Source organism: Lottia gigantea (assembly GCF_000327385.1).
Source record: "Lottia gigantea unplaced genomic scaffold LOTGIsca_8, whole genome shotgun sequence".
Lineage (NCBI taxonomy): Eukaryota > Metazoa > Mollusca > Gastropoda > Lottiidae > Lottia > Lottia gigantea.
In genome coordinates, this window is record NW_008710662.1 from 4,274,301 (window position 1) to 4,346,389 (window position 72,089).

The following is a 72,089-nucleotide window of genomic DNA, read 5'->3' on the forward strand; positions in this document are numbered from 1 at the left end:
AAAAACATCAAAAGTTTTATAATTTATGCTTGCCAATAAAAAAACACTATTTTAAGTGACATTACAAGACAATGTTTAATAATAAATATTCCTCTCATACACAGTATTGAAATTTTTTTTATTGATCAGAGCATTTGATTGGATGAATATTAAATGACCCAGAACAGGAAATGCATAACGATTTTATAAGATCATGGATGCTTAGTAGAGACAAGTGTCAAGATGATTTGTTTTTTGTGAAGAAAGTTTGTAGATCATGGTATAAATATACCAGTGTGATTTGATTTATTTTTTTCAGATGTTTTATTTTTTGATACAGATCCTCCTAGGTAATGTTAAATCCATAATAGTTTTTAAAAATACATCTACTTATTAATTCTGGGAGACCCACACCTACTGTAATAACGTGGAAGCAGCCATGATAATCAGCCTCCTCTTCAGCCCAGTGTCCCATATATAGCTCAGTTTGGTCATATATGGGACACTGGGCCGAAGAGGTTATACATCTGTACACTTGGAATCAAACATGAGCAGACAATGTTTAAATGATTTGGACCCTAAAACTTGTTCAATTCAAATTCAAAAGGTTCAATTCAAATTCAAAAGTTCTGAATCATCTGAATGTGAACATTTCATCAAGTTGGTAAGAATTTCAGTCAGGTTGGCTGAGACAAGTTATTTCAAGTTAAATCCATGGTTAAATATATGTAATAAAGAGGAGATAATGATATTATTGACAATGTTTATTTATAGGAGTGATGAAGAGAAGAAAAGTAGGTATAATGAAACAGTAGAGGGGTGTTTACAATATGTACCTAGTAAGTCAAACATTCTCAATATAAACATCTCTACTATTTACTTAATACACTCTTTAAATGCACTTTACAGGTTACACAATATGCAAGTTGTCTTAAAGGGAGTATCATTAAACTCATACTGCAAGTCTTTCCTAGCACATTCTATATGACCATTCAGGGTCTAACACAGCACAGAACTTGCTCTGCTTATTGTTTTCTCTCTCTTAGTTTCTGTTGTTCTTGTATCCTTAAAAGGTTTAATTTAGATCAATTATTGATGTAAACTAAGGCTATGTTTACACAGTTGTCTTATCATGCAATGTATTTAGACATATTTGGAACATCAGAGGTAGAGTGTATAAAAAATGAAGATTGATATTACAGCAAGAAATATGACTCAACTGCTGTTCATTATTATTTGAGATGATCTAAATGACAATGATTGCTGTATAATCAAATCCTAGCCTTATTTCATGATGAGTGGTATATGTAAACTTTGTATCTGCATAATTGAATTGATTTTTTTTCTTTATTTTATATAAAAAAAATGTGTCCATATTATAACCACAGAGAGCTAATTTGCCTTTTATTTCTTTCAGGATCATTTGTCTCTATGATTGGAGATGAAAAATTTGAAAAAAGGACCAAATTTATACTTGATATTTTACAGCAACCTAAACTCAATAAACAGGTACTTGTGATAAAAAATGTTCCCATTGTAACTTACAGGGATTGTATAAGTGGTTGTCCCAACTTTTTATGTGTATCAGGGATACTGATAGCATCGATTTGTACCATTCCAATTATCAGTCAGATGTCTGTTTTTGAAATTCCACTAGACATAGTTATCGCAAAGCACCAGATAATATTAGAAGCCTTTTCTGTAGAAGCTACAAGACATCTTTACAACCCCTTTGAAATGCATATCTATAAAGAGAAATTCTGAATTAATGACATTTCGAAATAAAGTGCATAATCATAAACATATAGTTCAAAAATTTCACAATAAAAAGTATTCTAATCTTTTATTTTTCAGTTATCCTATGTTTTACTAGATATTCTCATATCAGAACTGTTTCCAGAATTAAAATCATGAAAGTTGAAATTTGAGAGGTGTTTTAAAGGACCATGTCATCATTAATTATCAAATTTTAATACATGTCTTATTGTCTTAATGTCACAATCAATTAACTATTATGACATGAGAATTTATTTATCAAAATTTTAATTGGAGGGCTAATTGAAAAGTTTTGAACCTTGTGTACCTGACTGTGGATTACTTTTAAAAGTATATAGATTTTATATTGCTTCCAGCTAATAGAGCTCAGTTTCAGCTAACTTTTAGTTTTAATAGCACCTAGTAATAAAATAATATTAAAGATGACTATCCATTTCATTCATCTGGTACACCATTATCTGCACTAGGTCAAAAACCTTTCTATTACCCTCTCATAAATAATGCATTCAATCCAAACTGAAATTAAATACCATATCAAAGTGTAAGTGCAATCTTTTTTTTTTTAAAAGAAAGAAGGTATGAAGCATGTAAGACGAAATTAATTTATTGTTATAAATCTTTGTTGTTTATTTATTGAAATAAATTTGTTTATCATTGTTTACAGTATTTGTATTATTTATCTCCAAGCCCTATGTCTTGGTATTGTGAATTTGTCAATTAGATTTTTTTTTATCAAATATTGACTTTTCCTCATCAAGATTTTAGTGCAAGTTGCAGTAGGTCAATGTTTACCTAGTTGTTCTGATTTATTTATTAATTAATGGTATCATGGCCAGGGAAACTGGGTTATCCTTCCTTAAAAGAATGAGGATAGTCCAAACATTTAAATATAAAAATTTTTTAAATATAATTGCATATTGATAAAGAAATGATTAAGTGATGCTATTTTCGAAATGTTAAATCTGCAATGGAATTGATGTTTGGGCATATAGCCTAGAGAGTGACTACTCTTTAGAAATTGAGTTATTTAAGTGTGTTGACCTCAGTCTTCACCAATTTTATAAACAACATACAAAAGTAGGTGGAATTTGATGAAATCCACTATCTTTAGTCCTTTCAAAACAGAATATTTTCTTTCACTTATACCAACTCAATGTAACATTTAATAATCTGTAATTCCTCTTGATTTTAAAGGAAGTTTGTAATGATTGCTTTTATTCAATTCATAGAAATTTCCCATTTTTATTTTTCCACTTTAAATCATTGTGTAAGCCAACACTAATTTAATGAGCCAGGTGTATCAAGCTACATATATATTAGAATTAATTTAAGTACAAGTACCCAAAAAAAAACAACTGTACTTTGTATTGTTGTTGAGTATACACCTGTAGTTAAAGCAAGCTTTGTATTTAATGGTATAACAGTATAGTATTAGTTTCCTGCCTCTAAACATGCTTGACGGTCCTAAATAAAACATTGTTAAAATGTCAAATTGACAGGCTATGTTGACAAGTCAATAACAGATACTGTTAGCTTTAACCAAATCTTTCCACACTTGTATGACCATTGATTTCGTGGAAGTTTTCATCAAAATTCATGTTTACTTACATTTGTTTCATATTTTAACAAAACCAGAGCAGTTGTGTCAGCTTAGAGTGTTAAATCACAAGCTATAAGCAGTGGTATTAAATAACCTAACAGTATTCTTATTATGAAAATGGAACCAATATTGACTAATTTGATTTATCGGTGCAAAAGTTGTCACGAATTTTAGTGGAAATTCTACACTATATACTAGTCTAGTATGTAACAGAATTGTTCATATTAGATTGTACAAGGAACAAGGTAGCGTAATAGAGGTTAGAAAGAAAGAAAAACAAGGATAACACTCAAAGGTTCATAAGGATCCTCTCTACCAGCTGGTTTTAGCCAAACCTCTTGACATTGATCTTTCTTTGATAATCTCATTTAACTGGGTTAAATGGAAGTATTACAAAATATGACTTACTCAAGGTTTCCAAATTTGGAATGGGTATCTAAATACTTGGAGGAAAAGGAAATTTATGTTATCATCTAATCGCATAAATACAAACAAGAAAAAAAAATTATTTATTCTAGATGCATCTTAGTTTTATCTTATCTTTTATTTCTAACAACCCATATTTACAAAAACTGACAACCTGACAAAACCATGTCTAAACCCCATTTTTGACTAGGATACAAATATTGAACACCATATACAAATACTTAAAGATTCACAAATTTTACCCATACAATTAAGTGTTCAAGTTTTATACAATAGAATAGAAACAAACAACATGATCTTTTATTGACTTAATGGGTGATGGAAAAACTGTTCATTTTTTTCGCCAGGTGACATAATAAGTTGAATCATAACACAAGGTAGTTAGGTGCAGTAATTCTTCCAATTGTATCTATTTAATGACTTGTTTCTATACCCTATACCAGTATATAATATAACAGGTGTGTCAGGAAATTACATTATAAAAACTTTGTATTTTAATTAGGTAAATTTATGAAAAGTTATAAAAACAAAATAAGGTGAATGCATTTTATTACAAATTATTTTTTCTAGTTTACATTAAGTAAAGGCCATTTTTCTGGAGTTGATTTGAGTCTTGAACATATAAGTCTTTAGAAGTACTGCTAGGAATTTCACTTTCTATTTCTATATATGATATTTCTATATAGGACAATATTGACAAGCATCTCTTAAACTTTTCACGTGGATAATTCTAGACACCTATTATGGATTTCAAGGCTTAAATTTTTATGGTGAGCTGTAAACACTGTAACTGATTAGCTAAAGAATTCCCATTTCTGAGACTAAGGTATGATATTGGTCAAATGGAAGGCAAACCTGTTCCTTTCATTCCATATCTTTGATCATTTCCTTCAGTTGAATGATTATTATTATGGATGTAAATACAAAGAATTCTTATAAATTGTCTTTCTTTAAAATCAATCTTTAGGCAAAGTTAAGATAAATTCTAAATCACTTCTATTAGCCCTTGATCTGCAGGTTTAAACTTTTAAAGTTTAATCAGCTAGACATATCATATTTTATAACAATAATATCATTCTTAATATATAATAAAATAAATCATTCTTTATCATATTATTTACTACAGAATTCGTTAAATAATGATTTTTTCACTACAAACTTAATTTCAAGAAATAATCTATAAGGAAAGTCTGAAAAATATTAATGGTCATTCTTATACATTAAACTTGAACTTTTTTGTCAAGTCGAGGATAAAGAGAACATTCTTGAGAAATAATATTACAGTATATCCTCACTTTGAACTGAATTTATTTGAAATTCAACACCCATTCACCCACCCCTATAATAACAGTTACTGTCATAATACTGAGTGATAATAACCACGAGCGCCACCTAGTGTATATAAGTTAAAGGAAGAGTTATGTGTAGGAAATATAAAGGGAATTATTGGGATATATTGAGTTTGAATAATGTAATAACAGTTTGTAAACCTATACAATGTTATAGCAAGATAGATAATGTAATATTAGTGTATATTCAAGCTAGAAATATAACAGAAGTGAGTAGAGATAGCGAATAATGCTCGACAAATTTGGCATAAAACTCAGGAAGTTTGTAATATAACTGTAAAATGAAGAGGAAGTGAGATTTGAAAAGGTCCAGTTTGAAAGAAGAATGTTGTTGAGAGCCTAATACTTGTGGACTGTTTATTAATGGTTATGGTTGAACAAACACGTCACCTAGTTAAGTTTTTTGATGAGATAAATTGATTGATTATTTACTTCCTATCTTTAATTATAATAGCAGTAAATCATTACAAATCACAAGGTAGAGAGAACAGGGTAAGCCATCTTTTTATAAGTATGTACAGTAAAGAACTATAAGAATCAAATTTTAGGTATTCAAATTATGAATAATGATATTTTTTTTTAAGAATTTTTGTCTAACAAGGATATGTTCTATATGGCAAGTGACTTTATTTTGAATGTCATCATGAATAAAGATGTGATGAAAACAAAGCCTTTGTTCTATAAAAATCCAAATGACATGTTTATCATGTTGGTGACAAATTGTTGATGCTTGTATTATAGTTGTTGTAAGGGATGTTTCACTCATAATAACAGCTGGATTATAAGAGATAAACAGATAAGAAGTGTATTAATATACATATTTCCCTTTGATTTATCTTCATGGTTTTACATTAACATCATTATTTTAAGTTGGTAATATACTATTTGCTCTATATATATTTACTGCAGCTAATTTTTTGTAGTTCATAAATAAGTAGAGTTTTACTTTTTGTCAATCTATACAGGTTTCTGATGGGAACATTTAAGAATAAAACATATAGCCTATATTGTGGTTCTACTTGTTTTTCATTAACTAGGATGTCTTCTTTCTTGTCATTATTATTCATTGAATGTGACACTACTAGGATTAAACAATCATGTAGGCTAATATAGTCTTTAAGCTTTGGTTATACTTTTCTATGATTTTTAATAACATGGCATAGCACTTTTAATGATGATAAACTGACATGTATGTTTTATGAAAAGATTTTATATTTTTTTCAAAAAAAAGGTTAGATTACAGTTATCAGTTGATTTGAGATGAACCCAGACGTTTGATTTAGAATTACGTAAATTTTTATCAGTTTGATTTAAATCATATCTGGACAAGAAAATGTAGGCTTTGCTTGGTTTCAATTTATGAATATGGATGTGAATCTCGCAAGTAGAATATATCTCTACGGATTGAACGTGATACCTCTATATGAAAATCCTTTTTGATTTAGAGATATAAGCTTACATGAAAATATTCCACTATTTCAACACACCTTTGAAGAAAAGAGATAAAGGTTTTTGATTTTAATGGAAATGTCAAGATTAATTCTGTGTTTGAAGCAGAGTAGACTTGTTTCTGACATGCTTGATTTCAGACTATTGATGTCGCTAAGTAAAATTTTATTATTTATGTGGGCCACACAATTTTCACTTTTGAAAGTGAGTGCAGGCTACAGTTAACTTCATACAATCCATGACATGTTTCATCTTCACAATGCCAAGCTGTAATTAACTGTGACTTGACTGCAAGAGTCACCTTTATGTTTCACAGAAGTTAGTGAGCACATTGATTTGATTGGATTGTATTCCACCCAAAACAGCCAATGAGGAACCTCAACAGAAAATCAATTTGGCTGCACATGACCAATGTGATTTACTTTATTTGCTAGCTTACAATGCAATCAAATTGCTGCATTTTCAAACTGTGATACATAGTTGGTAATAGCTTAACATTGTAAAGATGGACATGGATGTGACAGCTGAGCCATGCTTACATCAACAAGATGGTAATACATGAAATAAATACCTGCAAGGTATCTTGATTTCCTATTGTCTTCCAAATGAAACACTTCTATGCATTGATAAAGTTATTTGAGCAAGGTATATAACATAATGATATAAGGAAATAAATTTTGACATCAGCATGACCAGGTGTACATGTTAAAGGGACAGATTCGCCATCCATTTGGACCAATGGAACCTTAGTCTCAGAGATGGGGAATTTTTTGGTTAAACTAATCAGTAATAGTGTTCACAGCACACCACCAAAATTTCAGCCTTCAAATCCATGTGTGTCCAGAATTATCTGTGCTTGAAAATACTTCTGAAGACTTAGTATATACATATATTCAAGACCCAATCAACCCCAAAAATGTCAAACCTGTCCCTTTAAATTAGATAATGACATGGATTGTGCATAAAGAAGTTGATAAGTTGAAGTATTGGAAGTATTTTTCTGTCAAAACTCTTAAACCTGTGAGATAAGATGAGTGTTTTTAAGGTCAATTTTATGATACCCACTGTCTTTCTATCATATAACAGTAATGGTTGAGTTACTATGATATTATAATCTGGTAAATAAATATTATGTTGAGATTCGAACCTAAGTTATTATCTTATATTTCTACATTATTGTGTTACCCTCTATATTACACATATAATATTTAGCTATATTATATTTCACAATAATATACCCTCATATTAGTATAAAACCTATTTTTATTAGTCAATAGTCATGACATCCATCATTTTACCCCTCACTAAAATATTACTAATCCAATCAGCTGATAATGACCCCCAAATATGAACTAGTCATAACTGATTGCAAAATAGTTTTATTACCTCAATGGAGATTACATTTTGATCATACTGAAAAATTTGTCATTGTTGACTGTAGGTCCTATCTAAGGTATGTTTATAGGAACATCTATGTTAAAAAATATAGATAGCAGTATTTGGAAACTTTCATTTACTCTTAAAGCAAATATCATGCTTAGTTTAATTCTATGATTTTGATGGACTGTTGGATTTGTTTGTAGCTTTTTGTGTGTAAAAAAAGGTTTCTTCACCTTGGACATTTGTGATAGTGTATGTTATTAAAGGACATCCAAGGTATAAAAAAAGAGTGCAAATTTGGCTAATGCTAATATAAAATATGCTAAAAAAGTTATATATATATTCAGAAATTTTCATAGTGTGAATTATTTAAGCAATTTGTGGACTTTTGCCAATAATTAGCCTAACTTGTTGTCAAAATAAAAGAGAAATACTGACAAGAAAGTAATAATACTGAATATCTGAATGTGATTGTATCAATTGTTGACCAATATTCTTAAATTTACATAGTACTATTATTAACTATGATTTCAATTTTAATGGTCCTAAATTATCTCAAAGTGTGTTACCCGTAGTTAAGCTCAATTCATTGATCTGTCAACTATAGTCAATATTAAGATGATCATGAACTATCCTAAAGTATTTAAGATATATTATATTCATGATTGTATCAACAATGATCAAGGTTGTAATGATTATTCATGTAAATCTGCTATTGTTATTTCACTTTTTACTCAGTTATTTTCTATTGTGTAATTTCAGAATAAATTATCAAAATGTTACAACAGATTTTAAAACAGATGTATATAGAACCTGACTTATTAAATGAATTATCTGAAGAACAAAAACAAATTTTATTTATCAAATTGAGAGAGGTAATTTTGTTATATTATTCTTAGTCCAGAATTTGAACTACTTAGCCTTTATAGCCTTTAGAATTTGTGAACTTCTCTAGCAGACTATCAAGGAACACAATTACAGACAAACAATTTGTATAGCTTTTACAACATTTTATTTCATACAGAGAATAAGAACTATTAACCAATTTTGACTTATAAAAAATAAAATAATAAATCTGTTAATGTCGATACACAATCCTTTCGAAATTTCAATGGTTAATACCAATCAATCAAATCTCAAATAGTTTTGAATTATCTGACAATAGGCTAGAGGTCTGTATAATACTGGCAATTTTTCAATGATTATTTGAAAGCCAAATTGTAGTATTATATAGTTTGATTTTTTATAACATATTCATGAAAAGCACAATCACTTGACTTGCCACAGGGTATATAATAGTCATTGACCAGCTTAGCAACTTTTAACCCTATTTTGAGGTAGCCTAACCTTTGTCATTTTTTTGATGTTATTCAAATTTCATGTAAGATGTTATTTGGATATGATCTATAGCCTTATAAATCAAAACAAATATAGCTTTGCTTCAAATATCCATTTAAAATGTAAGATATCCTCAAATGTGGCTTATATTATTTTTGAGCCCTGATTGTTCTTGATTTGCAATGAAAAATACAAGCCAACCGAAGAAAAGAAAATTCATCTTTAATCTGATTCAGATATGACAAATCATAGACCAGATAAGATTTACTTTTACTCAGAAGTGAAAACATCATAAAACACAAAAGTTGGCTGATTTTCAAATATTTGTCTATAATAGCTATCTGTAATGTTTGTTTGAGAGAAATCCTGCCAGGTACATGATTCCAGTATCGTACATATCGGTGCCATGACATCATGATGCTTTGATAATCTTGTTTACCTGTTATTCTATTAATATTAACAGGAACAAATACGAAGATGGAAAGAAGAAGATGAGAAACATGAAAAAGCTCAAGCCAAAAACAACATTAAGCCTAAAAAACCTCCTAAACCTGGTAATTAAACACAATTCTGATTTTTAGAAATTCACAAAACATAAAGATACTAGAGCCACTTGTGGCACAGAGTGGGACTTTGCAAATGTAGCAAATTGCAAAAGACCCCTAAAAAATCAACCTTCCACGATAATTAGATCATGTGCAAGAACAGTATAAAGTTGAGAAATTTTCATTTTTTAGAAGATTCTAATACCGGAAGTAGACGCCAGACCCCACAAATGAAAGTATCAGCAGATAGCCAAGGTCAATGACCTTTGATCTTGTAAAGGAGAAGGTCTAAAAAGGTCAAGATCAAGAGATATACGTCATCAAAATTTCTAATTGCACACGACAATAAAACCGGAAGTTGACATAGGACAGCAAATATAAAAGTATAAATAGATAGCCAATGCCAATGACGTTTGATGCTACAAAGGTCAAGGTCATCAAAGGTCAAGGCCAAAAATTGAAAATTTGGAATTTCCAAAACCTGTTCCTTTTTTTGAACTATGAAGCGGAAACACCCGAAATTCTAAGACAAAGTGGCTCACAATATGAGGTAATTGTATGCAAAGTTCCATTTTGGACAAACGTATACTTTGCGAGTTATGCTCCTGGCCAAAAATGTCAATAATGAGAAATATAACCCAGATGTGCCACGCCCACCTTAATTTTTTTTTTTGCATAGGGTAATTAATATTCCAAATTTTATGTTGTGTTTTAAATTTCAAGCTTCTACATTATTCAGGTCAAAAGATATAGGTCAACAAATGTCAACAAAGGTCAAAATTCGAAAAATGAAAATATCCAAATTTTAAAAATCGTTCCTTTTTTGGAACTATAAAGCTGAAACAACTGAGCTGTTAACACAAACTGGCCAAAAGGATGAGGTAATTGTGTGCAAAGTCCCTTTTTTAACAATCGTATCCTATGCGAGTTATGCCCCAGCCCCAAAATGTAAACAATTAGTAATTCAACCTGGATGCCACGCCCACCCCAATTTTTTTGTCATAGGTGAATTCATATTCAAAGTGTCTAGTTGTATTCCAAATATCAAGGTTCTACATAAAATAGGTCACAAGATATACATACACCAAGATCAAAAAGACACAAATATGGTAAAACAAAAATCACAAATTTCAATTTTGCTTCAAAAAAGCAATTGTTCTATATCTATGTAAAGTGCATGAAAAGCACATTAGGAAACCGAAAAAATTAACCCTCTAGGTTAATTAGGTCACGTGCTAGAGCAGTCCAAAGTTTCGAATTTGGCTTTTTACGGATAGCTATAAAACAGAAAGTACATGTCGGAGGTCAAAGGTCAAAGTATCAAATGATAGCCAAGGTCAATGTCCTTTGACCCTATGAAGGTCAAGGTCATCAAAGGTCAAGGTCACAAGAAATAAGCTTTCAAACTTTGAAAAAATTCAATCGGAAATTGCAAAAATGCAAAAGCGAAATTCAAAAATCGGCTCCCAATGTTTTGTAGACTTTCGACAGCAGATTACATCGACACCAAAATTACGCAGATTTAGTTTATTCCTAAGCACTTATTTCGATTTTAAGACAAGTTAGAAATCAAAATGGCGACCAAAGTATCACTTCCGGTTGGAATTTTATTTTAAAATCGGCCATAGATTTTTATTTTATATCGATCAACGAAATTCCGTTCACCGGAAGTTATTCGACAAATTCGATTTTGGACTTCAAGTGATTCAAACTTCGAAACCGGAAATGACGTAAAAAATCTGACTGAATCATATCATTTACTGAAGTGATGTCTATTTGCATTTTAAATTTTAGATCAGTTTTGAATTTCAAAATTTTTCAAGTGCTATCTAGTCGACATTAGCCACCGGATGTTAAAATTGAAAACCCCGGGAAAATCTACGCATAAATGCGCCTTCTAGAGCCAATTTTCGAGTTTTGCACATGTTGAACTGTAGCACTTCCAGTTGCGCAAAAATGTTTCAATTTATATTTATGCACAACATTGCCATTATCTAAGGTTCAAGAAAATTGAATGATTACTGCAGTCTAAGCTCAGGAAGGTGTGTAACAATCGAAAAAAAAAAAAAAAAAAACAAAAAAAGAATTGACAATATGATAACAAACTGGGACTTTGCGGTCCCACAAAAAAAAAAAAAAAAAGAATTGACATTTCGATAACAATTGCAGTAGCAAAGTCCCACAATTAGACTTCTTACATGATTACCCCAACACCGATACACAGTATCCTTTAACTTGTCCATGAAGAACACTGAAAAGATTTCTAGCCTATTCTAAAGAGTAGTGAATCATTAGATCATTAGATTTTTTATACGCCCACACATAAGATGGGCGTATATTGTAATCACCCCGTCGGTCCGTCTGTTCACATTTGGCTCGTGCTCACTCTACAGGCTACAGTTCTTTATGGATTCTTTTGATTTTTATTTTGTATGTCAATGTTGTTATGAAGATGATCCCTATTGATTTTCGCGATGATCGGATAATTTTTCACCGAAATATTGTGTCTGACTTGACGTTTTTCTCTATTAGCTATATTGTGCAACTCGTGCTCACTCTACAGGCTACAATTTTTTACAGATTCTTTTGATTTTTATTTTGTGTGTCAATGTCATTATGAAGATGATCCCTATTGATTTTCGTGATGATCGGATAATTTTTCTTTTTATAAAGAACAGAGGATTGTCTGGAAGCGAAGCTGAAACAATGTAGATGATCAGTTGGTAGAAGGTTAATGTCCCATAGTTCACTATATTTTCTGGAATATTTCCACTAGCATTGAAGTATAGAATAGACTATGAATTAACATTCACACCTACAAAATTTCAGGTAAACATCCCAAAACAGTTAAATTTTTAACGGCAAGGGATGGTAATGAATGGGTCTGGGTGATGGGAGAACATCAGGATGATTTAACTGTAGAACAAATGTTAGAGAACGAAGCACAATCTGAAGCAGCTTCAAAAGCTTCAAAAGAGGCAGAAGAATTACGGTAATTTTGGAAATGTTTTGTTAAATTCTGGTATTTTGTGATATTATAAACATGCATGATCTGCTTTATATTTCCCTTTATTACCATATGATATAGAATGACTCTTTTGGTTACATCACCTCCATCATTATTATGTTTGGTCAAGGAAATCATTTATATTTGTTCATAGATGTCTCCTTTAAACTTCAAATCAAATTATGTTTATCCCTTTTATGAATGCTTTTGAAGTCTGTTGAAACTTTAAATGGGTTTAATCACAAAATTACTTACTATTGTAGTACTTTTGTTCTTGAAAACTAAAATTTGGCACATCTTTGAACGATTCATAACATAAACCATGACAGTTTTTATATTTAATAGAATTTGTGTTACTTATAGCTTGAGCTAGCTGAAAATAAAGGAGACTGTCTGTGTTTATATGTTTTAAATCATAACCAGATGAGCATGTTAATATCTTTAATTTACAATACATGATTTAACACCTTTAAACTTTCCAACAAGATTCATTTCCTCTGGTTAGGATAAAAAATTGTTTTTTTTTTGTTATTGATTGTTGGGATAAGGTGGCATAAACCTTTTGAGTTGAGTTTGGGCTTAGATATCCATTAATTTGCATGTTAGATTGCTTCATACAAATGCTTGCATGTGTCCTACTGCATGGTTACAGGATAAAGGAAGAAGCAGGAATTAAAATACAGATTGAAAGAGAGAGAGAAGAATTAGAACGTTCAAAATTAGCATGGGAAGCAGAAATACGGTCAGTAGATTTTCTTTCAACTTTTGGAATGACATTCTAAAGTTTTTTAAAATTTTACCTTTATAGGTTTATCTATCTTTCCTGCATTGAATAAATCATTGAATTCATTCTGAATTTACATTAAAAGGGAGAGGTGTGGCATTTTGGTGGGTTGATTTTAGCCTTGAATATATGTAAATAGTCTTCAGAAGTACTAGAAATGTACGAAAATCACATAATTCCTTTAAAAATACTTCAAACTAGGAATTGTACTCACTATTTCTATATGTCTTTTCTATATATCACACAGTATCTTAAATTGACAAGTTGTCATTTTGTCTATTACTGATTGGCAAGCTAAAAAAATCCTAAAGTATGATTGATCCAATAATGGCGCATCTGTCCCTTTTAACATATATATATATATATTTGTAGCTAATATAATGATAGGCATATAAGTTTTTCATGTAATTTTGTATAATTTGTGCTATTAATGTGTTCACTTAAGATTGACATTGACATGCTTTCTTGATGCATATATTTTTGATAGGCAATATTTAATGCTTTATCTTAAATCTGAAACCTTCTGATGAAATATGAGACAAAAAACATCTTGACTTCAAAACAATTATTGTCTCTGTCTTGTTTTAACTTCCCTCATTGCACACTTCATGATGTTGTTAATTATATCTTTTCATGCTCAATTAAAATTAAATAAAGCAGAATGTCTCAGATTAGTGTAAAAAAAAATTATTTTAGAATTTTAGAAAAGGTTGATGAATCTATTTGTGGTCAAGTTATTAAGGTGATCAATATGTTAATAGTAACATTATAGTCAGTAAATATTCTATATTTCACACCTGTTGAAACGTATAATATGTTACTAATACTGCTATTATACTTTATAATGATTATTGAATACTTACTATCTTAATATGAAATCATTACAATATCTAATTCAGTGATTACCGGTATATACAATGAATAGGCCAAAAAAAAAAGTGTTAACAACCTAAGATGATGAACTGACAAACCAAATTGCAGAGTGGCATCACCAGCAACATCTGTCACAATACTTGTCATAATGAAGCTCGAATTTACTCAATATTTTGGAATTAGACGTGTGAGATTAAGCCAATAAAGTTAAGAATCTTGGCAACAGCATGGAATAACCAACTTTTGGATTTAATTTCTTTGCCAAAAACTAGAATTAGGCCCTAGACAACTGAACTATTTTATGAGTAATTTCCACTATGCTATGCTCATGTTTCAAAGGATATAGTTAAATTAATTGTTAATTGTCGTTTGATTAGCTCATTTGTTTCCTGTACCTCTCCAATAAAGGAGGTATTAGAGTTTCTGAAGGGAAGTTATGTTTTTTTGCACATTGATTTGGTCCTTAAATTTTTAATTACTAGATCTGCAGAAATATAACAAAACTTAACAAACATAAACACCTGATGAAACACCTTACATAAGTAAAGATAAGTTATATATGTTATATTTCAGTGAAAATATTCATGAAGGGTATAATTATTTTAATATATTCCCACTGGCATGTTGACAAGGATATAACCTTAGTAATAAAATCTTGTGCATGTTTAGAATGACAAGTTAAAGTTACTAACAGTTGACAGTGAACTAATCTTCCTATCACCATATTGGATAATTACACCACAGCAAGGTTTTATTTTTATACTGCACCTATTCTAAACAAGAATCTTTTTTCTACTTTCTCCCAGTTTCATAAAAACATCATATAAAAGTTTTATACAAAAGTAGTATGGTTCTTACATGGAAATAACATTCACAAAATAGTTCACAGCCATTTTGAATTATTACCTCAACAAAGTCAAATGGATTTAAAAAGGCTATAATATTTCAACAATGCCTAAATTTAGAGACATTTTGAAACCTTTAAAGTTGAAATATTATAGCTCTTTTCAAAATTTGACATATTAGATCGAGGTAGGATTCAGAATGACTTTGAATGACATGATGTTTCCATGTAAAAACCATATGTAGATGCGTATGATATAAGTCTTAATAACATGTAAATTTCCATTTATGCAATTTTATGAAATATCAGAACTGAATTAGATATTACCATATAATTGATTCAAATTTTCAAGCCATTGTTATCTATTGAAATGGAAATAAATACTTATATCTGCATGTATTGAATGCTATGGTGAAATGATTGACTTAAACCTTACATTATAAAGGTTCACAATTCGCTATATATATTGATGATATGAAAAGTATTTTCTAAGCACATTAAAGAATTTCCAAAATTTCAAATCTTTTTCTCTACTTTCTTGTGACTATTGATGCCAAATTAACTAAAATATCTAAATAACTAAAAATATTTATTAGACTTTGGATCACTCATTCAACAATTCTAGACAGTTTCTGTAAAACTGAATCAAAGCTCTGTTTGCTGTGCATTCTGGGATGAACCTCAGCATTTTACCAATGATTTGTCAAGTGATGGAAATCTTGCAACCTGAATATAATCAATAGCTTTAGAGCCTTTTGTGGATAATTCAGACCTTGATTGCTACATTGTGACTAGCGGTTCACAAAGTATGCATTTTATTATAATTTAGAATCTTACTAAGTTTTTGTTTTTATAACCATTTAAAAATCTGGACATAGTACTAGTATATAATGGCTACGATTGAATATCATAATTCTGTTGCAGAACTTTATTTTTAGACTGTCTGTAGATCACCATCCTGATTTCTACTAAACATTGATGATAAAAATTACATTTTAACTGAAGTTTGCCGTACTAGATCTTATCCATTTGTGTTTCATAAAGTTTGTTGCTTATTTCTAGAAATTTGTTTTGATTAATATTGTTTACATTATAAATATAGTATAAGGAAACTAACAAGATTATGATTTGATCTTTTAGGCGAAAGAAAGAAGAAGCTGATTTATATCAATCATTAAAGGACGCTCGATTAGAAGCTGAAAGATTAGAAAAAGAGAAAAGAGAAAAAGAGGAAGAAGAAGAAAAGAAATTAAAATTATTAAAAGTAAGTGTCCTTGATTTATTATTTATCTTCAAGTCACTGATTTTTTTTTTTGAGATCTTCAGCACTTTGGTAAATTTTGTATTTTCAAAATTATGTTAGATTTATAGAAAAAGTAAGTCTCGAAAATACTTTTGAATATGATATTTACAGAATGAAACCAACCAATGCTAAATGCTATATAATTACAAAAAAAAGCTTATTTGCTAAGAAAATTTTGGATCCAGATATTGTTGAGATTGAAACCTTAATGAATATACAGTTACTAATTGAGACACTGTTCAATTTTCATTACTCTTAAAACAGAGATTAGTCTTCTATTTTATTTATCTTTTAATTTTATTTATCTTTTGATTTTATTTATTATATAATTTTATTTATTTTATAAATTTTTTTATTTCATAATTTTATTTGTCTTATAAATTTATTTCTTTTATAATTTTATTTATCTTATAATTTATTTCTTTTATAATTTTATAATTTTATTTCTTTTATAATTTTATTTATTTTATAATTTCATTATTTTATTTATTTTATAATATTATTTATTTTATAATTTTATTTATCTTATAAATTAATTTGTCTTTTAATTTTATTTATTTTGTAATTTTATTTATTTTATAATTTTTATTTTACAATTTTATTTATGTTATGAATTTAATAAGGAAAACACCTGTGATTATACTTTCAGTTAAAACAAGAAAAGTCACGAAGAAAATCTGTTGAAAATGCTAATATGTTAAAAAATCGTCGAAGTACAGAAATTTATAGAAGATGGCAAGAAAACCGAGAGATATTTGAAAAGATTGCTATTGAAAATAGTAAGGAGATAGAAAAATCTTGGCAGGAACAAGGTTAGTAATTTTCTACATATAAATTTAGTGTGGTCTTTTCGATATTGAAAATGAAGTAATTTTGAGCAATCTGAATGAAATTGCTGTGCATCTACTGTTCTATGTTACTAAATATTCTTCCTTATGAACTACAATTTTAAATAGTTCTATGAAATCACTAAATGCATTCTGTGAAATGTTTTTATATTATTTTGTATACCATTTTGCAGAGAAGAAGGCAAAAGAAGCTGAACACAAAAGAAAAGAAATAGCTAGAAATGCTAGAGAAGAAATTAAAGGAACATTAACTAGAGGAAGTAAAGTAATACAAGCCACTAATGCTTTTAAATCATCAGCACGTCTTCCACCAGAACAAAAACCTCCTATTCCTCCAAAGTATGTTTTATGTAATAGTTAGATCATATTAAGTAAAATTTTCATGGTTAAGAAAAAATCTTTTTTTTGGGGGGGGGAAAAGTTTGATATCATTGAGTGATGTAGAAATCTGAGTTTTCCTATTGGTTGTGTCTGACAAAAACATCCTGGATTATTTATCATATTAATGTGAGAAGATGTGATGGAAATGTGGACGTATATTGCCATCGCCCCTGTCCGTTGGTCTGTTGATCAATCAACATTTCTTGTGAACACAATAGAGTCAGTCTTTATCTGATTTTTATATGCCCACATGAATATGTGGTCGTATATTGTCGTCGCCCCTGTCCGTCGGTCCGTCCGTCAACATTTCTTGTGAGCACTATAGAGACTACAGTTTTTATCTGATTTTTTGATAAAACTTGGTGTGATGCTTTAGATTGATAAGATCTTGGTCAAGTTCGAATTTGACATATTTTCGATGAACGGTTTTTGAGATATTGCCCTTGACTTAGAAATTTGTTAAAAATTGTTGGTGAGCAGGATTGAAGCTACAGTTTTCAACCAATTCTGATGAAACTTGGTGTGATCATTGGAATTCATAAGATCTCGGACAAATTCTAACTTGACGCATTTACGATGAACGGTTTTTGAGTTATTGCCCTTGACTTTGTTAAAACGCGTCAAAATTTGTTAAAAATAGTTCGTGAGCAGGATTGAAGCTACAGTTTTCAACCGATTCTGATGAAACTTGGTGTGATCATTGGAATTCATAAGATCTCGGACAAGTTCTAACAAGAGCTATTTTTGATGAACATTTTTTGAGTTATTGCCTTTGACTTTGTAAATACGCGTCAAAAGTTGTTTTTTGCCCTTGATTAGAGCTGTGTGATTTAATTTGGGTTATTGATATTGATTTTAAAAAATTTTGTGAAATTATTCAGCATGAATAATTTCTTCAATATGAGAAAATTCGTACTTTAGTCACTAAAGACTGTTTTATTATTTCTGACAGCTGCCAGTGGGCGTATGTTACCTTGCAACGCAAGCTATCTTAATGAAACTTGGTGTGATAATGTATATTGATGAGATCTTGGTCAGGTTCGAATTTGACGATCTTTTTGAGTTATTGCCCTTGACTTAGGAAAAAAGTGTCAAAATTTGTTTGTTAACACATTAGAAACTACAGTTTCAACTGATTTTAATAAAATTTGGTATGATCTTTTATATTGATGAAATGGACAAGTTTGAACTTGATGATATTTCGATGAACAGTTTTTGAGTTATAGCCCTTGACTTAAAGATTTCAAAAAAATTTCTTTAATATGAGAAAATTCATACTTTAGTCACTAAAGACTGTTTTATCATTTCTGACAGCTGCCACTGGGCGTATGTTACCTTGGCTGGCAAGCTATCTTTAAGTATTATTATTAAAAAAAAATTATTCTGTTTATTTCAGGAAAAATATACTACGAGACCAGAACAGTATTAAAAAAAGTAAATATAGAACAGAACCATTACCACCCAATAGACAAGCTGTTGTAGATTGGTTTATTAATGAAGAAAAACCTAGAGGTGCTGGATTAGATTTACAAACGAACGAAATAGCTGAATGGTTTCATGGTAAGTTCAGGCTTTTCATATACGCATACTCATATACTATAAATAGGCCTTATTTTTTCCTCATCTGAAGGAAACCTTTCTCACAAGACAATATTACCTTAGGGTTGAAGAGTTAGATTAGTCAATGCTGCTGGGGTGATTGAAAAATAACATTTCATCGAATAGCAATTCATCTGATATGCTTTGATATCAATTTATGTCAGATGAATTGCTATTCGATGAATAGCAGACAGGTTTTTAGTAGTTTTACATGTAACATGACATAGTTGGCACACTTTTATCTGCCTGCATGAACCAATCTGATTAGACATTGTTAATAGTTTATAATTTGTTACTACATGTATTTTGTAGGTATTATCAGTAGAACAGATGCAGAAAAAGTTTTAGAAGGAAGTAAAAAAGGATCATTTATTGTCCGTGTTAGTGAGAGAGTATGGGGTTATACTATATCATACAAAGCTGAAGAAAGATTAAAACATTTTTTGATTGATACATCAGAAGAAGGGTATCAGTTTTTCGGTGCTAATCAAGTGAGGCATGAAACCTTGTCAGACTTAGTCAACTTTCATAAAGTAAGTATTGCTATGTTTCTCTCCTCCCAAATTTTAAAACGATAAAGCCATCTTAATGTTTGCTATGGTTGTAACTGTCTGTGAAATGACTAAGAAAGGAATGATTATCTGAACTTCTTTTTGTGGCTATGTTGACACAAATTACCGTGATTGTTATAAAACTTTCAAATATGAACAGAACTTTCAGTTTTGTATTAAATGAAAACAGGGAAGTGGTTTGCTAACAGATAAAGACATTTGGGCTTTTTATGTTGATTGATCAAGAAAAGAAGTTGAACAAAGCTTCTTGAAGCCAATATGTACGAAATGCAATAGTAAAATTTGAGTGTTAAGAAGTGGACAGCGGTAGCGAAGCTAACTTACTTACTACCTAATACCTAACACTGTCAGTCAAAATGTCATGTGATTGTGAAATTCATAAACATTAAGCAAGCCACTTAATAGAACATTTTGGATGAAAGAGTGGGTTAGGTTTTTTTATAATGTCCCTCGCAAGATTTGCTATTACACAAACATTATTGTATTATAATAGAAATGGTAATATTTGTGAACAATGTGTGAACTATAGGGTAGTTCAAATGTAAGATTGGTGTAGTATAACACTTCCTGTTATAAGGAATGTCATTAACTAATTAATATAGGTCAATGAAGTATATATGATACACCCTGTTAGACTTATTATTAGGCAAAATTTAGGATAATATTGTAACAAAATATTATGCTAGTATGGAAACTTCCAAAAGAAGATGAATTTAAATGTTAGATAATTACTAAGCTCTGTTATCAAAGTTGGATATTGGGTTATAACCATGCTTTAAGCGAGATGTTTTAAGAGTCTTGGTCAAGTTCTTGGTCAATCTTTTGTATGTACTCTGAGAAAAAAATGTCTTCAAATGTCCTCTTATTTCCTCTTTCAATGGAAATAAAATTTCTTTAAGTGATATATTGAAATAGTATTAACATGTTTATGTTCTGAAATAATTTTATCTTTTATGTTTGTACCTCTTTCTTTTTCAGGATGCCCCCATAACAATTATAGGAGATGAAACATTGATATATCCTGTTGGTCAAATTACTGCAGTGCCAGATTATTCAGAACTTTTCCCTCATAATATGGTCATGACATCATTATAGCAATATTCAAGAGGAAAGTAAAACAGGAGTGATAAATGATGCAAGGCAGGGGTCATTACATTCAATTTGATATTAATGCAGTCATTACAGCATAAATTACAAAATTCAAGAAGATAATGTAATGAACAACAATGACTACAGACCCCAGTCTTGTGATCGTGGATGATCAACTATAGTACAGTAATAAAAACTGCATATTATTAAACCTGATTTGAGAATATTTGATATTAAAGATATTTAAAATGTGATGTGATGCATAAGGAAGGGATCAAGTGTTTATTGACAGTGTTACTTTAAGCCAACTAGGAGCTGTATGAAATATAGAGTTTATAAGTGTTAACTTTAGACTTAATAGTTTAAATCATTGAAGAAATGGTATACTGTAATCATTTTTGATTGATGACTAGCTTCATTTCAATGTGTTATAAGCTATTATGTGTGCATGTGTAAATATTTGATGTGTTCATTTTAACAGTGATATTATTACTGTATACAACAGCATTATAATTTTGGTTTCAAGCCTTTACATAAAGCTTGTCAGATGCCTTACAGAAAGACAAATTTGCATTCTTACTCTCTGCATTGTCATCCTATATCATATTTAAATACTTCCATTATTTCTATAATTGTGTATTGTTTTTAATAATTGATACCATTTCCTACATGTGTTAACATCCAGGTGTGCCTTATTTAGAATACTGATATATGTCATGTGACTGTGGCTTACATTCATCTGAATTGTCTCACTTTAATTTGAGAATGAGACAAAGAGGTAAACATGTATTTGTCCAAGTATATATTGAAATATTTGATTAATTTGAAACATAATTTTTATCTCTCAGTGCAACTTTTACTTTAAAAATCTGATGTTTACATTTATTAGGGAACAGAATTTCTAATGAATGTAATTAATAGATCATTTTTATTATCGAGCAAACATATTTATAATCATCCAACATCAAGCAAACATATTTATACACATCTGACATCAGGCAGACATATATATTCACATCCAGAACAGTCTACTTTATTTTAAGGTAATTTAAGTATAAATCAACACAATATAAAGTCTATATAGTTTTATAAATAGGTTTTGTTTTAATATTTCTAATTTCATTAACTATATAATTTACCTAAAAAATAAAATGGACTGCTGGTGTTTATGTTTTGAATCTGATCCTGATGTCTTTATTTAACAAAAGGCTACATGGAATTAATATTTATTATTTACCTAATAAAGTCAACTTTTAGTCAGTTTAAGTATTTTAGTCATTTTTCTTCTAGACAGGATTGATAATAGTTTATAAACTATATTTTTTTCTAGCTATTTTCTCTTTTGAAATGAATTTAAACATCATTTATTATGAGGCAGTAAGAACAACATTTTACTGTTGCATTCCCTGCTGCTCCTGATATAATAATGTGAATGTGCACAAGAAAACAATGAATTCATGCTCCACATGTCATCTATAATTAGATATTATATATTTCCATCCTTTGGGAAAGGATTTAAGTATAAGGATGAACATCATCAATTATTTGTATCTTATCTTGATAAATTTCTATATTTGAAAACTCTCCTACAAGCTTTTGTACTATAATATTTTGAAATTTGAAATATATTATTGTCTACAGTTGTCAGAAACAACAAATACTGGTATGCAAAATTGTGAAAATACTAATTGGTTGAGAAACAATGCAAATGAATCAGGATTAATATAAATTTTTTTTTTTTTTATTAAATTATCAGATTAGCATTGAGATACCAATTTGTTAAGAAAACTTGCCATAATAATTTTCTGGATTGTAATTGAATGTACCATTTTAATGAAGAATATTTCCTATAGAATCTGAAATCAAAATGTATTTTATTCTCATTTTCTTGATATTTAAATCTGCTTTTTATTTTTCATTTGAAGTAAAAACTCAAGATATTGATGGTTATTTTTCTTATACATTTATGTCCCCTGTTAAATTTAGTCCATTATAAGATCACCTGTTACATATTGTAGATGGACTTTAAAAAAAGTGGATGAATGTGAACATGTTATGACGAGAGAAGCTCTCATTGCACAATCCATATGTAACAAGGTGTATTTGTGTAATACCCCCAGGAAAGCAGGGCTCATATAGAAAGACTGGCCTAGAAAGAAATGGCATTAAACTATTATATTGTATGTGTTTAATACTGAATGGTGCATATAACACTTTGATTTACATTTCAAATGTGAAATTCACAAAAAATGAATTGCACAGAATATATCACACACGTAAAATGGAACACACAAAAATATTGAATCTCAAAATATAATTTGATCCTTTTGATTGAAATAGAATACTGTTTTATTATCACTGTGTAAAACTGATTTCAGTCCTGTATCTCTACAATATTAATCTCAGTTTTATTGCACTTTGAAAGGTCAGATGCCAATCCTAATCTCCCACATAATCCACTGGAAGAATAATGAATATGATTTGATAAAAATAATGAGTATTTATAAGTTATTACAATATACATTTCTTATATACACCAATTCACATGTCATATTCATTCCAACTTTTCTTCATTTGGTTTGATTATTTGAGATAGGTTTCCATTGAAACGATGGTACCAGTAATCAAACATTAGGTAAACTATTATCTTTATCTGAATCAAGAGAATTATGCTGAAAGACAAAAATATACAGGATTCAAACTTTAAATAGAGACATCCTCATGCAAAAGTTTTTGTCATTAACTTTTCACTCAAATGGTTTGAACCAAAAAGAGATGATTAAAATAAAGTTTTGCACAATGATCAATTTTTAACTAAACAGCAAACCTGATTTGTAGATCCCATAAAATCTAAATTTGTAATATGTGGTATCACGGTCACATTAGATTTCTTACTTGGTTTATCTTTGGTTTTAGCTGTAATGAAAATAACTTGGCTTAAATAATTCTTTATACTGAGAGATTTTAGAGGAATGATTTTTGTTACCATATTCTTAGTTGATTTAATTAATCTTGTCTAAATATCAATCATCTCTACTTCTAAGACCACATTGTCATAGTAACAGACACAAAACAACACTTCATCTTCAAAGTTTCACTGATTTTTGATGACTATATTTTTAGATATACGATGATATATATTTTCACTGTTAAAATTGTGTTCAATATATCAATTGTAGAGCGATATTTCTATTTTAAGATATATAATATTACTTGTATTTTATCAGTGATAAATTGTCAAGAGCTTACTGCTGTCAAGTTTATGTTAACAAATTATGAAACGTCAACTTTCATTTTCTTAAGCAATTTCATGATGTCAAGTAATAAGTTTATATGTCTTTATGCCTGTATCATATAGTATCAACACACAACCAGTACTACCTACCTTCTGCTCCCTTTACTTCTGGTAAACTTAAACCTCGGACTTCTGGAAAACTTAACAGTCCTTTTTCACCATTTTTCTTACTTGTTTTAGTGGAATCATAGTGAGTTAGTTTATCATGTAAAGAACTTTTCTCTGTTTGTAATGGTTGGGGACTAATAGATACACTATGATGGTTTGAAGGAGAAGGTTTTTTAAAATTTGACGATGATGATTTCTTCACTGCTTTATCATTGATCCTGTAAAACACAAATAACAAATTATTTCAAAGAACATATTTCAATTTGACCACATGTCCAAAGCCAATTCATCAAATTTACTGTGTATATTGTGTGCATTATTATCTAATGTTGTAAACATTCAATTTTTCTGCATGTACAAGGTTAGGAACTGAAGTTTAACTGGAAGTGGTCTGAATTCACTGCTCATAAAAACATATATGCACTTTTATAAAGGTTCAATCAAAACCTAAATTTTTCAATGCTATTTATTAGGTTTAGAATTTTGAAGATTTTATGCTTGTAGAATATTTACATTAATAACTAACAGAATCTATTGTTTCTATGAAATAAATATATAAATAATATAGCCTTATAACTGTCAATTATATCACATTATTGTTATTATCATTCAACTTTTATAACTTTCAATCAATAACACCATAAAATAAACCTTATCACAATATATAAATATCACACATTATCATGGCAAGAAAGAGAGAAGCAAGCTCAGAAGATAACACTGAAGACACAGTTAAGATATCCAATACAGAGTAATTAAAATTCTTCTTGGATGTTTGGTTTTGAATAATTATAGTGTAAAAAGTATATTTTCAATAGCAGAAGAAGAAGACATAGAAAAGGCTAAAAATAACACTTAATATGAGCAAGGAGTGAGAGATAATTGACATTGAAGTGGGTATTGTGAAAATTTAAAATGACCATCACCAATGGCATACCATAAAATTCAAGATATTAAAATACAGAGGTATGTCCACATTAGCTTTCTTTGGTAATTTAAATCTGACAACCTAATTTTCATGAAAATATGTTAAAGAGTAATAAAAAGGAACAGTGACAATGAGACAGCAGACATCAGTTTCTAGAAATTTATCCAGTGCTAAGTATATGAAATTACATCTTTTGATGTGAAACATGCCATGCATTATTTGTGTGATTCAACTGTAGGTATCTTACCGGACTGGGGTAGGTCCCCATAAAGACCCTAACAAATTGGGACTGGATAAATTAAAGTTATTAACTGATACTGGTATGTAATGAACTGAGCTGTAATGGAAAGATAGCTTAAACAACATGGTAATTTGTATATTTGAAATTCCTTTTTTCTCAATAACCACATCAGAGATGATACCAAATTTCTTAATCAAGTCTAATTAAAATTCATTCAGATAATTCAATTGAAAGCATTTCTTTTAAAATCCATAAAATTGTTCAAGGTTAGAAAAACAATATATAATGGGTATAGGAAGAAAAGGGATGCAGCTGAAAACACACTAGTCAAATCTGTTATAAGAAAGATAAAATGGGATAACTTAGAAGGGAAATGAAATAAAACATATATTGTCATATGTAATCACCTTAAACGAATTAATACTTTATTAGCTCTGTAAAAAAATAATTCTTCTATAACTTCACAACAGTATAATTACAAAATCTCAAAAAATTCCCCCCAAATTACATAGAAAATAACATGTACTAGATATATTTCTACATTGCACAGGAACTAATTAGATACAGAAAAAAGCTAATGGGAATCTAATGATCTAGTAAACAAATTAATACCAATACATACCTGTTAATAGCTGGTATAGATTGATTACCACCAACATTCTGTACCAGATTAATAGGTGGTATTGTGGTACCACCAGCTTGATGTGGTGATAAACAGTTTTCTTTATCAGAATCTTTCTCTAAATCTTTCTTTATCACTTTATCAGCTGGTTCATCAACACTACTAGATAATGGTATGACTGGCTGACTTACTACACCACCTACAGGAGCAGCTGGTAACGTCAGAGTGGCCTCTTTACTTGGTGTACTTTCTTTACTTGGTGTACCTTCTTTACTTATTGTTGTAACTTTCTTTGGTGCAGTCTTACTTTCTGTTTCTGTTATTTTCTTCTTTAATTTATCTTCACTTGATTCTTTATCCTGTAAGGTTTAAATTTGAAATCAAAGTATTTCCTCTCTGTGAATTAAGTCCAAATAAAGAATCTAGCTATTTACTAAAAAATATTTTTTCTGGTAACTTCTTTTAAAGTGCAGATTGAACATGAAATCTCAAAAAGTCTTCACCTGTCACCCAGCTAATGCAAAGTTTTCTTTGTAGATGTGATGACAGAACACGACACAATTTTTCTATGAATGTTAAGGCTAATCTGTATGAGGATGATTTGAAAAACTTGCAACAGTTTAAAATGGACATTTTAACAACCTTTAAACAATTAATATTCTATAGTGTAGATGAAAAGAGCCATATTTATATCTACAGACAATATGTCTAAATCAGCAAGATTGGATGAATCATACCTGTAACTTTTCTTTACTGTCTTTAGAACCATCTTTGGAATCTACTTTTTTCTTTATTTTCTTCTTCAAAGAATCTGTGGAATCCTTTTCATTAGTAGCACTATCAGGTTTATTGGTTGATTTTATTAGAGGATTATCTTGATTGGCACGATGTAATTTGGTTTTTAAATCTTGTGCAAACTTTTGAGCGAAACCATCTTTTTGGAAGAATTCACGTTTCACTAACTCTGAGCACTGAGGTCTATCATCTGGATCTAATTTTAAACATTGCTGAAAATAACAATAAAATATCCTTTACCAATTGCTTTGTTGTTTACAGAATAAGAAGAAACTTGATGAATAAGCTTACTAAAACAAATATCTCCGAGCTACTTGGCCAGATGTAGTACCACATATATGATGAAATTTTTCATAACATTCTGCCTGTAGTCTCTACCTTTAAAATACATCAAAAAAATATTCTACATACCTTCATTATATCTAAAGCTATGTTTGATACACGTTTAAATGTCTTCTCTAAAGGTGTAGTTTCTCTCACTTCTGGTAACCTCATACCAACAAATAATGGATTCCGTAGAAATACCTCTCTATGTCTGGTAGGTAAATTACCTAGAAACAGATATAATATATGTTAATCTAATAAGACATTATTCATGTGTTCATATTGATTTCAGAAAGAGGCTATTAACGCAAACAAACAAAGGTTGTGTCACTGCAGTAAATGTTAAAATCGCCACCTTGGCATCTTTAAAGCCTCCTTCTCCAATCCTACTACCTAAAACTAATCATATTTTTAATCATTAGAATCCTTCATTAAGCTATCTAATGATAATTTCAGATGAATTTTACCATCACACATTTCTGAGAAAGGACAGTTTTAAGCCTATTTTCTCTCTGTTGATCCGGTGATAAGTCACATAGTCTATTCATACATATATGACAAGGCCATCTCATCAATGGATGATGTAATTGCCTTTACGAACTTAGCTTTCAGTGTCTCAAACAAGGCGTGAATAAGGTCTAAGGCATAAATTATCACTTAGTTTTTGAAAAATATAGCTGACAATGATTAACAGTTATAGGATAAATAGAAGCCAGATTCTCATTAGGGTATATTGATAACAATACCTACCAAAACATTTTACAATATGATATAATTGATCTATATCTGAATCACCAGGAAATAATGGTTCACCAGTTAACATTTCAGCTACTAAACATCCTATAGCCCATAAATCTACAGCTCTAGAAAAATCAATGATATATCAATTATTTACTTATTTCTATTGTCTGTACAATTAACTACTATCTTAATGAATAATCACTTATCATTAATTTAAGATCTAATTCATGATCTTTTTATTTCTTTCTTAACAACGTAAACATGTAAGCTGAAATAATATTGAATCAGTGAGGTGACTCACGTGAAGCTGTAAGATCCAGTTAAGAACACCTATTTTTATTGTCCACCTAGAGTTGGCGGCTACCATCCTCAACAGTTATTTTCAGATACACAAAATTAGTTTCCACCATATGACTGTTGATGAAGTTAGCAATCATAGTATAACACAGCTCATCATATGAAATATCTAATGCTACCTTATGATTGGGGTTTTTAATGATAGGGTTCACTTTTTGGCATCAGCATTGCAGATGGAAGCAATTTCCCAACAAATCTCCATCAATCAATACTGACCTGCCATATTTGGTATCACCAACTAATAATTCTGGTGCTCTATACCATCTAGTTGCTACATAATCTGTATAGGTTTCACCAGGTTGAGCTAGTGTTCTAGCAAATCCAAAATCACATAACTTAACAATGCCATTTCTACTGACTAATATATTCTCAGGTTTGATATCACGATGTATAATCTAGAAATAAAAATATACTTGGTTTGATATCACGATGTACAATCTAGATATAAAAATATACTTGGTTTGATATCAATATCACAATCTATAATCTAGAAATAAAAATATAATTTGGTTTGATATCAGAATGTATAATCTAGAAATAAAAATATACTTGGGTTGATATCACAATGTATAATCAAGATATAAAAATATACTTGGTTTAATATCACGATGTATAATCTAGAAATAAAAATATTATTTGGTTTGATATCAAGATGTATAATCTAGAAACGAAAATATTACCGGTATTTGGTTTGATATCAGGACGTATAATCTAGATATAAAAATATACTTGGTTTGATATCACGATGTATAATCTAGAAATAAAAATATCACTTGGTTTGATATCAACATGTATAATCTAGAAATAAAAAATATCACTTGGTTTGAAATCACGATGTATAATCTAGATATAAAAATATACTTGGTTTGATATCAGGATGTATAATCTAGAAATAAAAATTTACTTGGTTTGATATCAGGATGTATCATCTAGAAATAAAAATATACTTGGTTTGATATCATGATGTATAATCTAGAAATAAAAATATATTTGGTTTGATATCAGGATGTATAATCTAGAAATAAAAATATACTTGGTTTGATATCAGGATGTATAATCTAGATATAAAAATATACTTGGTTTGATATCATAATGTATAATCTAGAAATAAAAATGTTATTTGGTTTGATATCATGATGTATAATCTAGAAATAAAAATGTTATTTGGTTTGATATCATGATGTATAATCTAGAAATAACAATATAATTTGGTTTGATATCAGGATGTATAATCTAGAAATAAAAATATACTTGGTTTGATATCATGATGTATAATCTAGAAATAAAAATATACTTGGTTTAATATCACGATGTATAATCTAGAAATAAAAATATACTTGGTTTAATATCACGATGTATAATCTAGAAAAAAAAATATACCTGGTTTAATATCACGATGTATAATCTAGAAATAAAAATATACTCGGTTTAATATCACGATGTATAATCTAGAAATAAAAATATACTTGGTTTAATATCACGATGCATAATCTAGAAATAAAAATATACTTGGTTTAATATCACCATGTATAATCTAGAAATAAAAATATTATTTGGTTTGATATCAGGATGTATAATCTAGAAATAAAAATGTTATTTGGTTTGATATCTATATTGATATTGATGGTTTGATAAATAATAAAAAATCAAAATAGATATTGAAAGTCTGTCAGCATATTTTCACTTATATTTCTGAAATTACACCAGACTGATTTGCATTATGAAAAGTGACAACTAATCGTAAGCTCCGTTAGCTATAGATTCTTCTAAAATCTTTGACAGCATGAAGACTATGTCTGTTTTTCTCCAATAGCAATAAAAGTATACTTACACTGTGTAAATGGCAGAATTCGATTCCTTTTAATACTTGAAATAGTATTTTTCTCACTGTATTTTCATCTAGTCCATTAGGACATTTCTCTAATTCATCTAGTACTGTATGATCCACAAACTCAAACACTAAATATAGTCTTTTCTTTCGACGGAATACTTCTAGTAGATTTACTAAATGATCATGTCTTAGTTGCTGATAATAAAAATTATATAGAACTAAATGAATGAACATTAGCATGGATGATACTTGAAGGTTTATTGGATGTGAAGTCAAATTTTGAAATAATAATCTACTTCATTTTGTCAATCTTATGAGAAAACTGCTGACCAATTTTTATTTAAGAAAGCAGCTGCCAATGTAACTGACATTTCATATGTATCTTTCTCTGAAGAAAGTGTTTTTTTATTATTTGATTTGGATTTTTACATCCCCCCCCCCTCCTTTCTAACCTAGTTAGAAATGCCTGGTGATGCTAGAAACACCATTGGCCAGGCTACTTATGAAAAAGTCCTTATAACCTAGCATAATTGAAAAATATTCCTACGTGTATTTATGAAACGCATTAAGGAAATCGAAGATATGCAAGCGAAACATTTTCAAAGCCTTGAATATTGCTTCAATAAAAGGTTTATAAAACTTAAGATAATCTCTAAAAAAAAGTGTCCTTCAAGTACAATGACTACCAAGTACCTATCATTAAAGCATACTGTCTACAGTCATATTAAGTATCTATATATAAGTATATATTAAGTATATATTGTCTATATAAGTAGTGGTAACTGAAGTATATCTATAAGTTTATCAATAAATCCTCTATTATAACAATACAAAACAACTTGTACAAATATCTTTCAATTCTTTTCCTATTGTTTAAGCTCAAATGGTCTTTAGATATATTTCATATAACATATGAACTTTCATATAAAGTATCAAATTTCAAAAAGTGTTGTAAGTTGCAAGTAAAATCTGGGAGTTTGGACATAAAAATAAAGACAGAAAGATTCTGGAGGAAGATTTTTTTGCAGCACAAAATAATATCACTGAATGATCACAACCTATAATGGACTCACTCCAACTAATTTTACCTGATAGATGTGTGGGTCTAAAAAAAAAAGACAATTTTGTCTTTGAAATATGTGGCATGAACCAATACCCTAACTAAACTCGGATAATGTTCATATCTTTTTTCCAGAATTCTCACTTTTTCTAAACTTTTCAAAGATTGTGGCCTTCAATACAACAGATAAAAATTATAGCCTAGAGAAATACCTAAGAAGTATTTCAGAAATCCTATAAGAATAAGTCAGTGAAATCCAGATTTGAAGTGATTAAGTAAGCTTGAATGATCAAAGATTTACTAATCCAGCTAATCTATGTTTATTTCACTCTTACTTCATTATAATAGAGTATTCATATACTAATCTTTATATCATACACTAGACTGGACAATTGCAATACATGTACCCCATATTCTCAACACAAAGTTAACCATATTACAAGAACCATTGCTCACATTTTTTGAAAAATTTTTTCATACAACATAAATTTGGGTATTATTGCACATAATATTTCAAAACATTTAATACGCACACAACTTAGTTTATGAAAAGGGTTGAATATTGTCCACTCTATATAAAAAAGTTCAAACATCATATCAAAGAATTCTACCTTGTAATCAAGAGATATACAATTTCTAAATCATAACATACTCTGGAAATTGTCATTAGAGTGATCAAAATCTTATATCCAACTCGGAATCAGTGAAATCATCATTTGATCCCTTTCTTTCTTTTAGATTATAAGATCAAAATTTGTTTTGAATTCTAAATAATGCACAAAAATGACCTTAAACAACTTCATGATTGATTTTAAATTATATGGTTTCCCACACTACCACTTGCCAGCAAGGGGCATCTTGGCCAGTGAAGTCAAAGAAAAACACAAAACGGAATATAAAGATTCTCATCAAATGACTTGCCAGAATCAAAGTTTCATTTTTCATTCTAAAAACAGAAAAATCTTAACAATTTTTTTACCAACCTTTAACATTTTCACTTCTCTTAAAGCAATTTTCTTCACCATTTTATCATCTTCACTTTCTAAGAATTTTTTAATGGCTACAATTTGTCCACTTTCCTTGTGCTTACATTTTAATACCATACCATAACTTCCCTCTCCCACTAATCCTAAATTTTCATATTTTTCCATAGCTTTACTTGGTCCTATTCCATAGAGTACTAGTGTCTAAAAAGGAACATAACAAAGTTGAAGTAAATGTAGATCTATCAATGTAGGCTTCTACTTGTATTTAATGAATTTTCACCACAACTTATACTCTAAAGATCTTTAACACCTAACATTATATTCGAATAACTAAATCTATTTTCCACGTAAATACTAAATAAAATGTATCCAGAGAAAGGGGAATCTGGATGAATTCTTTCATTTCTTGGAGTAATCCCTAATTTTTACTATCTTTATGTATCTGTATTTTCTACCACTTTTCAAAATTGCAGTCCCAAGTAATGTTCTTCTGCAAAATGCACTATGGAAGTTTAGAACATCATCACTTCCAGGTAGTAACTAACAATCTCTGGCAGTTATAACATTAAATATTGTGACAATTCAATCCCTTTAAGTTTAGAGAATGCACCAGTTTTAAAATATTGGCTATATAAATTGTGTAAAGTATGTTGTAAGATGTAATAGATCTATAATAAAGGAGTTTATGTAAATATGTATTTAGTAGGTATAATAAACGACTACTGAAATATATTAAAACATAATATAAGTATAAAATAACATGTTGATATAAGTACCATTCACTGTCAGTTATCTACTACATCAAAATTTAATCTTTTTTCTGTGAATATCTGAATCATTACTTAAGAAATTTAGAATGCAGTTAAATTCCATTGTTAAGGACTCTTTATCAATGTTTACTACATCTTGATGTGTATCAGGATCCCTTATTAGATTCAAAAATAGGATTTCCCATTTGCCAGCAGAGTTTTATAAAAAATATTTCAACATCAAATACCATTTGAGACAAATTTGATATATGAGATATGATATCTCTTTTGTATCTTTTAAAAAGGTTGTAAAAAGTACCTTAAGTAAGCCAACTCAATGTTCAAGAGAAAATATTATAAAGACTTACCTGGGATTTGGACTTTTTTGCGTCAGTTTTCATAGGGAAAATCAGAGTTCAGTTTGCCGAGTATAAGGAGAGAAATGATCACAAGTAAATCTGTTCATAATTTTCACAATAAAATACAATAACTTTCTTCAAATCCTGACTTTCCAATACTAAGTCTGTGTATATTCTTCATAAATAACACTTTGTTAACATCAGATCTTGGCAATATAAAATATTAATGTGTATATAATCTCAATCCTTGATAACTCCCAGTTAATTATCCACTTTAAGTGTTGATATACTACTGTTCACTAAAAACTTCTTGTTGAATATACCATACATTCAGCATCCAGTTTCAAATTAAGCCATACAGTTCTATATCTATATATTCTAAGTAAATAATCCACTAATTCTTCAAATATAACATTTCTATTGAAGATTATTCCTTGATTGAACAAATAAACGTTGTATTGTTGACGACGTAATTTGATTGTTTCACGTTATCAGCCATAGCCGACGTATCTAGTGACAACAATATACTGACTTGCGCACTACTGTATTAATTTAGCTGTATTCATTGTTAAAACAATTAACCGTTATATAAACATTTCTGTTAACAGTTGTTCATTACATTACGGTATTTGACGTTAGATCATTGCTGAAAGAGTCAAATTTAATTGTCAGGAGTTCTACATTTAGTTGACTTTTGATTTTCTATTGGCGTTTTTGCAGGTCGTTTAGTATGGATTTAATTGGCAAAAACTGAAATATAAGAACGGATCTTCAACATAAGCATAAGCCCAATGAGCTCTGTTCTATATTTCTATATTCCATGCAAAATATTGAACATCTGAATGAGGTTTCCGTACATTATTATCTTCAAATACTGACACCTGATCGACATATTCCCAGCAAATAAAAAATACCGAGCTCTCCGCTTGCAGACTTTAATTAGTATACTGAGCCCTGATTGAGGTCTCTATTCGCAGACAGTACTCTGATGTTTCCATGTGTGAAATCCAATTATTAAGCTCTGTACAAGGTCTTTGTTTGCCGACTTAAATTACTGAGCTCTGATTGGGATTTCCGTCTATAGACTCCGTTCGCAGACTTGCCGAGCTCTGATTAAGGTTTCCGCTTGTAGAACCAAAATTAGCTATGTATAAGATCTCCATAACATGTCAACTTTAATTACTGAGGTTTGATTGGGGTTTCCGTCTACAGGTGTAAATTACGGAGGTCTGATTGGGGTGTCCGTCTACAGACTTAAACTATAGACGTAAATTACTGAGGTCTGATTAAGGTCTATAGTCGTAAATTACTAAGGTCTGATTGGGGTTTCCGTCTACAGACAAAATTACTGAGGTCTGATTTGGGTTTCCGTCTACAGACGTAAATTACTGAGGTCTGATTGAAGTTTCCGTCTACAGACAAAATTACTGAGGTCTGTTTGGGGTTTCCGTCTGCAGACGTAAATTACTGAGGTCTCATTGGGGTTTCCGTCTACATACTTAAACTACAGACGTAAATTACTGAGGTCTGATTAGGGTCTACAGGACGTAAATTACTGAGGTCTGATTGGGGTTTCAGTCTACAGACTTAATTACTGAGTCTGATGGGGTTTTCCGTCTACAGACTTAAATCACTGGGGTCTCATTGGGGTTTCCGTCTACAGACTGAGCTCTGGGTTCCTCTATAGGCTACATAATAAAATAAGGAGACCTGATTGAGGTTTAAGGTAACAACTTACAATACCGAGCTCGGGTGGAGGTAGCCTTATCTTATACATGATAATATATTGAACTTTGTGGGTTGGTAGATGACTAGTTAACGTCCACTTTCAGCTTTGATTGAGGTCCCGTATGTATACATACTTATTGATATTACCATTAGTAGTTTCAAATTACTGAGTTTTTATTAAGTGTCTGCATGCAAATTCCAACAACTGAGGTTTGAAGCTTTAGGAATATTTATTGAACAAAGCGTCGGTATGCAGCACGAAGCTTTCATCTAGGTTTCCTCCTGAAGTTTAGAAATAAAAGTCCAATAGTTTTTAGCCAACCTGCAGCTTGGTATTCTTTAATTGGGGTGTCTGTAAGGGGATTTAAAATGATGTTCTACAAAACTTCGATTAAGGTGGCCGTGTGGATGAAAATTGATGTCTTCTTGCTTCAGATTCATGCTAATAAAAAATGTATACCTAATCATAAGTACCATCCTTGTGATCAGGGTTCTCTTGGGTATTGTAAAAAATATATTTATCCATTGATAATTCAACCTAATTGGTACTTCCTCTCAAGCATGCCAAAGTACATGAATGATTAACACCATAATAGGATGGTTAGGGTAGGGTCACAGTCTATTGAAAGAAAGTTTGATATAACATCTCGTTAGAACATCCATTGACAGAATCCATAGAAATTTGATATATTGTTCAATTCCATCATCCTTTTAAAACATCATTTCATCCCCGACTGTCTTCAATGGAGATTTTAAAGATATAAAATAAACCATAATGATGTAAGGAATCTCATAAAAGGGCCTTATTGTTTTATTCTGTTGAAAAATACTGATAGGCTGAATAAGAATCATCACAATTCAGATTAGCTGGACAGTGGGTGGGAAAAAAACGTTTAACCAAATTTCAATGTTACTTGTGTATTTCAAAACTAAATCAGATTGATGATTAAAAGCAAGCACTTTTTCGTTAACAAAACAATAAGTTAGTTATAAATGCAACAATAGAGTGTATAATATATGATAAATAAAGATGATATCTCCTCACATCATAATGTTCCGAGATCAATTGATGTATTATTATTCACCTTATTATAGTCCTAGAAACTTACTCATTAAAAGTTAATGTCCCCGATGGAATTTGATCTGTGTAAAGCACTATTTCATTCAAAATATACCACAAAACAATTTTCAGACATAAAAAGTGAATGGCAAAATTGTCTTCTTTTTGACTTCAAGCTATATACCGACTTAACAGCATTAAAAGGTTATGATATTAAGTTGTCTATCTGATTGCACAAAATAGTTTATTACTGACCAAGGCTTGCTATGAAAATTTCAGAGTGTGACATAAAGCTCTCATTGCCCTTAAACCATAAAAAAACTTCTTTTCAATCCCTTTAAAACAAGAGTTGATGTTAAGACTAAAGTTTAGACATTTCTAGGACTTGTTTTTCTATAAATATCTATGGAATCATACACTATCACATTTTTATCTTCAGTTTAGAAGATTGGTGAAATGCCTCCGTTCATTTCACATCCATAACATTTCACTATCACAATATAGACACCAATGTATATATTTATACTGTATATTAGTATATATCACTAGGCCTGCTATAAAACTGGTTTATCTATGACAGTGACACCAGCATAACTTCGTCCTGTCATCATGCTAGATGATAATAATGTCCATGTATCAGATTTACTGTCATATACTTCTACTGATCCTAAATTACTGGATCCATCATCACCTCCCACAACATATAATAATCCATTGTTAGCTACAACTCCTACAAAATATATTAATACATTAGTAACTACATATAAATTCATGAGAGTCAAAAGAGATAACATTGTATCTGTCATTGAGTCGTAAACTGCCAACATGATCTTTTTGGATAATGACAATATAATTCAGAAAAATCAACTAAAAACTAAAGGAAAAAAGGGCAATAACTCCGCTTTATACAGACGACTGCAATAAAATTGGTGATCTTCTCTCTATAATATATACAAATAATTAATTTTATCAGAATCAATGAAATACTGTAGCTTACAAGGAAATATAAATAAGCAGATTGAGAAAGTGTGGAGATGACAAGAATGTCTACAATATGCATGTTTTCAGAATTCTGTTTCTAAACTGTAAACATAGAGATGAAAAATATATACAAATTATTCACCTGCATTTCGTCGACAAAGATGCATATCAGCTACAGGAGTCCATGTATTACATTCTGGATTATATACCTCTACACTCTTTCTAACTAAAGGTCCATCATGTCCTCCAACAGCATACAATAACCCATCAACAACACCAACGCCTACAATAATAAGTTGATAATTTAGATTCCTTGTTGTCAAAGGGGAATAATTCAAGTAACATAAAATGTAGCAAGTTCTTCTTACATCATACAATAAATCACCGTATGTATAATACAAATATAACCAAATTAATTACAAATGTATGCTTTTCCTACCTGCTCCACTTCTTCTACATGACATTTCTGCTACAAGTATCCATACATCAGCTAGTATATTATAACATTCTACAGAACTTAGACATTGTCTACTGGCCCCATCATATCCCCCGACAGCATATAGAAACCCTCCTACTACCCCCACGCCTACACTACTTCTTCTTACACTCATAGACGGCATCATCTTCCATTCTCCTGTTCTAACATCAAAATATTCAGCACTATCTAGACCTGGAATAGGATAAATGATTTCTGCGTTAAACTTGATGATTAAAAACGACAAATAATTCAACATTTTCAGGTTAATAACAAACGTAGCTATATAGTCAGTTTTCAAAGATATATTATCTGAAAACTTTACTACAATTTCATTCATGACCCTTTAAAAAGCAATGAAGATCTAAGCTTAATATAAAATTCAATTTGGTTAACATATGTTACAGTACTAAATCATTACCTGTAGAACCATCAAAACCTCCAACAGCATAAATAAGATTATTTAATACAGCTACTCCTAATGTACTTCTTCTAGCTTCCATACTAGGACAAGCTGTCCATGTATCTTTTAATGGATCATATACATCTACAGTTCTTACTCGCAATGATCCATTAAACCCACCTACAGCATAGACTGATCCATTTAATACTGCTACACCTAGAAAATAGACAGCGTATTTTTTATTATTTTGACATAGTATGCTCCCAGTTGCCTTTCTTAGGGGGAAGAGCCGTGGCATTTCTCTCATTAATTACAGTTTAATTCATGAGGCCAATTATTATCAACTTTTAAGTCAGATATGATTAAGGATAGGAAAAAGATCATGTACACATTCTACTAGTTAATATACAGCTCTTGATATATTGTTTCTTTTGATTACCTTTTGTTTGTTAATTCAATAAATAAATTCCAATAAATCAATAACTAGAGATTATTCTAAAAATTTAATATTATACAAAAATTTGTTTTCAGACACTTTTCAAAATCAAAGATAGCCTTGTGAAGCAAGGTGACATATTTCCACCAGCAGTACAAATCATTGTTTGTAGCCTGCAGAGTGACCACGAAACAAGTGTGAACGGAAGGACAGATGGACGACAATATGCTTCCATACTACATGTGGGCATATAAAAAGAATCCATAAAGAATTGTTGCTTGTAGAGTGAAAAAATCATCACGTAAATTGATAGGGATCATCTTCATAATGACATTGACCCACAAAATAAAAATCAAAAGAATCCACAAAGATGTTTCTCCTATAGAGTGAGCACGAGTTGCAAAATGCAGCTAATAGAGTGAAAACGCTAGGTCAGACATAATATTTCTCTCTTAAAAATTATCGGATCATCATGAAAATTGATAGCAATCATCTTCATAATGACATACAAGATAAAAATTGAAAGAATCCATAAAGAATTGTAGCCTGTAGAATGAGCATAAGCTAAATGTGAATGTACAGACCAGCCGGGCTATATATACCACATATATCGTGGGTGTATAAAAATGAGGTGTAGAGTCTTATAAGATAATATTGATACAGACCACAACGACATCTTCTAGTAGGCATCTCAGCTAACTGATACCATCGTTCTTCTTGAAAATCATAACATTCTACACTTCTTATAGCTTTAGGTGCTTGTCCACCTATCATTAATAATACCTACAAAATAATAATATATATCTAGTTGACCATGGTTATTTACCAGTATCATTTATCATGTCTATCTTATTTCATAGTAGAAGTGTCTGCAATCTATGGAATAAAACAAATTATTTTCGTTTGACCAAATCTTTACTAAAATGAACATAGATCAACAGCATTAGCAACCAAATACAAAACAACTTTGGCTTTCCTGCAACCATAATTTAAAAAAACATCACCAAAGATATTTATGAAGTTCTGGCACCTGTTTAGTGTAGCTTTTTAGAGTATTAACAAAGTTTTGATCATCTTTAGTAAATGATCAATTGTTGAATTAAAGATAATGGAGTTGTAATTTAACTATAATACATGTATTTGAATGTGACAAGTTGGAAGTTGGAACAGATATGGAAGTATTAATTAAACCCTTTCGATTATATTTAAAACATAATAAACATACTTTTGGTAAGCCTATGGGGTTTCTAGGTTGAGTTCTGGGTGTTTTAAATGAGACTTTTTGATCAGCTTTAAGTAAATGAAACTTCATAGCTTCTATAAGAAAATCTTTACAGATAGTATTAGATTTAACTAATGGTTCTTCTTCTACTCGTTGTACTAAATAATCTTGAGACATTAGAGGTAATCTAACATGTTCTATTAGTTGTGATATAATATCTTTTCTACTACCAATATCATGTTGTATCCACGACATTACACCTTCAAATACCTACAATAATGAATATATTTTTAATACAGCTTAATCACCGAAGTTCCAACTTTTCTTTACATTCATGTTGAAGAGGAATCTTTCAAGCTCATACAGTGTTTCAGGAATCAATTTTTATTCTTTAAGTCGATTAAATGAAATGTTAATTATCTAGCTACTACTGGTTGAAGAGAGGCTGAGCTTTTCAAATCCTCATAAATGGACAATGATCAATGATTGCCACTCTGAACGTGCTTCTTTGATCTTTGATCAAACAGCAAATCACAATTCTGCATTAAAACTAGTCTCAGTCGTAGATGGTATTTCTTAAATATCTATTATAATATATATTCCATGGCTTGAATACACTTAAGCTGGCTAATAACAAACCTGTTCTTCAGATGTTACTGTTAATCTATCACTAGATATTAATTTCTTCATCTGATTTTCATTTAATGATAAAAATTCATCATAATGAACAACCTCACTGAAAACAATATGAATTTTCTATACAGTTTACATCTATTGTCTTTCTCATTCATCCAAAAAAACATTTATATGTTACATTTCATATTACAGAAAGTCAATCCATCTATTAATTGATTTAACAATTGTGAATAAAATGGAAATTTTATTTAGAAATGGAAATTTGTTATTGATGCATACTTAAATTGTCAAGTATTACAATAAATTCATAATTTTTACCATAGATCAAAATATTGATCATATAATTCATATGTTTATCGGCTGGCCTAGATTTAATCCACTTACTTTTACCAGAAACCAATCAACGAATAACAGGTTCATATACTTACGTGAAATGTTGTTCAGAGTAGGTTTGAGCATAATTAAACAATTCAGAGCAGGCATGAACATCAGCAAAATCTCTAATACCAAGACAATTTGAGGGATGTAACTGAGCTTGAAGGAATTCACAACATGCATCTCTTACTTCTGTTAACTGTAGAATGTTGGCTGCTGGTAATAATGTCTGAAATAGGAAATATACTTGTTATTAGATACCATATACAAATAATTTGTTTTTATGGCAATTCTCTTAATGAAAATGTTTACAGTTTAAATCATCAACTTAATATTTTTATAATATAAGTGTTCCTAATACACATAGGTTAAAGATTCACTACGGAATTTCCTTACTTGGACATTTTCTTCTGTTACATGTATTTCAGACGTATAAACAAAATCTACTAATAATGATAAGGCTTTAGCATCTATTTCTTGTAAGGTAATTCTTTCAGCTTTTGATTCAAACATCTCTCCAGTAAACATAGCATAGAAATACTGACTGCATGATGACAAAACTGCTTTATGAGCTGAAATCTCTACAACATCAGCTACCAATATAACATCACATAATAAACTACACCTGAAATGTAACACAAAAAAAAATATAAGGACATGAATATTGATAGACTACTTAGTAATAAGGTGTAAGTAGTAAATGAAATGAAATGAATGGAGTTTTACGTCCTACTTATCTGCACCATGTGGGCTAATGAAGATGGAGGTGTAAATAGTAGTAGGTTCACATACACTACATCTAATTACCATGAAGATGATAAAACAACTAGAGTCGACCAAGTAACCCAAAATACACTTTTATAATTGCTCAATTTTATCCCTTCTATACAAAATATTCATATCAATTATCTTACTTTCTCATTTGATTTAAACAATCAAATGCTTTCTGTGTATGTTGAGGATGTTTATAAGCTGGTCTTTCTCTTCCAGAGATAATCTTTGGTCTTACATCCATTTTCAATATGACAGAAAAAGGAGTTCAGAACTAACACCTCTTAATCAGCTATTAGACCTATCTCTGAAATCATAAAGTACTTAAACTGAAATCTTTAATCATTAAATGTTCATTGACAACACTACATTTCTTATTTTCTAATTTCATAGTGGGTAACGAGGCAAAGGCCAGTTGAGATTACTTTTTGTTATGTTGACGGCACTTTAATCCATGTGTAGTAAAAAAAATTGAAAATCAAAATAAAAACTCTAATGTCAAATATGCGATGTCTAGGTAGAGGTAGCCAGGGTCTGGAATTTGTCCCCAAAGTTGATTGGTGCATGCACGAATTCTAAGAATTTTGAATTTTTGTAATGCACATGTCATGATGAGTAAACTGAAGTTCTGGTATTTAGTGAAAAAGAAGCTTGTCAAATAGTGAATAAGAAGCTTGACAAGTTCATGGCTAATTATCCACTACTGACTACGATATCAATATGAAATATTGACTATGATTATGATTCACGTCATTGCTAGAAAACCATGCAGGGAATTGAATATCTAATCATCTTTTTTGTTTGACTGGGTGCAGTCTACGTCTAGTTTTAGGTGCACTGCAGAGTAATCCTTCAAATGAAAAAATTGAAGTTTGGGTTGAGAGACTGCTGCTAGCATATTGTGTAATTATCAAAATTAATTCTCACCCTTGTCAACCAAATCTAATTGGTCAGCACTGGAAATGCCTGGGACACCATGAGTAAACAACATGTAGGTTAATCCTAACTTTAATATATATTCATCAAAAAAATAAATATTTTCTTTTTTTGGTATCAGCTACCGGAATCGAGTACTGCGCATGTTTTGTAGTGTTGCCAGATTGAGTTGTGACTGCTATTTGCACTTTCCTTACCTTACCTCTTTTTATATGCATTATGCATTGCACTGTATAATATTTCATCAAAGTTGATTTTATGTACCCTTATTTTGAAAACTTTATTTGATTTTAACAAAGATTAGTTTCACCCATCATTCAGATTGGTAAAATAATCTGGCAAATCTGCAAGCACCTGTCAACAAATAATTATCAAAACAGAGGCAACTTTCCCTCTTCAATTTCGAGTAACTTTTTCGGATAAAAATGAAGAGCAAAGATAAAATAATACAATGACAGTGTTGCAGGTATTATTTCAAATAAAAATCAATCCTTTGAAATTGTGATTGCTGAAACTTGAATTGATTTTTCATCGTAAAACAAATTTAAGTTTGTCGTTTTGTATCATGCATGATTGGGCTTGTTTAGTTTAAAATACAATAGACATTGTAGATCTAATAAATTTAAGAATTTAGTAACCCTGAAAGAAGTCAAAGTCAGAGTTAATTTGATGTATACCTTAGTTTACAATAACTAAGATTTGATGACGATAATGTTTCACCTATATTACAGTAGAACTAATTGCAATCCAAAGTCGAAATTATTAATTAAGGCATGACACACAATGCAAGTCCTTTCTGAGATATTGAAACCTTATAAAACTCATCGAAAAACCATCATGATCATGAAATATAACAAAACCATTATCCATGAAGAATCCTTGTAAAATGAAATTAGCCTATTTGTTGGACTTTGGCTATATCAACTACGGGTATTATATAATTGTCTGCTTCCAGCTAGATTTCTTTTCCCTGCAAACCTGGCTTACTGCATTATAATTCATAAGCTACCTTGATTTTGTTATTCATTATTCATTCACCGGAAATTCATTTCATTTGATACTTTTTATGACTGGAGTTTTTGTTGCTATTTCAACTATATATATATATAGGAATGAATAAGTTTTATACATAGGTATCTAAACTCTCAGACTAATGGCCTGTGTTTATGAGGTCTGCAATACTAAATATGCCAAACAACTACCAAAAAACAGAACGAAATTAAAAACTTCATGTAACCTTTTTAGAGTAGTTTTGGCGTTAAAAAAAATTAACGGCTGGATTTTTTTAGTTACAACTTTCAGATACGTGAAATTCTTTTGAACATTTCTCTTGATCTTGTTGGATAGTTTTTACAAATAAAAGCAAAAAAAAATTTGGACCTACAAGCGGAATGTCTCTTTAAAGGAGGGGGTAGTATTAAAAAAGTGTTCATATTAAGTCTACTTCTAAATCTCATTCATAAATTTATTTTATGGTATCCTGCAAATTTGTATCTCTTTTTTATTGGCATCATTGAGTGAGTACTGTAAATGAAAGATTGAAAGTTGTTTTATAATGATCATGAGTAAACATGCCTACTTTATGAATCACTGATTAATGCATATTGGCATGACCGAAAATTGTGTCAGTTATTATTACATTGATTGAAAACAAAACGAGTTCTACTGCTTGAATAACTTTATAATTAATGGAGATTTAACGAGCAGATCTATTTGTCAATACTTGGTAAAAAAATCTATAATAATGTTCATGACTGGGTAAGGTTATTGTTGATAAGGAACTATTGAATAGAATATCATATTGTTCAACCATAAATACCAAACTCGTCTTACTAGATTTGTGTTTAGAAAACTCCTGTCTATATTGAAATCAAGTATACTAGCTGTGATATTCATTCTTATGTTATATTGGATTAATCATATTTAGTGTGATAGGATTATATGTTATATTTCAAATCAGGAATATTTTAAAGTGAAGGTAGTATACTACTTTGCTATCAAGGTCGTAATGTCTTTGTTCCAATATTTTGGACTTCTGATATCTTTCATTTCTTTCATACTACCTCTCTTCATATATCTTTTGTCTTCTGTATGCAAATCTTAGAATTAACATTGATGTAATGTCATGAATATCATTAATGGCTCCATTAACGTTCGTTGTGTGAAATTGATTCCATTTGCTGTATAATCAAGACTTCTAGATAATGATGAGCAAGATTTACTGCAGAAACAAAAAAACTACTAGAGATCTTGCAAGAGATAATTTACATAGTACTTCTTCAATGATTCTCCATAAACAATTTTTTAGCTACTGACAGCTCTTATTGGAAAAAACATTTGATATCATGATCTGAACTACAGGATTTTAATAGTGGCTTGTTATAGATCATAAGTTTATTTAAAGCACTCTGCTGTTATCTGACTAACTTAAGTAGGCTTTGAATTTTCATTCTATTTATGCTACAAATGTGATCTGTCAGCTCGTATACTGCATGATTTTATGACTATATTTCTTTATATAGGCAGGGAACAATCTCTTTTTAAACGAAAATATTCAATTCCGAAGTTTTCTACTTATACATATGCATACAACACAGAACATCTAGGTTTCTAAATGAAAAGGGTAGTATGCAGCAGCAGTGTGTTAAAATTCTTCCACCTTCCTGTACACAGGATTATCAAATTTTACTTTCTGTTTTTTTTTCACTAATGACAAGAGGATGAGTGAGTCTTGTCTATGAAATTCATTTTCAGTCTGTTGTTACTTTCTTCTAGACTACAATATCAATATTTAAATTGATGCATGGTGCCAATTTGAAATGAGAGTGATTGAAATTGTTGTTATTGGAAGGGTTTTGGCAATTAATCTAATCATGAAATTCTGTCTTATAATTGTGGTTAAAGTGCCATCAGTTCACAATCTGACTTGATTCCTGCATGAAACTGTTCTGATAATTTAAACTGATATCAAGCATTCCATTCCTTCAAATAAACTGATCAAAGAAAGAATTATGTATTTATCAGGTCCCCGCAAACGATCATTAAAAAAAACTTCTTTGAATAATTGAATTAGACTAATTGTATTAAAAGGTTTGATATAATATAGTTAAGTTGTTTGTATTTAGACCCTCTTTTATCTATGGTCAATAGTAGATTTTATGGTATTTAAAGGAGTATTTATGTGAAATAGCACTAGCTTTATATTATATTATTATTCTATGATATTGAAGTATTTAGAAAAGACTATATAAGTAAAAGAGTATATATTTGAATAGTTGTTGAGAGTTATTGGTAATATAATATATTCTCTTTTATAACCTAGATAAGATCACCACATTAAATAATCATTGGAACATGTAACAACATGACTCTTTCTACAACCACCTAAATTCTTTTAAGACACCTCTATTGTTTTTGTCAATAAATATTTGTTGACGAATGTTTGTTGACCAATATTTGGAATTTTAAGAATATAATTACAATGTCAAATCATGTAGGTACAAAATATGATTGACCTTGAAAACTTTATAAGAAATTTCAAGAGAAATTGATGTGCAATAACATAAAGTTGTGTTGTAAAAAATACCTTACACAGTTTGAATTAATCCATCATTGTTCACAGCATGGCATGTCTTGTCTTTATTAGTCTAATTTGATACAAAAAGTAAGATGTATACTCTATAAAAGTTCATTGTTCATTCTCTGTTAGCTGATGTACACTCAGAGAATCTTCGACCTCCAATAGCATGAATTTCATCTATAAATATAATACAGGGAGCCTGATCTCTAGCATGATTATATTCATATATCTATCTTACCATCCTACTCATTAGTATTTATTCATTAACAAACAAAACAAACTATTAATTAGGGATTAAAAAGACCATGTTATCTTCGAAGTTTCAATATGTATTAATTTATAACTTTGTTATTGTGATATTTGGTTATGTAGGTGATAGATGTGGTTAATGTCCAATGTCTTATAATAGTTTCCAACAATTTCAGTCTATGAAAAAAACTGTGATTCCATTCACCAACTTATAAAAATGCCCATTTTTTTATGGAATATCGTCAAGTATCGATACATAATCTTGCGAACACGATTTTGCGATACCGATGTGTTGTGCCAGCACTAATTTCATTTACATGTATATTCTTTGAATTTACAGTTATAACTGATCTGAAAGATGTATTGATTTTGATAACATCGTGTTGTGATTTATTATTGATAGGTATATATTCACTGGGCCAACACATTACTACAAGAAATTAATAGGAGAATTGAAGGAACAGAGGAGATTCAAAAAGGAGAGGTTTTATCTGATTTAATTGGTATTTTGATCAATTCATCTATAACTGAAGATATACAGGTAAGACAATAATTTGATTCTCTTGGATGTTTTGTTGGCTTGGCAGATTATGTCATTCATTTCATGGAAACTAGTCTTCAAATGCATGATTGTTGAAAGAGCAACTGTGGCACAGTGTGTTAATTTATGGCTTGATAACTAAGGGTTTTAACATATTGAGATGACATAATTGTAGTCTACTTGTCATGATAGATTATAGTAACCAATAAGAAGCTATGTTAATGATTAATCTAGTTAACAGTAATTGATGACTGATAAGATTGGATTCTGATTTGACTGTACTCACTGTAATTAATTATAATCCATTAGTACAATCTACAAATCTTTACAGTGTGTAATCTATGTAAGGCTTGTATTATTATTATTATTACAGGGCAAACAAAATGTTGATCCTCAAACATATGTGCAGGCTGCTTTGGATCATATGAAGTCAAATGGAATCAAACCAAATTTTACTGCTCAAGGTTTGTTTCTACTTTGTATTTTGAAACTGACATCATCAGTATATTTCATCTATTTTGTGGAATATTTGAAATTATAAGAGAAATGACTGAGCTGTCAATGAGTTGAATTTATAAAACAAAATGGATCTTTAACTGTATTGTGTGAAAATGGATCTATTTTGTGAAGCTTTTGAAAATATAAGAAATGTTAGGACTTTGAAAAGTTTTTCATTTACAATAACAGAACTGTGCAAGGGTTAAATTTATAAAACGAATGGATATTTAACTGTCATATAATGTGTGAAAATGTGTTTACTGAAATTGGTGTTTGCAAAATGGTGGTGTGGCTTGTAAGGCAGGGTATGCTTGCTATTCTGAAACATCTAATGTCACTCTGAGATTACGTTTGGCGACTTGACATCTTATAATACTGAAACTCAACATTTTTGGCGTATTAATTTCAGAGCAAGATTTTAGGAATTTCATTGAATTAAAATTTTTGCTCTTTCCTTTTGGAATAGATTTGATCAAAGGTAACTGAATAGTTAGTTTAGTAAATTAATTGAAGATAGTATATATATATATATTTGGTATATATTTTGTAGATATAATTGATGGAGATATTAAGTCTATATTAGATTGTTTATGGCAACTTATCTTACACTATTGTGTACATGATATTAGTAAGTATAATTTATTTTAAGATAGCATACTTATAAAACTACAACCACAGCACAACTGATATATTGTATTTCATTGCATTGCAATTTAAATAACAATTTTCTCCACATAATTAAATACATCATACACGTTAAATTTTCTTGTAACTTTGCATTAGTAGTATAAAATCAGATCAATTGGCCAACAGACCAGCTTTATATACATAAGCAATAAGCATAAGGTAAAATTGTTTAACATAATCAAAAGAGAATTCTGGCTTCAGTTCAGATGTGATGTCAGTTGACAAAGCGCAAAGATTTCTGTAGATTTTAATTTTGCTATATTTTAGATCATAATATATTTAGAAGAACTGTTGGAATTGGTAAAAGAAATCTGTTAGATTGGTGTCAGAAACCGTTGAATACATTTTTTGATGGAAGAAATACATTAGCAAACAAGTAGGTAGAGATTTTCTCAAAACATAAAGTAAATAATCAATTTAATGGATAGGTTCTGATGAGGAGCTTTCTTTGCCTGTCATTTATCTGAAAGGAGTTGATATTGACAAAAAAGTTCTAAATTCTGAATTATTACAGTTCAAACAATATACTTTAAAAACAGAAAATCAAAAAGTGCATTAATGATATCATAAATTGAAATTTCATTAGACTTTTGATGGTTTCTTCACAAATTAATTGAAGTATTAGTAATCAAATTATTGTAAACTTGAATCATCTTTGAATCACTATGTAATTTGTTTTCTAGTTTATGTGCTGATAATTGGTTTATATTATTACTAGAGAAATTTACAGATTTACTCTCTAAAGATGAGGTATTATAACTCTTCAGTCATTTCATATTATCTACACACAAGTCCTTTATTAAATAATTAGAGATCATCTCATGCTGCTGAAACATACTATGGATGCACTTTCCTCATTAGGAAAACTGGATTTAGAATGGAAGGTCACTTTTAAATATTGGACTTAAACTGAAGGAACAGAGAAAGAAAATCATCAAAAAGAAATAACAAATATGTATTGTTGTTCCCTTATGATGCAATTTGTGTTCCTTGGTATGCTATGCTATAAAAAAGACAAAAAGAATTGAAATAAGCAATCAGAAAGTTCTTTCAAATGATTTACTATTTATTACAGGATAAAGTTACATATCTCAGTAATTTATTAAGAGATATAGAAGTAAAATATGGTATTAGTAAAGATATTTTAATGTAAGTAATGGATTAACCTTCCATATTCCTTAATCTTTTAATCCTCTTACTTTCTACGGAATGGAAAGAAATTGGCCATTCTCAGTTTAACTATGGTTAAATTTACTTTAAATCTATTGTATCTTTGATACTGCCTTCAGGGTAGAGTAGACTTTTCAATCTTGATCATTATTATAACTTACTGTTGTAATTTAGGTTAATAAATATGTGGTCTAAAATCTTTTTTACGCCTTGGTTCAAAAATCATTTACTCACAGCAATTAATGCATTCACTTTTCATTGATTTTACTTGTCTATTGGGTCTATCTAAAGTTGAAAGAGGATTGAATTTGTGTAATTAATGCAGACCTAATGATATTATAGTGGATAAAATGGCACATCATATTAATTTCATCATTAATTGTATATATATAATGTACATATTTTATATCTTCAGACCTTGTGATGTTTTAGATGGTACAGTTGATGAGCATTCTTTAATGATATATATTTCACTCTTAAGAAGAAAGGTATAGCCTATCATATCATCTTATATCACATGAAAATATCTTCATTATGATTCCACCAGGACTATTCCACATTAATTAAATTTCAAATAGTTGTGCAATTGAAAGTATATAAAAAATGACTTCAAAATAACAATATAAATTCAAAAAAGAAATATTTTGATAATAGACTTGATGCTTTATCTCATTGTTGAGCCACTGTAGTTGTGTGTTTGATTTTCCTTCAAAATATTGATGACTTTTTTCCAATTTTTTTTCCAATTTTAGACGGAAGGCAGAATATTTAACACAGAACCTGAACAACAACAAAAACAATATACTCTTAGTAACGATACTAAGGTAAGAAAATTCAGTATGTAATACTCACATAAATAAGACTCATTTGTTTTTTTGGAAACAGCAGCATGAAAGGTATGTTCTGGATGATATGGCATTATGGAACTCTGCCTTCCTTAAGATGCTTTGGATAAGGAATAGAATGCCTGCTTTAGCTCTATGATGTTCTCAGTATTAAGACTAGAATGCTTTCTATAGCTCATTAAAGTGCTTTAGAGTAGGACTGGAATACCTTTTTAAGTTCATTAAGGTGTAGGGATTAAAATCTGGATGTTTTTGTTAACTATGAGGTGCAGGGGATTAGATCCTGGTTGCCCTTTGTGATTTGATAAGAAAATCTTATTGTGGTTTGCTGTGATGCCTCTTCCCCTTGCATTTTTTTATCTTTCAATTAAAGTTGTGTCCCTTTAATAACTTTTCTATAATGAACTATTTTGTTTCAGATTGAAGAATTAAGTGATAATCAATCATTAACAGAAGAGAAGACAGTTCCTGAAGATTCTAAAATGACAGAAACAACCACACAGATTAAAACAGAATATGATACAGATTTTATAGATGGTACTCATTATAAACCTGTGTATCGTAAAGAAGAAGAGAAAGCTATCATATTGAAACGACCTACTGATTACTATAACCAATGGGAGAAGAATATTGATCGTTTATCACAAGGACCTGAAACAACATCTATAATAACAGATAGTAACACTACACCAGAAGATATCCTACTAAATATTGATGATTTTAATGACAGTTTTGATAAATCACGTTCCCATTCTGAAAAATTATATAAACCAGACTTCAGTAATGATGATAAAAATAGTGATAGTTTGAGAAGTGAATCCAGAAGTCCAACTCGAATCATTGATAGATATCAAACAAGACGAGAATACAGACACAGTCCTGAACCTAGATCTAGAAATCAAACTCCAGACTCTGGTAATGATACATCATCTGAGAGGAAGTCTAGAAGCAATGTGAAGTTTCATGGTAGAAGAGATGATAGATCACCAAGTCCTGAAGCTTTTAGTCATTTTGATGAGTTAAAACTTGCTCGAAAAGATGTAGATAGAACTATGCCTAAAGGGGAATTACATAAACGTTCTAGATCAGATGAAAGACATTATAAACTTGATGACCAAATTAGTGAAAGAACCAAAGCCTTACGTCTCAGAGCTTCACAATCTTTAGGACGTGAAAATCGTATACGTAAACGAAATGAAGAAATGCAGGCCTATAATAATAATATAACTGATGAAATGATCAAGAGTAATTTAGGATTTAAAAGTGATCCAGTCAATGTTATCACTCCATTACGTCATATTGGTAGTGCTGAACGAATTTATAAGGATGAAGACTCAACATTCATTAAATTGTTAGATGTTCAACGAAATCGACCTCTACCATATGAACTAGGATCAGCTAGAATTCCTAGAAGAGAAGCTTGGGAGGGAAGAAAGAGCTACAGTTATGATGATCTATTAGATGATGAGAGGGACATTGGAGGTCATAGAGAGTTCCTAGGTTCATTGGACAGAGAAATTGATCAGATTGATGATAGTATTGAAAGTTTAGATAGATCACGAAGACTACCAAGAATTTCATCCTTGAGTGATGTAAATGATAAATTATGGTCACAAGAATTTCGAGACATTAGCAGTATCAGTAATCCATATCACTCTACCTATAACATACATGATGATAATAGACATTTATCTCTAGAAACATACAGAAGTCGATCCCTGAGTCCACGATCCAGAATACCATTATCTACCTACCCTCCAGCGTATACCAGACCTAGGTCATCACTGGGTATCTGTCAACCCAATTATAGATCTAACTTTAATTATGAAGAAATTGGATTGGAGGATGGAAAATATCGCCATGAACCACTTGGTAGATTTGATGTTCGTACTAATTATTATAATCCTGATTATAACTCACATACAGAAATAGAAACAAGTTATGTATCTCGAGCTACATCTATGTCCCCGACTCGCCATCAAACTATTGATCTAGGGTACTCCAGTCCAGTTCGAAGAGTCAATGATGAAATTTGGGGATCAGAAGTAGCTGAAACTGATGGTTTTGATCCAAATAGACAAGAGAAATGGAAACATTTGATTAACCTTACTGATATGACTAATGAAGATGTTATAGAATTAAAACAAGCCCTGGCTAGTGCTATTGTAGAAAATGATATTTTATATGCCAAATTAACCAATGCTAAGAAAGAGTTTTCTGAAAAGTTGATGAAAACTACTGAAGTACTTGATGATTGCCGAAAACATTTAGCTACTGCCCAAGCTGAAAATCAGGAATTACGAACATTTTTAAATCAAGAAAAACGGATCAATGCTGCTCTGGAAGCAAAAGTTAAGGAACTAGAAGAACAGTTGAATATTTCAGAAACTAACTACAATCAATTGGAGATTAAACTTGAAGATGCTCTGAGAGAAGTAGAACAGTTAAGAGGAGAATTAAATGAATTAGAGGATTGTGAATTGGAGAATGAACAGTTGACAAATAAAGTAACAACATTGGAAAGAAACAATAAAGCTTTATCTGAGGTAAGTGGTTATTTTTTGATTATTTTACCTGTCATTGCTTATTTGTACAATTGTAGATTAGTCGCAAGGGTACAGTTAGTGAAATACCAACAAGATATTCTCCTGTATATGAAAAATAATATTAAAAAAAAATTCCAATGCTCTTCTTAGAGGGTGAGTAGTATTCTCAAATATTCTAGAGTAGTGAAGGGTTGGTTGTTTATTGCATAATATTAATTTTTTAATATATTTTGATAATGTATTTCAGGATTTAAGTAAAATGCAAGAAACTCATGAGAAGTCTCAAACAACAATTCGAGAAATAAGAAAATGTCTAGAAGAGGTACGTAATGAAAGACATGAGTTACAAGATGAAGTATCCAGATTAAAGTATAAAGAAAGATATACACCAACTGTGCCAGAACCTTCCATTAACAGATATACTGAGAGAATTCTAGAACATGATATAGAGAAACCTTCCACTCCTATTAGAACATTTAAACCAATAATAGAGACCCCAGTATCATCTCCAGTACAATCTATCTCAACAACATACTCTGAGAGACAGACCACAATACCTGATAGACAGACAACTATACCAACTAGACAGCCTGATAGACAGATTTTTATTCCCAGTAGACATACAGCATCACTTGATAGACAAACAACATCTACAAGACGGAGAACTGTACCAACTAGACACATAGGTACATCTCCAATTAGACATACTTCTCCAATTAGACATACTTCTCCAATAAGACATACTTCTCCGATAAGACATACTTCTCCAATTAGACATACGTCCCCGCCTAGATATACGTCCCCGCCTAGATATACATCCCCGCCTAGATATACTTCCCCAATTCGCAGGACTTCTCCAATAAGACATACGTCTCCAATTCGAAGGACATCTCCTATCCGTCAGTCATATATCTCACCGACAAGATTATCTACCATCCCGTCGTCAAGATTTGCCACCAGTGATAGTACATCAAAATTCTCCTCTTCTAAGATTGACAGAGATAGTTACAGAAGTGAGGGAAAATTTACAGAAAAGAAATTTACAGATTATCCTGTGAGAGATACATATAGTAGTTCCAGTATTAATAAAACAAAGGGATCAACCTCCGTACCAATCAGTTACACTTCAAGAACCACATCGCCTCCTAGAGAGTACACACATAGAACAACATCTCCAATACGTACCTTCTCTCCAACTAGATCTGTATCAGAAGGTAGAAATAGTAGATATTCTACCTTTAATACGACTCATAATTACAAACCTTCAACAACCACCACCCGATATACACAACGATCTACCAGTCCCTTTAAATATTCTGATATCACTGTGCCTTCAAACTATAGAGAAATCTATCCACATCGAAAGTCCCGTTACTCTGCAGAACGAAGTAGTTTTAACAGCTCGAGGGATTATGAAAGTAGGAAGAGTACCACAACTACTAATAAATTTACAGATTATCCTGATCTAAAACATTATCCCTCTAGATTACGATTTGATGATGATAATATTAGACAAAAGGATACAACACCTAACAAATCAACATCACAATATGCAGAAAACTTCCATGATGAATCTGGTGATGAAGAATATGAGTATAAGTACACTCGTAAAGTTACTACTGAGACAACCAATAACCAGTCTTCTTACAATGATGAAACATCTAAACCTTTCACAGAACATATCAGTAGAAGAGATAGAACCTTTGGTGAACCAGCCTTTCATTCAAGAATAAGAAGCAGAAGTCAAAGTCCCTTCTCTGCCAGAACAACTCTACATAATGAAGATTTCAATCGGGAACTAAATTCTGTATTTAATAGACATGATAGTATCAGAGCAAGAAGTACCAGTCCAGCTAGGTTTCCTAGAAGAGGTATATTGAAGAATGCTAGAAGTGATCAGAATATTAATCTTAGTGGTAGAAGTGTCAGTCCTGTACCATTCTCTTCATACAGACATAACAGTGCAGCATCTAGATTTTCTACAAGTGATAACAAGACTAAAGTTCGTATAACTCCTAGCAGTACCTCAGATTATAGTAGAAGTGTTATATCTTCTAATTCTACAGCTGTAGCACCAAATACTAAATACCAGATAGAAATGTAAGTATATATTAAAAAAGATATAATTGAGACACATTCTTACAATCCTTTTGCATGAATTAAATATGAATACATGAATTTAAGCACAACAGGTTTTTTATATATAGAAATATTATATTCTTATCTAACTTAAACATATTTTAATGTTATAAATTCTACAATTGGGATTCAAAATAGCTAAATTATATTCATACCATATTCAATTATTATTGTTATTTTAAGACAAGTGCTTCTAAGCACTGTAGAGCTCTCAAATTCAATCTTGATCTAAATTTTATGATAAATATGGATACAAACCAGTTTATTTATTCAAATTAAATATAAACTGTAGATTTTAGCAGCAAGGAATGCACACTGTCAATAATATACATAGTTGTAGGTTTGTAACTCAGGAGTATTATTTAAATAGTATATGCATACCACATAAGTATAGTATATGTATAAAAATAAATTTTTGATAAAACTTTGAGGAAATAATGTATTATTTTGATGTTGATTAGTGATGGTGATTTAAATGTTATGGTCAATGGGAAAGTAAATGTTGTTACTAATGACAACATTCGGTAAGTTAAACTAGGTACTGTGTCAAAATGATCCCCATATATTTTATGCTTCATTTTTGAACTACAGTCTCTTACTAATAGTATTAGTAATAGTAATATTTTACAGTATAGAGCTTTTCTTCTAACATTTTCTCTTTGATTAACAGAAAATAATGGTCATTAAAGCTTATCTTAGAGCTTAACATTTTAATGAAGACCACAGTATAATCTTACCTACTTATTTCTAGGGTGAATTCCACAAATGAATATTAGTTATATCTATAGTATTATATTTTTAAATTTCTGATATTTGTCAGTAGTTTATATGTTCTTGGTAACTCTGGTATAGTATAGCTTTAGAAAGTCTGTTATCTTGTGAAATTAGTTTTAATTATACTGTGGTCTGTGGCTCTGTCTTACATGCTAGTTTATAGTTGAATGATCTTCAACCTGCTGTTGTTTCATTTAATGTTTGATACAGTTTTGTTTTATTTCACGTTACATAAAATTTCAAACTATTTTGAAAAACCTATGGAATAAAATGGGTGGTTTGACTCTAGAACTCAATTGTTGCTTGCATGATTTAAACTTTATTTTACTTCTATTCTTCAATGTGATATTCTGTAATCTGTACATTAAATATTAAGTACTATTACAAACTAGCAGGTTAATAATAACTGGAAGGCCATACTATTTCTGAAATCAGTTCTTTTACTTTAAGCTCTTGAGCTCGTCAGCAGCTCTAAGTTCTCTGGCAAGACAAGATATGCCTAAGCTAACGTTGTATCTGTCAACTAAGTCAGCTAAGCTTAAAGTTCTCATTTGTTTTTTTCTTTTTCTCAAATATATAAGTGTTCTTATTCACATTGGTCGATGCAACGTATTAAGATTTATCTACATTTTATATACTTGATATACTTTCTATTGATTCCACATGTTCTCTGAGAAATTTAACAGTATGCACAGAAACACATTCTATAATATATATCTTATCTGTATTTACAGTAACACCCCACCACCATTAAGTGATGAACAGAGAAGCTATGCTAATCACCTGATAGAGAAATATACCAAACCAAGCTGTAGTCTTCGGACCATTAATATATAGTTTAAACATTAATAGTCTTGTATTTATTTATTTATAATCTGTGATTTTTATTCCATCCATTTGTTTATTGTTAATATTGTTGAGTTTTGAAAAAGACACATTCCGTCCTTTATTAAGTAATGCTAGTTTTTAAAAATTTAAGTATTGTATTATATAGATTTTTGAATTATATTAGTCTCTTTTCTCTTTATGTTATATTTTTTGTATTTTAAGTATTAGTATTTTTATTGTTATTACATGTTATTTGGATTAGGCTAATGTCTATTCAATATTTTGATGTATAAGTTATGTAAAACTTGTCAGGGTTACAATTATGTGATATTCAAAATTCAATTTTTAATTGCTTTATTTCATATTAGAAGTTTCCTTGATATTTATTTTCTATATAATTAGTTATTTATAAATATTTCTTTTATTCAAAGAATTTATATCTAGATATCTAAAATACAGTTAACTTAAATTGTGTTAAGATGTTATTACATGTGAATCTATACACATTTAATGGAACTGTTTTGAATTTTATTAGGTAGAATAAGAAATAGGTTTTATTTTTTGTTTTTTTTTATTGAGATATGTCTTGTTTCTTTTTTATTGAGATCTGTCTCGTTTCTACTTATGGAGAGATGTCTTGTATCTTTAGAAACATATATATTTGATAGCTTGTTTCTTTAGAAACAGATATATTGGATAGCTTGTTTCTTTAGAAACAGATATATTGGATAGCTTGTTTCTTTTGAGACAGATATATCTGTTAAAATGTTCTCCTTTTGTAAGCATGTTCCTTTGTGATACATATAATAGTCTTGTTCTTTGAATTAGATATATCTGTTGTCTTGTTCATTTTGTTATAGATATACTTGAAAGCTTGTCCCTTTTGAAAGAAGCATTTGATAGTTCCCTTTTAATAAGGGATATTATCTGATATACACTAGTTTTCCTCTAACAAATGTTTTTGCTCTTTATAAATTGAAATAAATTTGTTAGATTTATCTGATATGAACTTGTTCTTCTTCAAAAGAGATATATCTGATATACAGTAGTTCTCCTTAAATAAACTTAATCTCCTTTATTAAAGATAGATTTGATATACTCTAGTTCTCCTTTAATGAACATAATCTTCTTTATTATTGATAAAAGCTTGTTCGCTAATAATAGAGATATATCTGATATACACTAGTTCTTTTTTAATGAACATAATCTTCTTTATTAGAGATATATTTGATATACACTAGTTCTCCTTTAACAAAATTGTTCTCTAATAATAGAGATGTAACTGATATAAACTTCAAAATATATATTGATATATCTGATATACACTTAATCTCCTTTATTCGAGATACTAGTTCTCCTTTTACAAAACTTGTTCTCCAATAGTAGAGATATATTTAATATAAATCAATATATCATATACACTATTTCTCCTTTAATATAGATAAACATGATCTTTAATAGAGATATATTTGATATAAATTTGTTCTCTAATAATAGAGCTAAATCTATTAAAACCTTTTTTTTTTAACTTTGATAGAAATAATGCAGATTAACATGGCTAGAGCTGTCAATTTTACTAGAATATTATATCTGAAAGTAGTTGGTTCTTTTATTGAAATGGATCGGGTAGTAAATATCTTTATCAAAGTGAATCTTTTTTAATGGCTTAAATGAGAAACTGGATTAACCAGACGAAAAAGTATAATTGTTGTATTCAAGCATTTGAATTTAAACATCCAATTATATTCAGGGTAAAAACACACCTCAATTCGCGAATGAACTCTTCTAAGCCTACATATGACAATGCAATACTTTGATTGCAAATATACTTGTGTGGAGAGTCACATTTATGGCATAAAGGGCGCTATATATACCTCTCTTACACTGACTCGATTTACAGCAAGACATTCAAGAAGTGCCTTTGAAATACCACTTTTCAGATTTTACTATACAGATTTCTGACATTCATTGTTACAGTTTAAAATTTTGTTTTGTTAATTTGGAAAGCTTGTGAATAAGTTAAAACTATAAGAAACTAATTAAGAAGTAGTTTTAGTAAATTATCTGTGATATTCACTTAGCCATAGGCCTATTTTTCCCCAAATATGTATGCTTCATTTCTGATAATAAAATGATCTTAATATGTCAGTTTTAGTCGAATTTCATGATTTCTTTAAGTTTTATGCATAGTTGACATCATTGGTTCTTTTTTTGTATCATGGAAATTTTTCGCATGCAACAGTTTGATTGGATTGTATGTTACCAGATACAACCAATCCGAGCGCTCGACCGAAAGTTAAAACCTTAAAGATTAAAGTCTTTATACAAGAACCCTGATTGGCTGTATTCCCTAGCATACAATCCAATCAAATTGCTGTAATCCATGATACAAGTAAATAGTCCATTGAAGTTAAGATATTAGACGCAGTTAGTTAGGTTTTTAAGAAACAGTAGGTGAGGTGGCCAAGCAAGGGCTAAAAAATTTTCCATGGAGGCACATACAATCATGTCACCAGACCATCTTGTGAATCTACTAATTGTAATCAGAAACATGATCATAACTGGCTATAGGGCAGTCATCAAGTAGGCCTACCTGCAACTGAAAGAGCTAACTCAAACACAGATACATGCTGGCTTTATCTCTTATTCCCCGTCCACTATAACGAGAGAACCTTAATGATAACTTGTGTACAGTAGAAAGCCTTTAAAAGCATTCACTCCGGAAAACATTACTCGGATGTATGATTTGATGATGGCGATTGACCACTTGACATATTATGTTGTGGGCATCTCTCATGAGAGAGGGTAGAGTACATTACAATACCAATTAATTAGGAATGACAAAAGTTTCTGCAAGATGAATGCCAAATCTACTGTGAGTGGATCACAACATACAGTCGAGTAACCTAATTTCGTGGAAACCTATTATTCGTGGATTTTCGGAAATGATTAACAATTTACGTGAGCGACCTTGCGCGACCTCCGCATTAGTTTGTTTTAATAAACATGGGTTTTCTGTACAATATCAGCTAGTAGAATGAATCCAATAGTTGCAAGCAAGGTAAAATGTATTAATGTATACTTTGAAAAATACAAAATGGCGGATTTCACTTATTACCAAACGTCACCATTTTTTATCGGCCGAATTTCATTATAATCCCGAGCGGTAATCGGAATTCCAAATGTCGTCTGCTCGAATATAATCCAACGAATGAAGTCACGTGATCAACTAGCGGATTCCATGTCAGCAGAAAATTTCTATGGAACACAAAGTGGACCATATTCTTATGTTGTTTCAGTGACTTTTAGCAATAAATCACGCTACGTATCAGTCACTACTTTTTTTTTTAAATCGTGGTTTTTTGAATGAATTGTCACTAGTTATAATGAATTGATATTAAAGATAAATACTAAGTTAATTATACCACCCGGTATCCATACAACCTGTTTATCTAGACTTATTTATAGATCAAACATTGTACACGAAAATAGGTGACGCATTCTGCCGCCGTTCCCGAGTTGATTGCTCATGAAATATGGGTCAAAGTGAAGGATTCATTAAGAAAATCGAAAGAAACCAATTTGTATTATTTTGTAGAATATCTGAGGAAACATCTAAGACATAAAATTTTTTTTTCGTTTTTTTAACTTTGACGAAATTCGGTGTTGAATCCTTATATCCACGAAAATAGGTTACACCACTGTATAAGATTTCTGATGTTCAGTGACAATTTATGCCATTTTAAAACAGATCAAGATGATTTTTTTGGCCCGATTTGTAACCATGGATTAGATAGACATAGATTCATCACTTTTACAGGAACCAAAATTCAGTCTAAATAATCGAAGCATCCAGGAGATTCAGCGCCCAAAAGGTCCAGGTAAATTCCTTCTATTGGATAGTTTATGGCTTCAGTGTTTTCGGATTCCAAGGAGTATTCTGTTTATGGACTACATGAAGAGGCCAGACTTTCAATTGAAGATATGATAACCTACTAAGACAGTTGTGTGAAGGTATCAAAGTAAGGCATGGGGTATACTCACTTGTGGAGTCTTCTTTCAGTTCACCAAGACAATGCTCTTGTTCACAAATCGGTGGTTGTCGTGTCTGCTTTCTATGGTTTCGATCGTATTGACCATCCCCCTTATTGACCAGATTCCCACCTATTTCCCACAATGAAAAAGGAACGAGATCTTGAATGAATTCCATCTTATTTATTGATGGATAAACAACCATGAAAATTGCTGCTATGTTTCACTGGCGTTTGTAGGAAACATTATCCTAGGTGAGGGGGCAAGTAGGGGCCACGTCATTTTCCAAGGGGGGTCACAGGTAATTCTGTCACTATGTGGGGAGGGTTGCAAAACGGGACCAGCTTCTTTACTGCCACCTTAAACCCCTGGTAAAGGCTTAACTGATATTTTAAGATATGGGCCTACTGCTATGCTTCTCTTGAGGCTTTGAGACAATGACGTAAACTTAATTACGTCATTAAGATGATTTCATGGAAACCGTGGCACATCCCGATAAAAAAAAGGAGAAAAACATCACAAATTCAATGCTACACACTTAATGGATCTCATCTAAAAAAAAAATGAGTAACAAAGCGAAGGTAGAAAGCAGTTACATTGGGAGAACATATTCAAGGTCCAGATCAACGATAACATTGTCGAGCTATGCTGATTCTGTGAAACTAACAGTAGAAAAAGATGGCAAACTGGCATGGCTGGCCTGTTTCTGTGCCTTTGTGGATCAAGTATTTGTATGTGGACTAATGGTGATATTTGGCGTGTTTTTTGTAGAATTTGTGCGAGATTTTAATTCTACAAGATCACAAGCTGGTAAGCATAATATGGTAGAAAAGAAGAGAGAAACTTATAGTCGTAGACAGTGTCGTTTCTATGGGGGTCAGGGCCATACCCCCCCCCCCCCCCCCAAAAAGAGGCTGACCCGGGGTTGGCACCTACTTTCAAATTTTTTATCATTTTGCATAAGAATGACTTGCAAATGCCCTGGAAATTTCGCGGCCCCTGATCGGCCCCCTCACCTGGTTTTTCCTAGAACCGCCACTGGTAGGTCTAGTATTCCTATAGCACTAGTTATCCTATAGCCTAGCCTCGGTAGACCTTTTATCTGTACGTTGTTTGATCCTCGGTATCTACTAAAATTGTCATTGAATCACCTTTAAGATACCGCTCCTGTACACTGCATAGCTTACATTGGGTTGTCTTTACTTCAGTTCATAGCCTACCTTTTAAGTATTTTAAACGAAACTTTCTCTTTTAATTTTCAGCATGGTTAGGCGCTTTAGCATATGGTATAATGAAACTTTTTGGACCAATAACTGGTTTGTTTGTGATGCGGTTTAACAACCGAGCTGCTCTGATGCTTGGGTGTTTTCTTTGCTCTGTCTCGACTCTTGTTTCGTCTTTTATAGTCTCGATGGAAGTTTTGTATGTTACATATTCTGTTATGTATGGAATTGGAGCTAGTCTTGTAATCAACTGTGTCATGGTTTTAGCTAATTCCTATTTTGATAAACATTTGGGTTTTGCAACCGGTTTGGTTTGTTCCGGGAGTAGTATTGGAGCATTAGTACTGGCTCCATTGTCTCACTTTATAATACAGACATTTGGATGGAGGATGGCATTTCGTTTTTTTTCTGCAACATTTGTTTGCGTTGGATTTTTAAATTGTTGTGTCAAACCAATAAAGAGAAAGAGAAAGGGAGACTATGAACAAGATAAAAACAATACGATCGAAAATGAAATGTCGTTTGAGGCTAAGGTGTCTAAACGTCCGTCTTTGTTCAGAAACAGAGCCTTTATTTTATGGGTGATTGGTACAGCATTCGGAATGTTTGGATATTTAGTACCATTTGTGCATTTAGTAAGTATATTTTTATAATCAGGATCACAATATAACCTTTGAGATATTTGAAAGTTTCATTTTTAGCCGTTCGGGTTACATATGGCTGGTTACAAGAAGATTTGTTTTTATTATTAGGTTTTATATACATGTTCGTTGTTCTTGTAGGTATCGTATGGTGTTACTAATGGAATACCAGTATCTAAGTGTACGTATTTTGTAATGGTATTAAGTGGTGCCACGACAATTGGGAGATTGGTATCAGGTCGCATTGTCCAAAAAGGTTACTTAAATAGTTTACACTTCATTCAATTGTGTATGATTGTTATTGGAGTACTCTTTATGATTCTGCCTACTATCACTAGCTTTGCAGGACTACTACCGTTTATCGCCTTTCTTGGTTTAGTCGATGGTTGTTATGTTGTTTTGTTACCAATGGTTACCTGTTCATTGGTTGATTATAATGATGCCATATTAGCCTGGGGAATGTTAGCAGGTACTTGCTCTCTGTCTGTCACCATAGGACCTCCTGCTGCTGGTGAGTACCATTGATTGGTAGGCTATACATCGACTATGGAGTAAAAATATATACTTACATACCTATAGGAAATTGTGTAAAATATAAGGTCAGATAGTATGATGCTCTGAATCAAGTTTTCCCTTAGCTTAATAAGTTCAAGTTCTTTTATGATGAACCAAATTTGTTACACCAAAAGCTTATATATTGTTTTCTTACAGGTGCCTTATTTGATATATACGGTAATTATAATATCGCGTTCCATGCTGCTGGGGCTCCTGTTATCTGTGGTGCTCTAATACTTTTCTTCATACCATGGGCAAAGAAAACATCACCATCATCGACAAACACTTTAAACTTTGATAAATCTGCTGAAAATGTCATCGATTCGGGAAAAGGTAGTGATGAAAGGTTACATGGAGAGGCATCAGAAGAAACTCTTCAACTTAACTATTTAAGAGATAGAGGTTATTTTTTACCATCAGGCAAGGTGAATTCAAATGTCCAATATTATTTAGATACTCATCTGAGCAGCAAATTTGATCCTACGGCCAGCACATCATTTAACGAATACCAGAATTCTATCAGAAGTTACCCGATTGATATGCAATCGGAATCATCAGGGGTATCACTAGCTTTGGTCTCTGGACCTGACGGTATGCCTATATCTGTACCATCATCTATTCTGGTAAGGATTCCATAATTTTCATAACATTACGTTAAGTTGAATTTCAAAGAGAATTTTTGTTGTTGAAATAACTTCCCATAACTAAGTTGCATCAAGTTTTTTTCCGAGATTGTATGTGCTTCCTCGTCCCATCTTCACAATGCCAATCTATTACGAACTTCGTCTTATACTTTGATTGGAATTGCCTAGCCATCTTTTTTCCTTGTTCCACAATGAAAGAATTTGATTGGATTGAATACAGTCAATAAGAACCCTTGACATAAAGACTGTAAAGATTCTGGCCTATTGTTTAAGACTTTCTTTAGAGCTGATTAGCTGGCTGCATCTACAAACTTTTGTCACACAAGAAAGGTGGCTATTGCAGTCAAGTCGAAGTCTCGATATGCTCGCCCTGACAAGTACTTTTTCATTAACTCTGTTCATCTGTCTGCTGTTGTATATCGATTCCCAATTTCTGCTGTGTTTTTTTTTTTAGTTTTCTTTTCTTTTAGGTACCACATTCTAGATCCACTACAAAATCGTCTTCAACAAGGATTAGTGGGTCGTCCCAAAAACGTCCCAAAACACCAAAGTATGTTGATGCTGGAACCCAATTTGGTGGGATTAAAGATACAGTGTCGGAAGTTTGTAGAGAATTACAATCAACGCAGCATAGTGATTGGTCGATTAGAAATGGCGCTACCCCCACATCTGGAGCAAACTCATGTGTCGATAACAAGGCTGCAGAGCAGAAATCTTCTTGTGTACAAACAGATAACAGCGTAAAATCTGGATTGTTATCTGTTACTTCCATAAAGGAAGGTGAAGATCAAGATGTATTTAAGAACATATTTAAAGATACGAGTGATACAAGTGTTTGATCTATTGGCAGATTTAGGTTTGACTGTAGACCCCTAGTTTTTTGTAAATGTTTTCCACCTTTAATTTTACGCCCCTTTTTGATACATGTACAAGTTAGGAGTTTATTATAGTTGTGTCTGTGACTAGACTTTGATAGAAGATAGAAGATAGAAGAAGATCGATTAGGTCCATTTTGAAGTCATCAATAACTTATGTGTGTACGTTACTTGATTTTCTATATAAATGAAGAGACAACTTTGGATGGCAACATCTGGAATAATCACACGTCATATTGGAATAAAAGCTCCCCGAAGTATCTGCAATGCTTTGAGTAAAAGTTGTTCAGCAAAGACAGGAGCCAATATTAGATGTATAAATAATATATTTATCTTCTGGTGCATTTCCAATATGAAATGCAGTCAGTGAGTAAATTTCTGTATATTTGTTCTATGTATAATGTCTTTAAGAATGTCTTTACAGGGAATAATTTGTATCTTTGTGTTATAATCCGATACTTCTAACTTTCAAAAATCAGTAAAAAATAAATAAAGAACAAATGAAAATGTTATTTCGACTATAAAACATCTGGCTTGATGATCTCAAAGCTAAATCTCGGCTATCAGTATCACTATTTACAAACATTATTCGATGTCCGGACGACTTCAATCAATTTAAAATGTAGGCCCTACTGGTGAAAGTGACATCAGTTTGAGTTTCCTGACCGTTATAACCTAATGTGATGAAAAGAACTCGGTTTCATGCCGAATCGGAAGTGCAAATTGAAAACCTGCTGATAATTAGACGACTGTTTAACTTCAAACTAATTAAGAAAGAGTGAAACGGTGAAATTACTAATTTTTGGTTTTCAATTTACACCTGATTTAGGAGCATACAAATAAAAAGTTCATTATTATTCGATATAAGGTTTGATTAAAATTCTTGTCACTTTTGAAGAGAGTTGTCATGTACCTGTATACACTTTACGAACTTTTCTCGGTAAATATATTTACTTCACACCTATATACATATCACTTTACATAGACTGCACAAAGTCAATCTTCAGTTTAAATGCGATTAATTCATTAACATAAAATAAATAAAACATAGAGTAAAAGTCACATTTTGGTGAAATATCCAATGGCTTGAAAACTAAGATATATTTCAACTCAAAAATCGACAAAAATAAAGCGTTAACCTATACCACAATCGGAGTAGCTACATAGGCCTACGTGCATTATCATGTATTATAGAGATGTTTTATCATCTCCTCACTAACAGATAAACCTAGTATAAGTGGTAGAGATAATAAAATATATCGGTATTGTCAATTTCCAACCGACCAATCAATGGGCTTCTACATAATCATTTTTTCGGTTAATTTTGTAAATATTGACACACACATGAAACTTAATGGTGAAAATTAGGTTTCATAAGTTATTTTAGTAAGTGTGCTCAGTTTAAGATAAACTATTATATAGAGTCAGTGTAATATAATCTATAATAAGGCCAGGTTAATGTAAACTATTATAGAGTCAATGTAATATATATTATTGTAGAGGCAGTGTAATATAATCTATTAAGTATTATAGAGTCAGTGTAATATAAACTATGATAAGGTCAGTGTAATATTTACTATAATAAGGTCAGTGTAATATAAACTATTATAGAGTCAGTGTAATTTAAACTATTTTAGAGTCAGTGTAATATAAACTATTATAGACACAATGTAATATAAACTATTTTAGAGTAAGTGTAATGTAAACTGTAATAGAATCAAGTGTAATAAAAACTATTATAGAGTCAGTGTAATATGAATTATTATAGAGTCAGTGTAATATAAACTATTATAGAGTCAGTGTAATATAAATTATTATAGAGTCAGTGTAATATAAACTATTATAGGATCGATCAGTGAAATACAAACTATAATAAAGTCAAGTGTAATATAAACTATTATAGAGTCAGTGTAATATAATCTATAATGAGGTCAGTGTAATATAAAGCATTATATAGTCAGTGTAATATAAACTATTTTAGAGTCAGTGTAATATAAACTATTATAGACACAGTGTAATATAAACTATTATAGACACAGTGTAATATAAACTATTTTAGAGTCAGTGTAATATAAACTGTTATAGAGTCAGTGTAATATAAACTATTTTAGAGTCAGTGTAATGTAAACTGTAATAGAATCAAGTGTGATAAAAACTATTTTAGAGTCAGTGTTATATAAATTATTATAGAGTCAGTGTAATATAAACTATTATAGGATCGGTGTAATACAAACTAGAATAAAGTCCAATGTAATATAAAGTATTATAGAGTCAGTGTAATATAATCTATGATAAGGTCAGTGCAATATAAACTATAAAGAGGTCAGCGTAATATAAAGTATTATAGAGTCAGTGTAATATAAACTATAATAAGGTCAGTGCAATATAAAGTATTATATAGTCAAATGTAATATAAACTATTATAGAGTTAGTGTAATATAATCTATAATAAGGTCAGAGTTATATAAACTATAATAGAGTCAAGTTTAATATAAACTATTATAGAGTCGTGTAATAAAATCTATAATAAGGTCAGTACAATATAAGCTATTATAGAGTCAAATGTAATGTTAACTATTATAGAGTCAAATGTAATGTTAACTATTATAGAGTCAGTGTAATATAAACTATTATAGACACAGTGTAATATAAACTATTATAGACACAGTGTAATATAAACTATTATAGACACAGTGTATATAAACTATTATAGACATAAAATAAACTATTATAGTGTCAGTGTAATATAAATTTTTATAGAGTCAGTGTTAATGAACTATTATAGTGTCAGTGTAATATTATAACCTATAATAGAGTCAATGTAATATAAACTATTATAGAGTCAGTGTAATATAAACTATAATAAGTCTTACATTTCTGTGAACCCATAAGTAAAACAGACACGATGAAAGTCTGTTCCCATAAGAGCACAGAATGTAACGTTCTCTATGACGTAAAGTTAATGTAATTTCGAGTTAGTATTAGATGTTTTGTTAATACGCTAATCTCAAGGTTGTATAGGATGTTCATTTGACGTTATATATTCACAGATTAACACTTTCCTTGTTTATTTACATATCAGACACAGAAAGGAAAACATGTACCAATATTGGGGTGTCCTGACCAGAATCATTCATTCGAATTCGATACGTCTGGTGGAATTTCACGTTCTAATAAAATTGAAATATATTTTAACTTTTGTCTATGAGATGGAATGAACTTGATATTTACTTCAGAAAACTCTTAAAACATTCCCTTCATGGAGTACATTATACGCTGCAAAAGTTGCAAGCCCATTGGCGAAAGTTTTATTCAAAAAGTTTGAATAAGGGGCCATTTCGGATTATTACAGTCCAGGTAATCCCCCTCTCCTATTTGTATAGGGCTTGTTGGACTACCATAAGAGAATTTTGAGAATCAGACGCCTGGATAGAAAATTCCTGACATTTCCCAACGAATTTAAGGCTCGGGATTATTTGTCTTATAACAAAGACTCCCCTTGACTCAGTAAAATGAATTAATGTATTTAAAAATTACAAGTTTGACAGAATGTAAAATTTCAAGAAATACAGAAGTTGCAGTTCGGGAACAAATATACTGATTCGAAACCTGATGGTCTATACATAGACTGTAGCCTATGACGTCAAGCTTCTATAATTTGTATTTATTTTAAAAAATCAAAATTGTGACGACACATCTCATAATGTTTTCATGAAATTATATATCGATTAAAATATTACAGGCTTTCAAAATGTGCACATCTCCATAATTAGATAATCTGACATATTCAAGCAGACGACATTTTTTTTTCTTTACCGCACGTGCTAAGGTACGCATGCGTGGATACATTGAGTAAATAAAGCCTAGATAGGGGAATTATTTGATTTGCGTTTGTCAAGTTTTGTTCAGTTTGGTTTTATTACAGTATTTGAATGACATGAATGGAAATTACCCGATTTTTTACAAGAAGGAAATAAGGCAAGTCTTATCTTTACTCTATCTAATAAAAAATTCATGCATACCCTAATTCACAATATTTTTTTATTCATATTTTATCTTAGAATTACACCTTCTCTATTCCCTGGAATAAAATCAAAGACTCTAAGGTAGCGAACAATCGATGAAAGACACATAGCAACCATTAGATGAGTCTGACTCCAGCGGGTAACCTACCAATGACGCATTTGAATCCGGAGATTTTTTACGTCGGTCTTTGCCTCTGATGCCAAACACACATTTTGGCACATAACACATAACAGCCCATTAAGGGTTTATTCTGAATTATCTCCAGTTCACATTTAATTTTGTTGTAGAAGTTTCGTTTATTTTAACTTTTGCATTATATGGATTAGTTATTTCAGAATGTGACATTTTAAGGTAGTGCAATGAGACAATTTTCTTGGCATCAATCTTTTGCTGTCAGCTCCCGTCATAGTATGGCGTCTACACTTACTAGATCTTGATAAAGTTGGAATTTTCCGATAGTTTTAACACTAAAAAAGAAACTTATCCGAAAAGTAATATCTCTATTCCTATATCATAACAAATAACCTTATAACCATTCAATATTCTGACTCAATTCAGAAACAAAACATCCAGATATTTTCATCAGATTTGTGAAAATTAGATAAAGACATGCATCGAAGAATGTGAGATTAATCACTGGCTACCAGGCGGCTTGAAAAATGCTCTATACCCGAATAAGTACCCGATTTCTTTTCAATTTTTTTTTAAAAAATACGTGCCAAAATGCATCCAATTAATCCTATTTTACAAAATTTTCGTTGGAGAATACTCTCTATACGCTATACAGGAGCTTCCACAGAGGTGTCGCATTTTGAATTCCGACTTCGACAGTTGTCCCCGCCATTAAGTCAATCTGCCACCTAGTTGTGCCCTCAGTCTTGGGAGGCTGGCGCCGGCACTGTAGTAGACTACGAACCTTGTCATAGAAATCTGCTGTAACAAACACGTTTAGATATTGAAATTACATCTTCCTGGTCTTTGTATTTGCTAAATAAAGTTTTCAAACTATTATTAATTTACTTTACTCAATTTACTTTGTTTAAAATATGAGTAGTCGTGAGTACAATACAACTACAAGACAATACCAAGTTCCAGTATTTGCACCACGTCAATAGCAATTGCTGCAGCATCTTCACAATATCAAGGTATTATAACTACTTCTAATACCTTGATTGACTGAGGAATTGCCAAATGATGTCATGGTATTAGATTTTTATGTGGATGCTTGAAACATTTTATATTCTTCTATTCTATGGCATCTACAAGTACAAACTTTTCTCGGAAGCTAAATTTTCCCCGAAGAGATACAGTTCTTGAAAAAAAAATCTTATTTGTTATATATCAAAAGTACTATTGACATACTCTATTTACCATTATACATGTTCACTGTAATTATTTACTCTAGTAGATCTCAGTATTATTATCTATAATTTAATCCAATATACAATCATACTGTATTCACATATACTTTTTATTTGTTCTATTCAATAATCCCTATAATATGTAAGGTGTATGAAATTTGATATTTATTGCATTAGTTCATCAGTACTAAGGGAATAACATAGTATTCGAGCTTGTATTTTGAATAGGACAAATGTAACGTATTGAGAAATGTATTGTCTTCTATTGGTGAATAGACATGTCTTTGAAATGGAATTTTGCGGCTTCTGTCTTTGGCCTTTATTGGGCGAATAGAGTCGGACAGGGCTTAGACGTATGCAAAGATAGAATTTCGCCAAGAAAGTGGCATTAGACTATATTACTCCTTCTAACTTTCTAATTGTCACACGTGGCTTTGGAACGACTAGACGCCTTTTCCATGTCAGCAAACTTCGGCTTCCACGAAATGCTCAATTCTGCAAGTTTTGCCTCTGTGAAAGTTCAGTTTGAAATGCGCAGCTGCCTTAAACCACAAAATGTTAGTTCTTGTTTCATGAAGTAAAGCCATTGCCTCTCGTGATGATATTATTTTAAGTTTGTCATTAACCATGATTTGAAAAACTAATACAAGTTAGGTTATGAAACTACTAAAATAATATTGTGGGTGTAAGATATCTTATATAACAGTAACCACAGTTGACGAAACATTCTGACTATAAAATATATCATAATTTATCAAACAGGTTAACCATAAATATTACCAAGACAATTTTCCGCACTAAATCATCGTATCTACCTTACAAAATGACCCGAGTTGAACCCATATTGTGATCAAAAACCATGTGATCGGTAAAAGACACATGGTAAAAGGTAGTATATTTAAAATAAGTAAGATACCACTGACTCTAATAGTATGAAATCAAATATAACTCTCACCTGTTATAATTGTAGTACACAGATACCTGTCTTTTATTCTCTAATCAGGGTAAATGTCAAGGATACTACGACTCACCATTGAAACATCGACCTCACATCTCTCTGTCAGCCTTTTTTATTTTTTTAATCAAAGCTTTTTAATTAGCCAGTGGAATGACTAGAATCTTGACAGAAACAGTGTGTTCATTTCAATTGTTTAATGTGATTTGGTCAATTTCTTTTACACACCACCCTAAAAATGCACTGGTGACTTTGTAGTTTGTAGAAAATAAAATGAACAGTAGAAATCTTAGTAAAATTGAGTATTTCAAACTATTAAACCAATAAATGGCAAAATGGTAAACTAACACTGGCAACTAGTAAAGTTAAGATAATATTCAATTATAAATCTGACAATTTAACCAAAGTGAAATTAAGATATTTTGTAGCATAATCCATCAAAGTTTAAGATATCTTGTAGTATAATATATCTGACAATCTTACTCATGTTTATGGTAGCTAGTGTAGTATAATCTATCTGATAATCTAAAGTTAAGATATCCTGTCGTATAATCTATCTGACAATCTAAAGTTAAGATATTCTGTAGTATAATCTATCTGATAATCTAAAGTTAAGATATTCTGTAATATAATCTATCTGATAATCTAAAGTTAAGATATCCTGTCGTATAATCTATCTGACAATCTAAAGTTAAGATATCTTGTACTTCTGACAATCTTATCGTATGTTTATGGTAACGAATATAGTTAATAATACTATAATCTATTTGACAATCTTAAGATTATGGTTAACATATCTCGTACTTTAAGCTAGTATGGTTAAGATATCTTGTACTATTATCTATCTGACAATCTTACCCAGGTTTATGGTAACCCGCCAAGTTAAGATACCTTGTAGTATAATTTATCTGACAACCGTACTCAAGGGTGTGGTAATTGAAGTAAGGTGATATAGTAACTAGTGCAGTTAAGATATTTGAATTTGAAAAATGTAGGCTACAATCTATCTGACAATCTTACCCAAGTTTATGGTAACCAGTAAACCTAAGATATCTTGTATTATAATCTTCCGACGAGCAAGTTTAACTAGTAAGATATCTTGTATTATAATCTTCTGACGAGCAAGTTTAACTAGTAAGATATCTTGTATTATAATCTTCCGACGAGCAAGTTTAACTAGTAAGATATCTTGTATTATAATCTTCCGACGAGCAAGTTTAAGCTAGCTATTAAGATATCTTGTAGAACATGTATATTCTATCTGACAATTCCATGTTTACCGTAACTATCTAACAAGTGTAAGAAAAGTAATTAAATGGTCAAGTTAAGATATCTTGTAGTATAATCTATCTGACAATC

The 72,089-nt window shown here is 30.6% G+C and overlaps 7 protein-coding genes across 7 annotated transcripts in view; 4 read left to right on the forward strand and 3 right to left on the reverse strand.

Annotated features, from left to right (window-relative positions):
- Positions 1-2,415, forward strand: part of LOTGIDRAFT_184319 (hypothetical protein) — a 14,502-nt gene extending 12,087 nt beyond the window's left edge. The window contains exons 28-31 of the mRNA XM_009067102.1: positions 299-329; positions 754-818; positions 1,397-1,488; positions 1,834-2,415. Of these exons, the coding sequence (XP_009065350.1) occupies positions 299-329; positions 754-818; positions 1,397-1,488; positions 1,834-1,893 (248 nt within the window). The 3' untranslated portion in view covers positions 1,894-2,415. The remainder of the gene's footprint in view (positions 1-298; positions 330-753; positions 819-1,396; positions 1,489-1,833) is intronic.
- A 2,774-nt stretch (positions 2,416-5,189) lies between these two features.
- On the forward strand, positions 5,190-17,844 carry LOTGIDRAFT_211212 (hypothetical protein; the record flags this gene model as incomplete). Its single annotated transcript, XM_009067103.1, has 8 exons — positions 5,190-5,622; positions 8,722-8,834; positions 9,761-9,851; positions 12,672-12,834; positions 13,502-13,591; positions 16,491-16,620; positions 17,303-17,465; positions 17,675-17,844. Coding segments are annotated over exons 2-8 (906 nt in total), but the record flags the coding sequence as incomplete, so codon positions are not given.
- Positions 17,845-23,766: 5,922 nt separating this feature from the next.
- On the reverse strand, positions 23,767-26,695 carry LOTGIDRAFT_155568 (hypothetical protein; the record flags this gene model as incomplete). Its single annotated transcript, XM_009067104.1, has 5 exons — positions 23,767-23,814; positions 23,970-24,058; positions 24,528-24,763; positions 25,721-25,810; positions 26,337-26,695. Coding segments are annotated over 5 exons (822 nt in total), but the record flags the coding sequence as incomplete, so codon positions are not given.
- A 372-nt stretch (positions 26,696-27,067) lies between these two features.
- LOTGIDRAFT_108359 (hypothetical protein) lies at positions 27,068-32,595 on the reverse strand (the record flags this gene model as incomplete). Its single annotated transcript, XM_009067105.1, has 6 exons — positions 27,068-27,343; positions 27,543-27,682; positions 28,206-28,318; positions 28,770-28,948; positions 30,385-30,579; positions 32,428-32,595. 6 exons carry the CDS (start codon positions 32,593-32,595, stop codon positions 27,068-27,070), a joined length of 1,071 nt encoding a protein of 356 aa, XP_009065353.1.
- A 4,285-nt stretch (positions 32,596-36,880) lies between these two features.
- LOTGIDRAFT_211219 (hypothetical protein) lies at positions 36,881-41,869 on the reverse strand (the record flags this gene model as incomplete). The annotated part of the gene is made up of 10 exons (XM_009067106.1): positions 36,881-37,056; positions 37,450-37,590; positions 37,747-37,977; positions 38,204-38,401; positions 39,287-39,404; positions 39,847-40,113; positions 40,483-40,579; positions 40,908-41,083; positions 41,251-41,479; positions 41,769-41,869. The coding sequence occupies 10 exons, from the start codon at positions 41,867-41,869 to the stop codon at positions 36,881-36,883; spliced, it is 1,734 nt and encodes a 577-aa protein (XP_009065354.1).
- A 4,173-nt stretch (positions 41,870-46,042) lies between these two features.
- On the forward strand, positions 46,043-56,427 carry LOTGIDRAFT_155571 (hypothetical protein; the record flags this gene model as incomplete). Its single annotated transcript, XM_009067107.1, has 13 exons — positions 46,043-46,054; positions 46,794-46,931; positions 47,305-47,395; positions 47,980-48,057; positions 48,384-48,492; positions 48,800-48,866; positions 49,192-49,265; positions 49,702-49,774; positions 50,039-50,110; positions 50,551-52,677; positions 52,925-54,777; positions 55,278-55,340; positions 56,325-56,427. The coding sequence occupies 13 exons, from the start codon at positions 46,043-46,045 to the stop codon at positions 56,425-56,427; spliced, it is 4,860 nt and encodes a 1,619-aa protein (XP_009065355.1).
- A 5,281-nt stretch (positions 56,428-61,708) lies between these two features.
- On the forward strand, positions 61,709-63,123 carry LOTGIDRAFT_94870 (hypothetical protein; the record flags this gene model as incomplete). The annotated part of the gene is made up of 3 exons (XM_009067108.1): positions 61,709-62,308; positions 62,456-62,825; positions 63,026-63,123. Coding segments are annotated over 3 exons (1,068 nt in total), but the record flags the coding sequence as incomplete, so codon positions are not given.
- Positions 63,124-72,089: the final 8,966 nt, after the last annotated feature.